This window comes from Alosa pseudoharengus, unplaced genomic scaffold, assembly GCF_046254945.1.
Source record: "Alosa pseudoharengus isolate Yale_2024_CS ecotype anadromous, Long Island Sound unplaced genomic scaffold, YU_APseudo_1.1 YU_APseudo_1.1_scf_6, whole genome shotgun sequence".
In the NCBI taxonomy this organism is placed as follows: Eukaryota; Metazoa; Chordata; class Actinopteri; order Clupeiformes; family Clupeidae; genus Alosa; species Alosa pseudoharengus.
The window spans coordinates 39163277-39224224 of record NW_027468848.1 but is presented as its reverse complement, the minus strand read 5'-3'; the positions used below and the strand labels follow the sequence as shown (position 1 = coordinate 39224224).

The 60948-nt window shown below is 38.1% G+C and overlaps 2 protein-coding genes and 2 long non-coding RNA genes across 4 annotated transcripts in view; 2 read left to right on the top strand and 2 right to left on the bottom strand.

The window, feature by feature from the left end:
• Window positions 1-667: 667 nt before the first annotated feature.
• On the bottom strand, window positions 668-27372 carry ap3s1 (adaptor related protein complex 3 subunit sigma 1). The gene is made up of 6 exons (XM_076271259.1): window positions 27244-27372; window positions 21623-21714; window positions 17075-17186; window positions 12416-12487; window positions 11957-12064; window positions 668-1307 (listed from the first exon to the last, which is right to left on the bottom strand). Exons 1-6 carry the CDS (start codon window positions 27310-27312, stop codon window positions 1179-1181), a joined length of 582 nt encoding a protein of 193 aa, XP_076127374.1. The 5' UTR covers window positions 27313-27372; the 3' UTR covers window positions 668-1178.
• Window positions 27373-28267: 895 nt separating this feature from the next.
• On the bottom strand, window positions 28268-30247 carry LOC143106339 (uncharacterized). Its single transcript, XR_012983660.1, has 3 exons — window positions 29791-30247; window positions 29401-29696; window positions 28268-29316 (listed from the first exon to the last, which is right to left on the bottom strand). It is a non-coding gene; the product is annotated as an uncharacterized LOC143106339 (long non-coding RNA).
• A 368-nt stretch (window positions 30248-30615) lies between these two features.
• On the top strand, window positions 30616-35933 carry cdo1 (cysteine dioxygenase, type I). The gene is made up of 5 exons (XM_076270108.1): window positions 30616-30810; window positions 31689-31766; window positions 33034-33191; window positions 33781-33950; window positions 34847-35933. The coding sequence occupies exons 1-5, from the start codon at window positions 30641-30643 to the stop codon at window positions 34874-34876; spliced, it is 606 nt and encodes a 201-aa protein (XP_076126223.1). The 5' UTR covers window positions 30616-30640; the 3' UTR covers window positions 34877-35933.
• Window positions 35934-60509: 24576 nt separating this feature from the next.
• Window positions 60510-60948, top strand: part of LOC143105723 (uncharacterized) — a 769-nt gene continuing 330 nt past the window's right edge. The window contains exon 1 of the long non-coding RNA XR_012983525.1: window positions 60510-60644. This is a non-coding gene — a long non-coding RNA (uncharacterized LOC143105723). The remainder of the gene's footprint in view (window positions 60645-60948) is intronic.

The following is a 60948-nucleotide window of genomic DNA, read 5'->3' as shown; positions in this document are numbered from 1 at the left end:
CAGGCATACATTTTCAAATATATTTTTGTGGAAAATGGAGGGTTTTAGGCAAAAATTCCTGTTAAACTTACTGCCCCATATCACCTGATGCTGATTTTGGCCACAGATTTTTGTGAACATTTAATTCTTTCCCAGTTTGGACACACGGAATGGAAAGTAAAAGAGAAGTTAAATTTAACACTTCTAAGGCTCATTCCATGTCAAATCATCTGGTGCCTATCATATTACAGCTCACATCGACGTATAAAAAATATGCCAACCTTTTCACATAGTCTGACCACAGTCTAATATTTCTCTTGGCTTATCATTGTAGCAAACATTTGGCTTTGTCATTTCTAATCTTTCAGTTACAAAGTTTGACCCTTAGACATCCTTTTAAATGACTTCCCGTTTTAGTTACTGTTCCATACAGTAGGTTCATGAGACTATCTTTAGATTATCTTCAGCTCACATATCTTTCTATGTTAGCATTTAAAGCCAATACTGATCATTTTGAAAAATCAGTGTAAACAGTCGAAGGTTTTCATTTGATATCAAATACTAATTAGTATCAACCAATTATTGATACTATTTTAAATTATGTCACCTGCTTCCTCTCTCCTTTCATACAAATGAATGAGTGTGAACAACCTCCTTGGTGGATATAATAAAGCAGACTTCACAGAACTTGGATCAAGTCATACAATGATTAAATATTTTATTGTGTTACAGAGTGGAGGGAAATATAAGCCCCTTACAGTCACACATTAAAAACAAAGTCCACTTGTAGTTTTATATGAAAAGATAATTTAAAATACTTCAGTACATACTACAACTGAAGCAAATAGCATAATTTGATATATACAGTATTTACGCATGTTTGAGTCATCTGTTGTACAAAGAAACAGAACAATATGATTAGATTTAAATACTGTAGCAGCCAATACTTAAGGGCAAAGGCATATTTATAAAGGAACACTGGAGGTCATGTTTTGAAGGAGGCAAACTGATAAATGCAACAACAAACACATGAAAAAAGTTATACCAGAAGGTGACATTCAAAATATACATGAAAGAACAATACACTTATTCAGTACCTTCATTGTCTTTGATGTAATATGATATTTGCTTCATTTTGGTAAACACACCATAGTAAACATCCTTTGGAGCGCATGTATGCCACAGTCTCTCAGGTTTCGCTATTTGAAAGAGGGCAGATTTGGCACTTTAATGCTTATGTCTCCAATATTGATGTTCTTGGGCATTTCAGGAAGGTTCATGTTCTTCACTGCTGATACAGCACGAGCAGGGGCTCCAGCAATACCAGCCTACACACACAAAGTTAAATTCCGTTAGTAATGCTAATGAACCACACAAACACGTAGTACACATATCCACACACACAGCCATACAACTCAGCACAGCACATTGTACAGATACGGTCAACCACCACACAGAATGCAAAAGCACCAATCTTGACAGACGTGCACAAGTCTGCGTAGGCGTTCCCATAGGCCCAAACTGTATGCACATGCACTGCTTGTTCAGACAGAAAAAAACACAACCTGCACCAATTATGACCATCTCTGGGGGAGAGGCAGAGCTTCAGAGGGCCTGGATGGACAGTTAAAGAGCAGAAGAGAAATCAAGAATCATCGCAAGCCATAGAGGAGAGCAGCATCGCATGGAGAACTCTGATGTGTAGAAGGGCCAGAGGAAAGAATGAAACAGGGAGACGGTTTTAAGATGAGAGGCATGAAAAGATGAGGAAACTAATCTGATTTGGCTAGTTTATCATTATTTATTTATTTCCTTTACTACTAATGAAAAGGACAAGAAAATGTGACCTCAACTTGCTGTCTGGCTCAGCTATATCAACATGGCTACATTATATGACAAACTTTTACAAATACACTTCAAAACGTCATACACAACAAGAGTGTAGTTAGTAGATGAGTAGATGTTTCTGTATAGTCAATTCAGTTACATAAATTATTATGTATGTGATGGCCTCACATAAGATACTAACAGCACAGAGACTTTCTGAGCATCAGGCTGGCCAGCTTTGAACAGGAGCCAAGTTGGGATGAATCCCTGGGCTGTGGCTGGATACTGTTGGGGCACATTTTGAAAGGACCATGGCTGATGAATAAGGCAACACTTTGAGGTGCAACAACACCATCTGTAGTATTGGAAGAAAAATAGAGAGCCTTTGCAACACACTGGTAGTATCTAATATAAACACACGTTAGGTTCAGAAATTTATTCATTTCAATATCACTATAGTGTACGGAGCCCTCCGGGTGACATGGGGAAAAAAAACATGGGTTAGAAAAAAAAAAAAAAAAAAAAGTGGGAAAAAAAAAACATGAAGAAGAAAAAAAAAACGATGCACTTTTGCGGGATCTCATTGCGGGATCTCGCAAAGTTTTGCGAGATCTCGCAAAAACTTTTGCGAGATCTCGCAAAACTTTTGCGAGATCCCGCAAAAGTTTTGCGAGATCTCGCAAAACTTTTTTTCTACTTTTGGAACTTGCTGGGCTTCCTACTTGACCCCAATAGGCCCACAAACCACTACCGCCAGATGGCAATCGTATCATGATACTCTGATTGCTCTATCACTGTTGCGTGTTGTGGGTTTTCTGGACACATTACATAGGCCTATGACAAGGGAGGGAGAGGGAGACACCTGAGTGCAGACACGCACACACAGCAGGCTACAATAAATTGCCTAACAGACAGCAGCCTAATTTCGAGGTATCACCAGGGTGCGATTTGTAGGGGGGGATGGTGAGGATTTCCCCAACTCTGGTTTTCCTATCCCTACCTCTGCTAAATTATTTTTATCTCTGGTGGGGACAAGGATTAAACCCCTTGATAGCGATGAATGCAACTTAACTGCTAGCCTACTTAAACTCTTGAAATCTAGCGATCTTCAGTGTCAATACATCAGAGTAGGCTATTCAGTAGCATTCGGGCAGACGGCATTTCTGAACGTCATCGAACACAAAAACATTGTAACATTTTCAGTCCCTCTCAACATTTTAGTGCGGGAACTTCCGCAGGGAAAACAGCGCTGAACCAAACATGAAACACGCTCAGAGCAGCATATCGTCTTACTTTAAACACCTAGTAGTTTGCGGAGGACGAACGAGAAAGCACTCGTTTGATAAATCAGCCAGTAGGCTAGGCCTAGTAGACAAATAACTTACAGAAATAATCTGTACAGCAAAAACAAATGTTGGTGGTGGGTATTTAAACTATCTAGCGGGTGTTTTAACAGCTGCAAGAAATAGAAGCTTATGGCCCATATATTCTGGTTCGTAAATTATTTTCATAAAACTTCAAGTTGCCCTATAACTTCTCTCCAAACTCTTCACTGCACTGTAGCCAATTAACTGACAGTATGATAGTAAGCTATTTATTTTCTGTAGGCTTCAATAAACACATTTATTTTTTCAACTTTTACAATATTACGCACTTGGCTACTGAACGCAAATCTGCAGGAGAGAGAATGCACGCAGCCTACGCAGCGTGTAGCGCAATGTGTAGGCTATTTGTATACCAACTAACACTGTTAGCCAATTCACTAACTCAAGACTTCAGTGTCATCATATACAACATTTTACATAACAAATACAGAAAGGATGGAGGCAGCAAAGGTAGAGGAGTCATTTCAGATGGGTCAAGAACAAGGTGAATTTGTATGTTTATCAAAACGTAGTCCAACCCTGCATTAGAGGAGCTGAGCACAATCGCTGTTTAAAGTCATACACAACGGTAAACTAAAACTAAGCTAAAGGTAAATGTTACAAAGTTGGCAAAATTAATATAGGCTATTATTAGCTATGAAATTATTCGTTCGTTCATTTTTTTTTTTTTGGGGGGGGGGGGGGGGGGGGTTACAAACATATTCAAAATCCCCCCCCCCTCTGTTTTTTACACAAAATCGCACCCTGGGTATCACTAATACCTATTAAATAAATGTAAAGGACACAGAACTGTAAGCTCAAATTCAAAAACGTTTGAAGTCTACCCAAACATATGCAAAGGGAATATATATAAATTGTGTTGCATATAGCCAGCTTAATTAATGTCAATTTAAAGATTATGATTAGCAGTTTCTATGCATTTTTCCATTGATAGTTACAGGAAGCCACGTTTTGTTTAAACTATTGTTGCTTCTAGCCCACGTTACCTCCAGTTTCACTTGCTGCATGGACGCACACATCGCATGATCGATCATAAGCCCTCTATCTCCGATGTAGAACTCAAATGTGTCTTGACGCCGCCGTTTGTAAGATCAGATCAAATAAAACGTTCTAAATGGAACGCGATGTAAGCTGTTCCTTTCCAAGTATACTGTATGTGTGCTGACTGGGCTATGTCTATATAGTTGATGGCACCAAATGAATAAGTATTGTAATTATGTTATTGGTAGTCGGAGGAGGAGTTACACACACACAAACAACTCGGGATTTACTTTTCACAGTTTATTCACAAGAATTAATTAATACACCACTACCTCCCACACACAACCACCCCGCATTCATACAACCCGCTTAAACTAGCCCTCTCTATGGCCGAGTTAAACTAGGGGAAGGGACTGGCCATTAACCCCGGCCGGGGGCTAAACTCAAAGCGCGCACACACACACACACACACACAGTAGGCCACACTAGACTGCAATAACAAGGCAATCAATAGACTGAGCTAGATCACAGGGTCCTATGACCTTAAGAAAGTACTGGTTTAGTCCGTACAGCAGCTCCAGCCTGGAGCGTTATGAGACTGACCGTAAGTGTCCAGAGATAATTCAGAGTCCGCAAGTAGCCTAATCCACAGAGTTCGCAAGTATCCACAGTGTTCGCAAGTAATCCACAATGTTCGCAAGTAATCCACAACGTTCGCAAGTAGCCATTCACTATATGCTGCAAATGAGCAGATGTGTGAAGCACCGGGCATAACTTAATTTCGCGGCTACGTGGAGCAGTAGTAGGTTCATTGTTGAGGAGGCCCATAGTTTGAGAAAAGCTGCAGATCATAGGCAGAGAAAGCATAATGCTCTGAGAACAGTAGCCAAAGGTTTTCCTGCAGAAACAGGTGCCTTGGTGCACGCACCCCGCTTTCACTTTGACTCCCTGCATTGTGGCAAAAACTGTCAGTCAGACAGTGAATTTTGATTTACTAAATTAGCATAATGCGGTAACAATTATCATTTCAATTCTATCCTATCTGAAATCTGATCACTGCAGACGTTACAATGCAGACCCAAGCAGCAGCCTTGAAAGACGTACACTTTGAATTTGATCAGAGCGGCTCTGGTTCTTCACCTAACTTGGTGTGATTGGCTGGATGACCGTTCAATCAAATCAACAGACCTATTTGTGTCTCTGTGTGTTCGTTATAGATACGGTTCCAACTCTTTACAGGAGCGTTTATTTCCATATTTTACTTTCAATTTAATCTGACAAAAAGTGTGGGGGATATAATCGTGTTCCAGCAAAACTGTGTACATTATAACACCCACATCCCCCACGCTTGCTACGCGCCTGCGTGTGTGCGTGTCTGCACGCAGGTGTCTCCCTCTCCCTCCCGTGTCATAGGCCTATGTAATGTGTCCAGAAAACCCACAACACGCAACAGTGATAGAGCAATCATAGTATCATGATACGATTGCCATCTGGCGGTAGTGGTTTGTGGGCCTATTGGGGTCAAGTAGGAAGCCCAGCAAGTTCCAAAAGTAGAAAAAAAGTTTTGCGAGATCTCGCAAAGTTTTGCAGATCTCGCAAAAAGTTTTGCGGGATCTCGCAAAACTTTTGCGGGATCTCGCAAAAGTTTTTGCGAGATCTCGCAAAACTTTGCGAGATCCCGCAATGAGATCCCGCAAAAGTGCATTGTTTTTTTTTTCTTCCTCATGTTTTTTTTCCCCACTACTTTTTTTTTTTTTTTTCTAACCCATGTTTTTTTTCCCCCCATGTCACCCGGAGGGCTCCGTAATAGTGAGAGGCAAAAAGGAAATGTATTAAAATGGCCAAGTGTACCATTTACCTTGAACAGCATTCAGTGTTCAGTTTCATTTATATTCGGGGCTAATAGTTGAATGAATTCCTACATGACCCAGATCCAAAATATACTACACATTCACTCATTCATTCATACCACAAGAAAGCAGAACATGTGAATGTCAAAATTAAGTTTTTCTTGCATTTTTGCCTCGCTTAACCCATCATCCAATGTGATGAGATCTTTATATCATAGAGACATGCAGGAAAAGTCAGTCCGATTAAACTTCCTGTTTAAGTATACAGATTGTTAGGAAGGACCTTGGGCCAATCTTCATGTGAAGCAACCTCAAGTCTCTATTAATTATGTAATGTGTTGTGCGAATTGTTCTCTTTGGCCTCTTTCACATCCACAACAATGTTAGATTGAAAACAATCTATAGTAGATAAGAAATTGCCCTGTTCACTTAGCCATCAAACAGCAAAATGCCATGCGCCTTCATTACTGACAGCTTATTACAGAGTAGTGAGAGCTCAGTGAAACGAGAGACAGTCAGCACTGCAAGCAACGATTTCTTGAATAGTTACTACTGAAGTAAAATAATGACATCATGCACAATGGCAACCATGGCACATTTCTATTTATGATATCATGCCAGTTATCTTTTAACAGTTGGAAAATACTGGGTGTGAAAATGAACTAGGTTAAACTCATGTATTTGGCAACTGAGCAGAGAAGCTGAGATAACTTCTGAGACAATCTACTGCGATAATCTATTTCTTTTTTAAGTTAAATTGAGGAAACTAATGTCTGATGGATAAATAGCTAGAATTTCATTCAAATGAATACTCTGCCAATTAAACCATTTAAGGTCATTTAAGTTTCCTTGCCCAACTATTCTGATATCAATGTAGTGAATGAATGGAGAACTCCCCCTCCTCTCCTTCCTTCTTTTCCAAAGAAAGGAATTGGCAGATGACTGTTGGTAAAGTTACTGGGTTACTAGAAGATTAACTGTCACATCAGCAACACAGCATCAAAAGAACATCTTTCAATGTAAGTGGGAATTGGGCCTTTGCCTCATGCCATGTCTCAAAACAATTCACCAAATATTTGATGTAAAATCTGTTTGAGCCATTAAGCTGTTGATTTACCCGTGCATGTCTGGATTCCAACAATTCCTCCTGTGAACTTGAGAGTTCCCTTAATTGTCAAACATTCTACACCAAACAACCAGATGATCTCTCGACATTTTGCCCAAGTTGGAGACAGTGCTCTACTTGAGCGACTATGGCTCACAACCAATACTTTGTATACAACCCCTGGCAAAAATGATGGAATCACCACTCTTGAAGGATGTTCTCGGTCTAACCGTTGATGTGCCGTGAGAAAGGTTGGAAATAGGCACCCACCAGCCCAGCACTAAACTCCAAGAGTGGTAAACAAAATCGGATATTTCAGGCAGTAAAATCCCCGGTAAGGACCAAACTAGATTTTGTTCAAATCTACACACCTATAACTACTGAAAAATGTAAGGTTAATTTATCAAATGTTATTTTGAAGTATTAAACAACATTGTTGTTTTAGAATTTTTAAACAAAAGAGTTGGTAATTGTCGGTTTTACGATAAACACTCTATTTTTGTGCATTAAAACTGCTTTTTTTGTACAAGGAGTAGTCACATTACAAAGGCTGCCCTAGTCGTTGGACATGGGCCTGAAGTCCTAAAAATCGTAAAATATTTTGCTATTTGGCCTAACTTTGAAATCATGAAAACAATGTAGTTAACTCTCTAAAGAACTATCTAGTGTAGAAATAAAGAGCGTTGTATTTAGGGCTTGCATGATTTCAATACAAGATCTGCTCTCATGAAGTAGCCACACTGTTTTAATGAAGAAACTTAAAATCACACTTTCTTGACAGACTTTGGTGAGGTGCATGCCACTTTCAACTTTTAACTTCAAACAGACACTTGTGACCAAAATGTGACCAAACTACAGATTTCTTTTGGATGCAGGTTGTCAAGTCCACCTATTATCACTAAATAAAAGCACTCATCACTGGTATTGGAGATTACTTAGAACTCGTTGAATCCAAAGCTGAAGTGGACCAAAACTGTATCTGTACAATGTGTCTCTACTGGTAAAATGACATTTTGAAAAGAAAAACACTGAACAGAGACATTGGTATAGCTCTTTTTTTGAGGGACCTAAACATGAACAGGAACATGAAGACACACTATGATAACTGATATTCCTGACATACAACACACATACTTGCATGTACAACTACTTACAAACACGCTACACACAACACAAGGGCTACTAAGAGCTGACTATGAAAGTATGAATGTCAAACATCTGTCTATCCTTCTAGATCACAGAATACCTCAGCCTCTCACCTATTATATCCATCAATAAAATAAACTCAAGCGTTAAACTGCACCAAATTAGCCGTTCTGTCACAAAGATGGCCCTGGACATCACCTTTTCACCAGTCTGATTTCTACTCAGCATGTGCTGTCCTTCCATTAGTAATATGACAAGAGTGTTCAACAGATTTTACCTGTTGGGTCAGTCAGAAGTGTATAATCTAAAATATTAGAATAAGTTAGTACTTAGTGCATACATTAGTACACAGCATGGTACAATCTGGCACCTGGCACAGACCTTTTTAGTTTAAACAGTAGACCATTTTAAGTTTGATGCTCACAATTGACAATATGAACATCTGAATTAACATGGGTGACTTATCCATGTTTAGCCTTCAGGTGTAGGAACCTCAGACCATGAAATCCATTTCAGAGTGATACTGGATCTGGACAGCCATTTTAAAAACAAAATTCTTCAAAATGTCAAAGTAACTATTAAAGCACAATTATAAGCAGTACTAATATTTTGCAGATGCTGGTGAAAATTATAAATGCAATGTAATTGATCCTAATGGTCAAAACATGCCTTGGGGCACATTAGCAGCTCAGTTCAGAACCTGCTAAAATGGAGCCCACAGTCTGATTACATTAGCCTACCATTAGAGCTCATAGTAGCCCATCACAAATTGAAACAGACTATTTAGTTTTTTCTATTAGACATGATGTGGTGTGGGTAACATTACTGGTTGGAGTGAGGAGCAGTACCTGTGTCTACCTGTCTTGTCTGGGAGACTGAAAGATAAAGGTCTGAAAGAGAATGGAAAGAACTGGAGCAGGTTAGAAAAGATGGAAGAATGTTAGACTAGATTAAGAGAGACACAGAAAAGTAGCAAAGTCATCAGAGTAACAATGAAGTTGGCAACCATATGCCAAACACAGAGAAGGGAGTGGGAATTTCTACTTTAGATATGACAGATTTTGTGGTTTTGATCCTTATATAGTCATTAGATTTGTTTGTATGTATGTCATTCAGATTTAATTAATACTTTCCTGTATTATGTCTCTACCACTCTTCCTGTGACTGGCATAAGGTGATTCAAAGAGTAGGGGGGTTGAAGTGTGGACAGTTTAAAGCAGGGTGCCCAGTTCAGTTGGTGTGGCTGTAGGTTGTCATCCCCATAGAACAAGAGCACGTCTTACTCCTGTAATTGATTTAGAGTTCTTGACCATCATATCGTTAGTTAATTTCAGAAGGTGTCATCCTTGCATTGGACAAAAACCTGCAGCCACAGAGTAACCTCGGTTCAGAGGGAATATCTGGGATGATCTGACGGAAAGCGGTCAAAGACTCTGCCGTCATCTATAGCAGACTACTGCGAGGAGAAGACACCATACCCCTAATAATGCAGGCCCAGATGATCCAAGATGGATTCAGGCCCATCACAAGCACAGTCAGGCATCCCACTCTCGCATCATCTGTATCATATTTATACAGTCTATAACTCTATGGATTTTTTTCAGTCTATGGATTTTTAAAACTATTGTATTTTATAAGTTCTATTTAACAATTTGAAAGCATCTCTGCGTGCTTTGAACAGACCCTGAATAGACACTGGTGGAAAACAAAGTAACAGTTTGACTAGACTAAGCGAGAGAAAAGCATGCCAAAGAACTTAACAGTAAAATAATATTTTAATCCTGCATCAAAATGACAACTAACCACTTAACAATCTTACTGTCCATGTGAAGATTAATTTCTAAGCCAACTCCAGAAAATTGTTAATAAGAGTACATTTGTTAAATTGGCCCTAAGGATTTTATCAATGTACAGTTGTACAAGTAGTACAACCAGTTCTTCCCTCCTTTAAAGTTGGCTAAAATAAAAACCTAAAAGGTACACATATGATGACTACATGCAGGCACACAAAGTGTGAGGGATTTCTCAAATCTCTTTTTAAATTTATCGGTCTATTCTCCTGGTTAGCTTTCAAAATTATTATGTTTAGAGTCAACAACATCTTAGATTTTTTATAATACATAGACATCAAATATTGCCATTTTCTGATGATGACTAATTGTGAATGAATGAAACCTTTCTAATATACATGTAATATCAAGTAAGAGTGCATCCTGGGACAAAGCCACTCTCTCTGAGACATGTAAAAAGGCCCTAGGTGAGTGTATCCACAGTACTATGATGTAAAGTGAGGATATTTCCTGATCTGCTTTGTATCAAAGACTCCAAGATGCTTCTGTATTTCCTCGTTCTGCGTGTCTGAATCCGAGGATTCAAAAAGTCAAATTCAAGAGTCACTCCTCAGCGGAGGACCACAGTAAACACAACTGCAAAAGATGTGTTACCTGTTCCTGTTAAAAATGGGGTTTCCTTCTTAACATTATGGCTATAAGCCTGAAGTGAAAACAGGTAGACCAACACCATGTAATCAAATATCGAAATGAAACACTCAAATAACTCAACTCACTCAAAAATGCCAATGACAATGATTCATGCATTACCTGTGATTAGTACATTTTCTGATGTAACTACTTATGACTATACAATGCCTTTCTTGAAACCACCATGGTTTATTTAAGCAATAAGCTCCGAGAGGCCATAGGTTGCTACATATGACAAGATTTCATAAAATAAAGGCACAGCAACGAGAAATGTAACGATTTATTCATAGATAATCATTCTTCTGCCAAGGAATATATTTCTGAGTCGAGACGCAGCTATTTCCAACTTTTCTATCAAGTTGTGGTAGCACAGTAATATAGAACGAAATGCAGTCAAGGTGTATGATTATGCTGCATTTTACAACGCCATCGAACGCGATTCAGCCAGTCACAATCAAGGACCGGAACTATCAGTTTTAGAAAATAATACTAGATACCTAACCTGCAGCATTAGATGAAAGTATTAATGTTAAATGCTGAATTACCAACCACTTAGTGAAATTTAAAAGGATACGTGTTAATATATCAGCTAAATACATTCAGTACTGTTTTCATTTTTATTTTTCCTGACTTGCTTTGACTATTGTATGTCTATGAACAGCTACACCCTTCAAAAATAATGATGCAAACAAAAACATGATAAACAAGATAAAACATTCAAATTCAATGTCAATATCAGTAAATGGTAGGCAGGTAGCTTGACATATTACCAAGGCTGAAAATGTTGCATGCATTATAATGTCATATTAATGACATTTTAACTGGAGTACTGAGTGAGGCTGTGATATACAACAGAACATGTAAGAAATTGGGAGGCAGGAGACCCTGCCAGAGAGTTTATAATCAGGAGAATTAAAATACTCTTTTAGGATGATGATGATGATGCTAGAAAAAGTGTGTGTGCGTATATACATCTCCTGTTGGTGTTGGTACAGGCACAGATTTTAAAAAGGTAATGTTAAGGAAGAGGAGCGTGCAACGGTAACAGCAGTAACAACTACTAGCAGACATCTCAAGCAAAGCACTATGAAACATACACTACAGAAACAAGCAGAGGACAGAGAGGGAGAACAGATAGCCTTGCAACATTCCCATGGTCAACAACATTCTATAGAAAAGAAAAGAGAACAAAACTACAGTTACCTCTGACTTCTCCATCTTGTTCTGGGAATCCACCTGTGTGATGATCTCATTCATGTTGGTCTCCAGCACCATTCCTCCCATCACCATCTCCCCCAGAATGTAGTGTACCTGTTAACCAAGACTTTAACAAGAGTCTACTCATGACACCAAAGGGAAGGGTTTCCCTAGTAATTACTGTGTGAAAATACACTTTATACTTAGTGTGAAATAGATAAGACATATAGATAAGAACACAGAGAAAGACCATTTTCAATTCAATCTCAGGCTGCTTTGCACCAAATGATAGCAGCATGCTTTCTGAAGACATTCTACATTCTAAGGAAATTATTTTTACTTTACTCATTGGTTGAATAATCCAATGTCACTGTCCACATAATCCAATGTCACTGTCCACATACAATCTGAAGCATTATAACCCAAACCTCAAGACCTGGAGGAACTGATTTCTGTACACATTACCTTATCAACATGGAAAATCAAGTCAAGCTCACAGACATTCTCAAAGCATTTGTCCAGGGTTTCCACAAAAACCTGTGGAAGAGATATGCCAATGAGATTGCAAAAAACCTGCAATGTCCACCAATCACACAAGGGCAGAGGGGTTTGTACAATAAAACATAAGCTTACTGAAAACAGTGGACGTCAAAGGACGTTTCAATCAATCAATTTCAAATCTTAAAAATTACTATCAAAACCAAAACCAACATTCACATCAGAGGTCATGTCACAGGATGCATCATAAACCCTTCTCACACTAATGGCCTGGGTCAGACCAGGGTTATTTGACAGGTGTGTAATAAAAGTGCTACTGTATATCTTGTGATATATATATATATACACTGTACACGCACACACACACACAATGAAAAAAATGAGGGAAAAATCCAACCTTAAAGGGAAGCGAATTTATTTTGAGAAAAAGGAAAATCTCAAAGAAATAAAGAAATAAATATTTTTAACAAAAGCACGTCACTCACAATTATTGGCACCCCTGCTTGTAATCCCTTCTTAAGACAAAAAAACAGCTTGTAATATTCTCCTATGACACCCCATAAAGTTGGAGAATACAAGGCAGGGGATTTAAGACAATTTGTCTTTACAAAATCTCCCCAGATGGTCCAGATTTGCACTTGTGCATTTTCCTCTGACTCACCCCACTGTTTTTCTATGGAGTTTAGATCAGGGGTCTGGGAGATGGCAATGCCAAAGCTTGATTTTGTGTTCAGTAAATCATATTTGTTTTTAACTGGACGTTTGTTTTGGTTCATTTACTTGATGAATGATCCAAACATGACCAACTTTTAGTGTCTTGGCAGAGACACGTATTTCCTTTGAAAATCTTCAGATTTTTCTTGGTGTTCATGATACCATGCACCTTAATTAGGTTCCCAAGGCCTTTGGGAATAAAAACAGCCCCACAATAGCACAGCCCCTCCACCATAATTACCATTTTCAGTATAGTAATTCTTCTATGTACGCCAAACAAACCTTGGGCCCTATTTTCACGATGGAAAAACCTTGCAGAAAGCGGATTATTTCCCCAGCGCAAAGTTTATTCTTATCTTACACATCTCTTTTATTGAGCAACAGGCTATGTTTTCGATGGTAACCCATTGTCAGTCAATAGTGAAAGTAATTAACTGTGTTTACATGTAACTGTTTTGTCGTTGACTGACACCACAGTGAAGTTAGTTTCACTTTGCCAATGAGTTCAAATAATAGACATGTGCAAATGTGTGTAGGCTATACTCTGCTAGGTTTTAGTAAAGCATGATTAAGTGGAATAACTGTTCCATACGGTCTTGTGTGCAAGCAGAATCCTTCGATGCGGGGTTTGAAGTTGCACTGCTTGCTGTTAAAGGGAAGGACAGATGTCGTTCTCATTGGCTTAAATGATGTTACGCCCAAAACACACTTATGACTGATTAAAAAAGAAACATAGGAACACCTTGTTGCGCCATCCGCCCCGGCGTTTGATAACAAAACATTCCCAATGTGGACTGGACATCCCACTAAATTTAAATAAGCTTTTCGCCAGTTTTAGACTACGAAAATAGGGCCCCTAAAGTGTTTCTAGCCAAAGAGCACAATTTTCATTTCATCTAACAATAGACCACACTTCCAGACAATGTCACTGTATCATTCAGTAACTCCTGCCGTTTACATAGGTAATTAAATGACTGGACAGGCTTTCACCTGGCATGGCCTTTAAATAATCTATTAGCAGTGAGGTCACTTCTGAAGAGTTTTTGGGGGTCTTGGTGACCCCAAGATGATAGCCTTTTCTGTAACTCTCCAACAGTGGTTCTTATGGAATCTTTCCATCCTCCATACTGTGCGTGGGGGCAAGATAACATGGGTCTTTGTCCAAGCATGTTTGTCACATTTCCAGTTGATTAGAACCTTTTAATCATTGTTTTAACTGTAAATATAGACATTTTCTAGCCTGGCTAACGCCACACCTTATCTCATTGAGATGTGGTCTGGGAACCACATATTCATTTTCTCGTATTTAAGGCGTGGTTTACGAATGCCCAGAGCCGAGGAAGACGACGATGGGTCAGAGATTTAGCTAAGCCAAACTTTTTGGCTCAAGGGCCACACTGGGTTTTGAAAATTGGCCGGCGGGCCGCACAACAACACCCCCCACCCCCCACCCCCCACGACACACACATAAAAAAATACATTTTTTATAGTCTATAATTTAGTATGACAAAATATTTCTTTTAAAATATGAATTGATTAAAAATACTGCTAATTGTATGCTGTTTAACAAATGTATAAATTGTGCACTGTCGCTTTAAGATAGTCGCTTTAATTCACGTTTATTTTTCAATGATCTTCTGCCTGCTACGGTAAGGCCCTCTCACACTTTTTAAATGGTCAGTAGTGGGAACTACTGCTGCCTTCATGATTTCCTTTTAAAAGTTTCTTATAAGAAGGAGATATCAATTATCAACAATGACAAGCCAGCTGGAACCTGCGGCTCTCTCTCCCTCTCGTGAGTGCAGACGCGTACCCAATTAAATGGATCGCATGTTCACGTTAGATCTGCTGCAAAGGAGATAACTAAGAGTTAACTTAGTTTAACATGGTGTTATCTCTATTTAACATGATGTTTTGACATTGACATTGTAAACGTTCTCTAAGGAGAGTGAAAAGCAGTTTGCAGTAAAGCTAACCAACGTCGTCTCTATCGCAGAAAAAAATAGCGAGCAGCCTGATAACCAAATGAAATGCTCAGCGGGCCGGATGAAAGTGCTTGGCGGGCCGTATCCGGCCCGCAGTTTGCCCACCCCTGCCTTAGACACTAACAGGGCTAGCTAATATATGAGGCTTTTGCCAAAGCCTGTTGGTAGCAGGACAGACATCCTTCTTGATAATCAAATAGTTTAATGCCAAAAGTTATTTGCTCAAGTTGAATGGGCAATTTGCAATTGAATGTGCAACCAGTATCTATAGCCACTTGGCCAGTGCGAATGCAAATGGAAAAAACAGTTTTGGGGAAGAGTAGTTAGTAGAACTGTTTAAAAGTGGACTGTTCCTATAACTAAGTTCCTGTAACTACTTGGTCGGAAAGAGACTTTAGTGAAAAAGAAAGTCATGAACTACTTCTGAAAGTTCCGGACACTCTGATTAAATTAAATAAGTTGAAATTAGATGGGGAAATGCTTCTGTTAGGTTTTGTATATAAGAAGTGTTTTTGTTAAAAATCTTTATGAGATTTTCCTTTTTCTCAGAATAAATTTGCTTCCCTTTATAGGTGGATTTTTCCTCATTGTTTTCATTGTGAGAGTACAATAAATCACCAAAAGATTATATTATATTATACCTGTTTTTAGTCAACTTTACCAAAGGTGACAATAATTCTGGAGGGTACTGTATACACATACAGTACTGTGCAAAAGTCTTACATGTTTTGCTTCAGTAATGCCATATGGACCATATTTAGCAATAAGCCCCGAGAGCCGTAGGTTACACTGATTCTACAACAGCTAAGGGTCGTTTTTAGGCACGACGTGCTAGCAGAGTGCCTAAAACCCCCCTTAGCTGTTGTAGAATCAGTGTAACCTACGGACTCGAGTGGCTTATTGCTTTTCTAAAACTGTTGCTATAAATACCTGGCAAAGTTTCATAAAGTAAAGGCAAAGCAACGAGAAATGTAACGATTTATTCATAGATAATCATTCTTCCGCCAAGGAATATATTTCCTCTATCTAAATGGTTTTCAAGCAACGTCGTCGAGACGCAGCTACTTTAACTTTTGTATTAAGTTATGGTAGCGCAGTAATATAGAACGGAATGCGGTCAAGGTGTATGTTTGTACTGGATTTTACAATGGCATCGAACGTGATTCAGCCAATCACAATCAAGGACCGGAACTATCAGTTTTAGAATGTTTATTTCTCACTTTCACTCTTAATTAGAACATGACCAAAGAACACAGGGAATATGTACACAGTATTTAAATACACATAAAATGTAGTTTTTGTTCTGATACCAGTGCAATTTCAGTCTCAAGCTGCCATTGGATTTGTTGTTTTAGCTGTGACCCCCAAAAACACACACACCATACCCACACTACCCACACATACTGCCATTATAACACTCCAAAAACAACCAATCGAATGGATGCAGAAGACTAGAACCGAACCAGAAAAGCATTTTTTTTATATTCCCTCTATCTTCTGGTTGAATTCTGATAAAGGTAATGAGAAATCAACATATACTTTGTATACTACAACTATAAAGTGAGTGCAAGGCCAGAGTAATGACAAGGAACCGTTCCTGCCTCAAAACCTGGATTGCTGCTAAAAAAGTGTGGTCTACAATCATTGAGGAGACATGGAGAGGATTGGTAGGTATTATAAGAACCATTATTAAAGCTGTGATGGCAAATAAAGATGTTTTGATTGATTATTTAAAAAGGGTATGAATTATTTTGGAGAAATTCAACATTAAATCAATATTTTCCAGGGGTATGAATAATTTTGTTCCTAACTGTAAAATTCTACCAGAATATAGAATGGTTGATGATCACATTATTTCCAGCATTTCTAGATCAGCTAGTTTCCTGGCTTTATTTATTTTTATTCAATAGAATATAATTTCACTTACCTGTATTAAATCGAGTATCCCAAGTTCACTTTCCGATGAATCCACGCAGAAGACAAAGTATAAAGTGGCATAGTGCCTATAGATGAGCTTGTTGTCAGAGCCCCCTATTAAGCTGCCAAACACATGAAGAGATTAAACAGATTAATAAAATGCCTGAGTAGAATATCATTTATTTATGTGTTGCAGGTTAATCATGACAACACCGTACAGACTGTTGTGCATGGAATCTTGCACAGGATCTGTCTATTTGAATAACTTAGGGCAGTGTTTCTCAACCGGGGTGCCGTCCAGCATCCTCAAGGGTACCGCAGAAACGTGGCTGACCCTAGGCTAATAAAATGAAATTGAAATAAATTAATGCATCATTTTGGAATCTTTCTTCTAGCTTTATCACGCAGTTAAGTAAATGGAGGCCACATCAGAGAAAATATTTTTTCTAGATAATTTTTTCTAACGCCGAAGCTGCAATCATGGTTTGGAACGTAGCCTGTATGACATCTACAAATATTTACAGCGCTCGATAGTGGATTAGTTATCATAGCATTGTGTCACTGTTAATTAGCCAGCAACATGGAGGGGTTTTTGAAAAGAAAAGCTCCAAAGTCTGATAATAGAGATGCACCGATATGGAATTTTAGGGCCGATAACGATAACCGATATTTATTGGTTTGTTGTGGCCGATACCGATACGATAACCGATAATATTACTCTTGAAAAAGATTTGTGAAAAGTGATTTGGGGAAAGCATTTAATAAGCATAATTTTATTGCAGTAATTTTACCTACCACCAAGAGTTTGAATCGTTTTCATTTAGGACTAAACGCTCATAAACGGCTCAGCTTGGAAGCTACAGTATAGCGACCAAATCAGAGTGAGGGAAACTTAGGTTTAGTTTCAACTGCGGGTAACTGAATAAAGCTGCAACTCCTCAGACTGTATCTTATGTCCGTCTAGTCTGTTGCGCACAACCTGCTGCAGCTTTCATTTTAAAGAAATAAAAGGTGTTAGCCCCGAAGGTTTTAATAACTTATTATGATGACCTGTCTAGAACTGAAGCACGAATGGTTAGCATATTTCTAGGTAATAATACAAAACCCAAGCTAAAGTAATGCAAATATAATACTAAAACACAACTTAGAACTATAGGCCTACTTATGTACTTGTCCCACTAACGAGTTTGTTTATTCGTTTCCCCGACCAGCGCGGTAAAGTGCAAACACACCAGCACAAGACGGCTCTAGATAGGGCTGAGCTCCGCTCTGTTAAGGTTAACCCTTAGAACCCTAAGCTGTTTTTAGGGCATTTTCACTACCTTTATTCATAAGGATTTATTCTGGTCATTGTAAGTGCCACACACATATATTATATATTGTTTTTTTCAGGAGAGTTTAGGCTATTCAGATCTGATGTTATAAAAGATGTATCTGTAATGTTCTGTGATGTTATAAAAGATGTATCTGTAATTCAGATGTATTATAAAAATTCTTATATTTCGACATGTATCTCACCACAGCAAGCTCACAGCTCTACATGCATTTCATGTGTATGTAGGGCAGACTGTCCTGAATCGGGCAATATAATTGCCATGTTGGAGGGATACTCTGGGGCTGAGCAATTTACAGAAATATTTGCTGTGTGATTTACGGAAATAAATGCCATTTTTTATTTAGTGATGAAAAATGACCTTTCTGCGCTCCATATCTGTGACACGAACTGATCTGACCTGACTTGACCCGAGGTTGCGTGTTAGCCTGCGTGCCTGTGTGTATGCAGTCATAATAATTCTCAACTCTTTACTGCATTGCCATGAACAAAGTAAAGGCAAAAAAGGTGTTTATTTGTTGAAAAAATTGGGATGCAATGTGAGCCTTGAATTGGATGCCATGCAGGAATTTGCTAGGATCTCAAAACCGGAATATGAACATGCTTTGCCATAGAGAACACATGATAGCATTGGATTATAAACATGCTTTGCCACAAGAACAGACAAAAACGTGGGGTAAGTCCAGCTATATTAAGTTATTATTTTGCTGTCACTTCGTCTGTTTTATAACCCAGAAGGATGTACTTGGTATCAAATGATAGCTCTGAGTCTCCTCTTTCATCTGACATGCGTGGCATATCTATGCGATCACGGGTCCGCGAGTAATTCAAAGGAGAGTTATGAGTGTGCAGCGTTGGTTTGTGTACATGACGTTATTATTTTGCAGTCACTTCGTCTGGTTTTATAAGCCAGAAGGATCGATAAACATGGTACCAATGGATAGCCCTGTGCTCCCTCTTTCATCTGATATGCTTGCCATATCGATGCGATCACGGGTTCGCGAGTAATTCAAACTAGAGTAATGTGTGTGCAGGTGAATGCAGAGAAGTATAGACTGTAAATATGATGCAATTTGATTTAATTTCATGATTTTTTTTAATTTTCATACTTGATCGTACAGACAAGTGTGTAGTCTCGTTGGAAAGCCCCACTTCTGCTCTGTCGTGCAATAAAGGTTTCATCTCGCTGCGATGAACCGTTCCGGAGCAATGTAACAGAGAAGAAAGGGTGTGTTTTTTGACGCACTTTGCGTCAATCGGGTTCTAAGGGTTAAATGGCGGATCATTCACAAGAGGATTTTGACATGCACAGATTCCCAAATTAACGCATATCCACAGATTTTGTTAGAGTGGTGAAATACATTCACACCGCTGACATTATATTGAGGAAAAAGTTAAGCCGACCAAGCTCAAGTAGGCTAGCTCAGTGTAGCCAGACGTAGGCCTAAATTAGGACTTTAAAAAATATCGGCGCAAATTATCGGCCAGAATTCTGTTATCGGACCGATAATAATATTTTCATTTTTTCACTTATCGGCTAATAATATATCGGCCGCCGATATATCGTGCATCCCTATCTGATACATAAGGCCTTAACATCATCCACTTCATCATAGGTCTCTACCTCCTTCACTGTATGAAGAGACTTACAGTAGCAAGACTAAGAAACGACAGTATGATGACAATTATTTCACGTTTGGATTCATCTTCCAGGGTTGGGTAGTATTGCGTTACAAGTAGCCCAACGCACATGAGTAAAAAATTTTTTTTTTTTGAGGAACGGCAACTTTCCATATTCCTTTTTCAAAACTGTACTTCTACTTTCACTCAAGTACATTTTTGATCAAGTAATCTACTCTTTACTCTGCTACAGTATATTTTCAATTGTCTTTCGTTACAAGTACAAGTTTATTATCGGAGGAGAAAGCATCTCTAAGGAGAAAAGCGCACCCTTCCCTCGGTGCACAACAGCGTGGGAGAAAAGAATCAGGGCTTCAGAAATCATTGTTACGTTGCCCCGTGAGTATAAAAGTAATGACTGGCCTGACCATGTTATAGCAGCCTACTACACTACTACTACTCTGAGCTGGACCAGGAGCTACGTGTGTGTCAGTCATCCATTCCTGCGAGAATAAAGAGGTTGTGTGCATCGTCCCAGGCCCAAGTCTCTCACTGAATAAGTCACACTGTGTGTGTGTGTGTGGATGAGTTGTAGTATGCTACATGTGTTATGCATTTGTTAGTCTTCAGAGACAGTGTGTGTATTCTAATGATAATCTACATAAAAAAAAATAATAATAATTTTGGGGTGCCTTGAGATTTTTCATTCATGTAAAGGGTGCCGCGATTGAAAAAAGGTTGAGAAACACTGATTTAGGGGCATTCAGTGGTATGCTGCCAGATTAGCTGATAAGAGTTTTACCAACCTTTGAATTCATTGCCAGTGCTGATCAAAATTGCTTTGAAATTCGGTTTATTTTAATGTGTTAACTTAAAGTGACTGATGTCACAGTCTCTGCTTTTCATACTTTCAGGCTTCATGCTTATCTGATTTTCAACATTCTGGTTGTGAGTTTGGCGGTGATATATCCTGGTGGAAAAACTTTCCTTCACCCAGGCGTATTAAATTACTCCGGCGATACAGGAAGTCAAGGAGGGGACTCTGAAAAGGACGGGACCTCTCTGGTGAAGTAAATTTGAATAAACCAATCGCATGCATGCAACCTTAGAATGATATTAGCCCATTTAAGATAACAGCGTGTTTTTTGAGAGCACAATTTCACACCAATCTGTAAGCATAGTCAGGTTATACCCCGTTCTATTTGTCTTTTCAAGTTGTTTTCCGAGCTGTTTTCGGTTCAAACTAGCAAAGGAAACACCCAGGGAACGCCCTCTGAAGTCCAAACACGACTCGTCAACTCGGTCTAGCCCAGAGTACTACGAGTTTGAATTTCCAAGATGGCTGCGCCCATTAACAGTAAATGTGAGCCTTATATGCTCTGTTTATTAGCAATTCTGTTGGATTTGTGTCACATTACATCAGTCGTAGATACCAACAGTGTCCAACCCCTATCTGTCGCTATGATGTTATGACGTTTGTCTGGGTCTTTACAAGGCTCATCACTGAATATTTCAAAAGTGTAGCCTATCCAACCAGCCATCTGATGGGAGACACTCATGGAGGCACAAACTTATACAAAAAAGAGAATGTTGGTAAACACTCACATTCCCCCCTCCAGGAAATTGCAGACATTCTCATCTCGTTTTGATACTAAGTGAAACGTCTCTCTGATGATCTGCTGTTCTGTATCTTCACTCTGAGGAAGAAAATGAAGAGATGACAAATTCAACCACTCTCCGGTATTAGTCAATGTGCCGTCAGGCAGCAGCTATTTACAACACAAGTACTCTCTGTTGATGATGAGTTAACTCATTGAATGCCAAGCTGTTTTCGGAAGCTTTGTCCTAGAGTGCCAGCAATCTAGACCATTGTTGATGATTTTTGTACAGCCACAGCATATTCTGTGTTATAGCTATGAACACATACAATGGCTCGTTTAAAAGGTGAGACTTTAAGCTCTCAGTGGGTGCAAACCGTGTATTTCTACACGCCTCTGTTCCTGAGAAATCCCAAGCTAAACAGTGGCTAGTTTTCATCAAAATCGCTGTTTTTTTCTAGAAATGGAGACGTCTTTCATGAAATGTTGCCTGTAAACTTTCCGGGAAGTGATCAGCGAGACCTGGCGAGACTGCCACCTAGTGATAGACCCACGAAAATGGCCTGGTTTTGAGATGACGGGCATGAGTCACTGATTCGACCCAAAGCGGCAACCGAGTTACGATAAAATGTCCAGATAAAATGTCCAGATTGTGAGTTTTCGATCGTCATATATTTCATTTCCATTCATCACAGAGTTCCCAAAATCACATATAAGGTGTGTTAGAGTGTCTAGTTTCGTAATTTAAAAAAAAGCTAAAAACATAATATTACGTTTTTGGCACTCAACGCTTGGGAAGGAAAAACGTAAAATTACATTTTTTGCACTCAATGAGTTAATATAAGGCTCCTTTGAGTTTTAAGTTCAGTTAAAAGTATATGGTAAGCATGATTGCAAACTGCACTCTAGGGCATTTGTCTTCATCCCCTATTGCAACATTTGTGTATGTAAATTATTGTGTGCATGTGTGCGTTTGCTTTTGTGTATACACTGCAAAAACTGCTTATCAAATAAAATCGAACCAAGTGTTATTAATCTTATATTATGATCAAAAAATATAGTTAATATTGTTTTCAGTATAAAGAGACTTACCTAGCTCTTTCTCGTAAAATAATTTGACTTAATTTAAGAAGAGTTTGACTCCTTTTAAGACGTCTCATCTTGAAAACAAACAAATTTGTCTGCCAGTGCGTTAAGCACATTTATACTAAAAATAAGCACATTTGTCTGCCGTTGTCGTTAAGTAAATTTGTCTTGATAAGACTCCTTAAAATAAGTCAAAATCTTCCTAAATTAAGTCAAAATGATCTTTCGAGAGTGCTAGGTAAGTCTCTTCATACAAAAAGCAATCGCTGATACAACCTTTAATAAAAGATTAATAACACTTGGTTAGATTTTATTTTTTGCAGTGTTTGTGTGCTTCTCTGTGTGTGTATATGTGTGTGTGTGTTTTCGCTTCTGAGTGTGTGTGGGGGGGTAATGGTGTGTGTGTGTGTGTGTGTGTGTGTGCGTGCGTGTGGGTGTGTTTGTGCAAGCGTGCGTGTACGTGTTCGTGTTTATGTGTCTTATGTGTGTGTGTCCGTGGCGTGCTTGTGTGTGGGCCTGTGTGTGTGTGTGGGTGGGTGTGAGTCTGTCCGTGCGTGTCTGTGTGTGTGCGTGTGAGTGCGTCTGTACATATGACTGCATGTCTACTGTGTGTGTGTGTGTGTGTATGTGTGTGTCTTTATGTGTGTGCGTGTGTCTTTATGTGCGTTCGTAAATTCAATCTGACACTCTGAAAACAGAATACCGCACAGTTAAAAAGTTTTGGAGCGCTCGGAGTGGCAATTTACGAACGCACCCATAACACAGGAATTCCCGGGTTGGCAGCAGTAATCCTAATGTTAAAGCTTTATGTCAAAGGAACAGTATGTAAGATTGTGGCCAAAACTGGTACTGCAATCACTTTTAAAATACTGTAGAGCGGTGTATCCCCTCCCCCTTCCTACGGTGGCCAACAGGTGCAAACGACTAGCAACTTATGACAACAGATGCAAATCAACAAAACATGTGCAAACAGATAAAACACAACCAACTTAAGAAAACATCATCTTCATTTGACAACACATGAACATCATTTAGAAAACGCGCTGCAAATTCCGACAATATTTACATTTCAAAAACGCGCTACGAAATTCACAACACAATGGAAGTGTTTCCGGGGGACACTTAAAAGCGATGAACACCGAACAGGTGGCGAACGGGTGTGACAACGACAGCTCCTGTTTAAAGAAATCTGGCTTGAAATGTAAGTATTTGGGTTTATCTTAACATTTTAATGACAATTAAAAGTGATGAACACCTCTCCTTTACTGTCTGTACCTATGTAGTTCGCCACCTATTCAGGTGTTCATAACTTTTAAGTGCCCCCTGGAAACACTTCCGTTGTGTTGTGATTTTCATAGCAAGTTTCTGAATTGCGTGTTGTGAATTGACAGCTCGTTTTTGAAATGTAAATGTTTTCTGAATTTGCAGCGTGTTTTCTAAATGATGTGCACGTGTTGTCAAATGAATATGAAGATGTTTTCTTAAGTTGTTTGGGTTTTGTCTATTTGCACGAGTTTTGTTGATCTGCATCTGTTGTCATAAATTGCACATTGTTTGCACCTGTCGGCCACCGTACCCTCCCCCCTGACTGGCAGAGCTGGCAACCCGGATTCCGAAACACTACTGACTTTGTGATTAGTAGATAGGTGGAGGGTGGCGCATCAGGGCAAAACACAACATGACAACATCAACATCAGTTGAGGGGTGCAACTTCACTTTTTAAATGACAATATCCTGGCTGGACTACTGTTGTCAGTGATATAAGTATTTGAAATGAACATTATTCCTTAATGTCTTGACATATCAGGGCCATTTTATGATTAATGAAATGAAATACATTTCTTACATACGCTTCCTTTAACCATGTCTCTATCTCTGAAACACAAAATTGATGATGAAAACGGCAGCTCCAATCGGAAAGGACTGACAAGTAGGCCTATTTTTAAACATAGCTGTAACATCAAGTAATAAACCGAAGTGTTTACTGTGCAATGAATGCATTTCGGTAATGAGGGAATATAATGTTAAGTGGCACTACAAGTCCAAGGAGTAAAGTAGCCTAGCCCTCGGTCACTTTTGTACGGAACAAGAGCTATGTAGCCTGGACATTGACTTGTCACCCGACGCAAGATACCTTTTACCAAGGCTTTTTTTTTAATAAAGAATGTGTATGATAGCTATATCACCTGATTGAGGCATTACAATGCTGCTTATTGTTTGCCAGTACGTTTCACTGTGATTTGTTTTACAAATATGAAATATGACAGAAGTTGGATGTTAATGATTGTTAGCCCGTCACTTGATTGGGGCATTAAAATGTTGCTTATTGTATGTCAGGATAGTGTGTCACTGGTTTCTTTTAAAAAAATATGAGCTATGACAGAAGTTGGGTATGAATGTTATATATTCCATCCCAGAACACTGTTTTACTGGTTTATTTCACAAATAATTTGAACCTACTATAAGCACCTTATGTCTGTTTGGAATTGTTTTAAGAGCCTATTGATGCATCTCAGAATAAAAGAATGTCCACCAAATCCAGTGTTTGTGAATATCTTTAACTGAACTTATTAAATGTAGCTGGAAACTTAGAACGCATGTCTCTTATTCATGGGTTTCATCAGGTCCCTTTCCACAGGTGTATTAATCAAGCACCATACAGTCTGCATTGATAATTAAGGTGCTTGATTTTATACACCTGTGGAAAGGGACCTGATGAAACCCATGAATAGCCACAATAGTAATTTTAGCAAAGCCATATTTTGGGGGCCCGCGAAGACCCAGTGGTTGTCCTGTCTGGCCCACTTGGTAATGAAGTTGAATAGCCCTGGCCTAGAGTCTAGAGTCTTTTGTAGCATTAAAGTTGTTATCATGCAACTAAAACAAAATACTTGTAACTGTAACCATCAGAATTCAAAAACTGGAACAGTAGTTTGTGCTCACACTTTTCCCAATTCCCACAACCAATGCAGCACCATCCCTTTCAATCCAACTGCTCAAGTTGGTTGTTTATTTTTATTCTGATTGAGGCCGATTCTAATCGGATTAACTGTGCATGCCCATGCAAACCCACCTACTGCAACCTACAACCTCCTTGGGCTTATTACACACCAACAAAAAAAAAAAATGATTTTATTGACAGACACTCGCCGGTGTTTCCAATTATTCTCTTGCCCCTTTTCGAACTGCCGAAGACCGCCAAATTTTGCAATGACAATGACAACTTTAGTTTCAGTCACAAATAATTGGAGTATTCACTCTAAATACACACATGCTGTGCCCAAGCGTACATTATTTCAGAGACAGAATGCCGTCTTTCCTGCCGATAGTAAGCACGAGTATATCACAAGGCGAGTCACGCTGGTCAGCCTAGCCAGCCATATTACATCTTATCGACCGGTGTAAATATTGCAAACGCCCTCGCAACCTTTTGTTAGAGCCACCAGCTCAGTGTCACAATGCTATTATCGCTCTTTAAATACTTAATGACCTTCTCCAGGTATCACAGCCTATTAAATGTCTGGTGAGGAAATACAACAGGTTTCACAACCAGCTAATGAGAAGTTGAGAACTCATTCGTCTGTGAAGTGGGGTGGGCGACATAATAATCAAAGTAATTGCCAATAATTAGAGACGTTCGTTTCCGATAACAGCATTACACCCATAGATATATATACTGACAGTATATATATCTATGCATTAAACCAAAGGAATAACAAACGTTTTAAGCAGCAGCAGCAGAACAGTTTCTTCAAGGGCGACATTAATGTATCCAAACGTTTCCAACTGATCTGCGCATGTGACCTCAGCATCCTGGAAATGCTATGGTAAAATATCATAGGAAAAGATAAATCGAATAAATCGAGCTCGTCCCTTTTCACAGCGGAGTTGCCTACATGAGGAACTGACTTACTGATAGCGTGACATCATTTAAAGTCCTGAAATCACTAGTTGCTACTAACGTTACTGGTCTTAACGTACATCTCGCCTTTGCAGTGTAAGTAAAATGGGCAAGCAAAAACTTAACATGTCGTTAGCTAACGTTACCTACCTAGCTCACTCGCTAACATTAAGTATTTCCAAACTAACAGCGGTCTGAAGCTGTCCCGATACAGGCAAGGAGCGTCTCAGGCTTAAGAAAATGCAAGCTCAAGGCAAGATAGCTAACGTAACGTTAACATTAACGATTGCTGTTAACGTAATGCTGCTAACAAGAAATCTCACGTTAACGTTGCCGTTAACTGTAAAGAGACTAACGTTGACGGTAGGTCTAGTTCTGCTGAAGTAACGTTAGGTTGAATTTGTCACTATCAATTGAACTTGACAGTTTAATTAAAGGTCATGTCTGTACATGCTAACGTTTCCCTAGCTAACTCTGACTTCGAAGACAAGTCTTTTATTTTAATTGAAGTGGTTAACATTAACGTTAGCTATAACATACAGGCAGGCAGACTGACCAACAAGATCACCACAACGCAGCTAGCTGTTACAAATGGTAGCAAACGTTAACGTTACGTTACAGTTTCCGATGTCCATACTTACATAGTGCTCATAGAATTTCGACAGTCTCGGTTTTCCATGATTGTTGAAAATTAATATTGCTTTTATCATTTTCAAAATAATACAGCTCAATCAACGTAGATACAAACTACTGTAATTTAGACACCTTTACACCTCCTGATTCCAGTCTACCTGACTGGAAAGCTGTGTCAAATTACAACTCAATTGCATGTCAATGCATGCGTCAAGACACTAGAGAAGACAGATGTCTAGTGAGTGACTCCAGAAAATAGTAGTCAAATGACACGTCTTCAACTACGGATGCCGAAACGGGTCAAACGACACATTAAGCCGAGCCTACTTGTGCTGTGTCACCACATTTGTTGCGTCTACTTCTCCAAATTTCCTTACCATTAATATCTTCGGGTCTGTTTCACCTCGTTTCTATTATTTCTATTCTCGACTATTGGTACTGAAATTAGGTTCAGCTTTACCTGACAAAGATGCTCATGCTATCAATTTAGATTGAAGCTATGCCACATGATGAGTTTAACCTGTAGATGGCAGCATAAAATAACAGCTCAGGCCCTTATCGTCTTTTATTGATAATGAAAAGATGAAGTAGAACTATCAGGGCATGAAAAGAGAGAAAAAAAACCTGCGACTGAACTGCGGGAACAGCAGTTGGGTAAACTTGTTGTGTTCCTCTTCAGGTTTGATATCAACAAATAATAATAGCCGATCTGATCTGTCAAATCCTTTGTCTCTAACCTAGGCAATGAAATCAAATTAATTTATCGTTAGTTTTTAATGACACATGAGTAACAGACTCTGCGATCCAAGAAAGGTTCTCTCAAGACAACACTCGAGTTGTTTGGTTTTTCAATATTTATTTTAACCAATGAAATAGCAAACACCATGACTTGCATCCTAATATTCTTATGACCTACGGACACGGACACAAATTACTCTCCTTCTTACAGTTAAAGGCACATATAGTATATATTTTATATATATATATATATATATATATTTATTTATTTATTGCATATTAAAAGATATTAAAGAATGTACAGATTCAGATTCTGATGTAAGCTTGTTATAGCCTATAGGGCCTATATGGCTGAGATGACAATAGAACCCTAGGCCTAATAAGGCAAAATAATATGAAAATATAGTAAGAAATACAGTAAATATAATGGCCATAAATGCCCATGACAACTTTACACCAGTTTAAAAAAAACAAGTTTACTATTTCACTCTTAATTCACAAATTCACTTTTTTGCTTCAGTCTGGTATCCACAAACCACATAACCAGTTCTGAAGGTCATGATACATGGGGCAACTTTTTGAGCAATGTTGCTGGGCAACCACATAACCAATCCCATTTATTCTGATTAAATGATCATGAAGATCGACAACTTCCGTCAGCTGTGCTTCTACTCTGGCTCGTCATATTTCTGTGCCTGAGTCCTGGTTGGTGTTCTTCATCTATAGATGGCCTTCTCATTCACACTGCACTGCAGTCTTTAAAAGCACCTTGGATAACCTTATTTATCTTCCATACTATCTGCTGAGATGGTCTGCGTCTGCACCCACAAAAGAGTCATTTGGTGTCTCATTAGACATCAGCAGAATTATCGCAACCGCAACATGAACCACTGCAATTATCACAGAGGCTACAAATAATTGCGCACAGTTAATTCAATTTATTATTTTTACATTCAGGTCATCCTGTGCCACTTCTGATTGGTGAGCATGCCTTGTGTGTGAGAAGTACATCACTTCTGATTGGCGAGCTGCACTAGGCATACTCACATACTCACACTTACACATCCTAGTGGCACAACCTAAAAAGACATTTGGAATATTTAACTGAATCAATTCATTGACATTCGAATCAAAAATCATATCACAAATCGCAATCGCAATATCAGTCAGAAAAATCACAATTAGATATTTTCCCCAAATCATGTAGCCCCAGTGACTCATCAGCAGCGTACCAACAAGAGATAGCTTTTCAGGGCCATGTTTTCCAACAGTCTCCAGACTTCAGCAGTAGCTGGCAATGAGTGTTTGAGAATTTCTCCAATACCCATCAGCTTCAATGAGACCTGAGGCAGAATTCTGTTATCTATTATTTATGAGTTTTAAATTATTTATTACTTATTATTATTATTCTCGCTCGCTCAACTTACAGTGAACTGCAATACTGCAGGGAACTCCTTGTAGCATCACCACTCTTTCCCGGATCCAGGCCTAAAGTGGGGCAGGTCAGCGATCATCTTGAGCCATGATGTCAGCACTGGATCCTGTTATACTATAAAATTATAAATAAAGTAAACATATCTTTATAGGGGGTGGCACTGTGACGCAACTGGCTACAGCGCTCTTACCATATAAGGGCCCAAGTGCCCACGGGGACCCCGGTCATTTCCCAATCCTACCCCATCTCTCTCTACCACTCGCCTCCTGTCTGCCTCTTCACTGTCCACTGTCATAAAAAGGCCAGAAAATATACTTTTAAAAAACATATCTTTATTATGAAATTTAGTATTAATTAGTACAATTCAACTATTTAATCATACCTTTTTTGATCAGTTGCCATTATGATTCCTTCATCTGTGTGGATTTCATTTATTAACACCAAAAACTTGGCAAAATGTCCTGTCAATACATGTATGGATATGTATTTACTAAGAGAAATGTTGACACATTAAATAGGCCTACTTGTTTCCTCTATTTTACAATGGAGGTCATATTCTTGCTTATGTGTAGCCTACTGTATATTGTTCATCTAAATGTATACCCAAAAAGCTGTTAATAGCCTATGTTTGAAAGTCACTCCCATCCTCATATTTTTTGCCAGGGCAAATAATTGCCACATGTAGGCTACCTGATTAGGGCTACTGCCACACTGTACCGAATCATTCCAATCTTTTTTTCTCGGGTCTTTTTGTTAGAAATAATTGAGGGTCAAACTAAACTAAACTAAAATAACTAAATAACTACTGCTGAAGATAACACACTGAAGGCCATTTTTATGTACAGGCATTACATTTGTGTTCAAATCTGTCTGAACAAACTGTTTAAGGACATGATCCAATATTGGTCACAATTATGTCGTAGGGCTAATGCTGGTTTGGGTTATTCAACTGAATGTCTGTTTACAAACCTCTACGTTTGATTCTACATTGTTCTATAGTGTTCTTTTTTTGAAATGACCCATAGTCTACTGTTATAAGCAAAGATTCTAGAATCTTTGGTTATAAGTTAGTCTACAATCATATTTACGTTAATAATATTGTGGTTTTAAATCAGACTACCCTGCGTTGTGTCCGAGTGGTACAGTCCAGCAACAGGTCCTACCCAGATATATAAATAGTGTGACGAACATTTGTTTTCACTTATTTGGTCCACACGAATAATCGGGGCAATATGGAGCAAACTGAAGTAATCAAACCACAAACGCTAGATGATCTCATAAAAATTTTGCACCAGATATTTGAAAGTGACACTATTAATATCAAGGAGGTACAGAACATCATGGAGTCGTATGAAAGCAATCCTCAAGAATGGAGCAAATTCGCGAAATTTGATCAATACAGGCAAGTTTTCATCAGGTTTTGGCCTGTATCATTAAATGTCGATAATTGGTGTAGATTCATCATTTAGCCTAATTAGTTGGACATGGAGTAGGCTAGGCTAGGCTATTTTATCTACGCATTCAGATTAGTTTTCTATCCATTCACAGTTTTCATTTGCTATTTTTGCAGGTTGTGCGCACAGTTTCCTTTGCAAGTTGTGTTTTACATTAAATAAATAGGCATAGGCTACATTTTGCAAAAGGTAGGCTATCTGAATAGTTCTCTTTTTTTGTCAGACTTAAGCAGTCGGACAAATTTAACTCTGTCTCAGCAATTCGCCTAGGCCCTAGGCTACTTCCAAAAAAAATCTGTGTTGACGCTTCAGTTTCAATGAAATGAATGATTTTTGGTTTGCAAATAAGTGAAAATAGTAGCCCATAAGGTAATATTTTTTTGTATCGTTTTATGATGCCATATATTTTCGAGATTTTCCATCCAAATGTTTCCATCAAAACAGTTGTTTATGGGCTTTGATGTTGTGAAGGGTGGGGACGGGTTCACCAATCAGATTCAAGACTAAGCCCACACCCGCTTGACTACGAAACGCCTAGTCGCGGGACCATCACGGGCGATCATGGTTGCAAAAATGAACACTTCTGAGCCAGATCACGTGGCTTCTTCGCCTGCCAGTGCGAAATGTCAGCTCACACACTCACAATCTCATCAGTTTAGTGGGTTTTTTTTGTTTTTTGTTTTTCCAGAAAAACATTACCTCATTTCAAGTGGGAAAAGTGGGACCACCACCACTCGTTCCTCTCAAAATGAGTGAAATGCTATAATCTGTGCATCATCGTGGACATATGATTTCATGGTTCATACATCCATTTTCCCTTTTACAGATACACCAGAAACCTGGTAGATGAGGGGAATGGGAAGTTCAATCTGATGATCTTGTGTTGGGGAGAGGGTCACGGCAGGTAAGACAAACAGGATAATGTTGCAGTTTTGCAACAGTTTTGTGGCAGTAAGTTTTGCTGTGTTTTTTTTCTTTCTTTCTGATATAGTCATCAGAGGCTCAGAACTACAGAATCATCCTGCAGAATAGGTTTTAGAATCAAACTGTAGATAAATCGCCATGATAATTATTTGCGGATGGCGTTTAATTAATCACATCTCTTGTAATTAGCTCTTGTAATTACATTTTTGGATCTGAAGTACAATCACATTATTTGCTGTGTATTCCACATGGGAACTTCAGACCTTTTGTGGCAGAATAAACTATAGACTCATATCTAAGGAGGCCGAAACAATTACACTGGGTGGTTTTATGCTTTGCCAAAGCCTCTTCAATTAGCCACACTGCCTTGAACATTTCAAACAACAATTATAACTGATTTTAACTCAGTGAAATGGCATGTCTGTTTTGCCACATTGCATACATTTTTGGTTACAAAATTATCTTGGTTCATTGACCCACTGAAATTTAATACACTAACATGCTTGTTCCCCTGGGGATCAAAAAAGTATCTATATATCTATCTATCTATCTATGCTGAATTAATACTGAGTCACTTTATATGACTTCAGATAATGGGGTCCAATGTTCTATGTATGATTCTAGGAGTTGCACAAGATTAAAAAGAGATAAAATATTGATAACAGTGTTCATATGTCAGACTATGATGTAGTATAGAGGTCACATTATGTGACTTTTGGGCCATTTGAAAAAAAAAAAATCAAAGAAGTCTAACATCTCTAAAAAGTCTAAAAAAGGAACATGTCAATTCTATTTTGATATGAGACTTGCTCCAGGCAGTTCTAGCAAGTTGAAACCGGCTGTATGCACTTACAGATATGCTGCTCATGAATGTTTGGAACAAGTTGGTGATGGCATTCTTTCAATGTATAACAATGTAATTAATCAATGTAGCGGTGTTTTGTATTCTTTTTGAGAAGGCTGATTCTTTTCAGATAGTTATATTGATAGTTAATATAACTATAACAGTTATTATGCTGCCAGTACTGTGTTATTTTTTATTACTGGTTCTGATGCTACTGTTACTGCTCTTACAAACCATTTCCCCTTGGGGATTAATAAAGTATCTATCTATCTATCTATCTATCTATCTATCTAAACTACTACCATCAAGATAAAAAAGTGTTTCTTTCAGTTGTCCTTGTGATGCTTGATGTATACTGTCTCCAGAAGTCTGACACTGCCTATATGCTTGGCACTCCTTGCAGTAGTATCCACGACCACACAGACTCCCATTGCTTTATGAAGATACTTCAGGGCCAGTTGAAAGAGACACTGTTTGAATGGCCAGACGGCAAGAACCATGGTGATATGGTTCAGAAGTCCCAGAGGATCTTACTGGAAAACCAATGTGCCTACATCAATGGTAAGCATTTTTTGCCGTGATCTTGTCTTGTTCTTGTTTGATGTGCTAACCTGAATCAGAGTGGCTCTGTGAAATTCATAAAATTGCCGAGATTTTCCTGTGTCTGAGAAGCCTGAGATTATATCCTGTTCTATTTTTATGGAAGTGAGTAGCACCTGCTTTAGTTAGAATGGGGAAGAATTACATACATCTTGGATCTAGGTCATTCACAGCACCTCATGCTTTGGTTTGCACTTAAAGTTGTATCATGATCTCAGAATTGACCTTGGCAGAAGAGAAAAAGCAGATTGTTTTATCTTCTGTTTTGTAAATTTGCCATTCATTGGCTCTCTTCAACAATTTTAGGCGTCATTTTCTCACAAAATTCCAAAGGGCCTTAAGCTACACTGTTGGAAATAGAAGATATCCTGCACTGGGCATTGACCAGTTAGAACTAAACAATCACTTCAGAGTTTAGAATGCTTTGGCAGAAGAACATTTACATTGGCTTTGACCATTTCTTATGGTTCATTTAAAACCTTTATTTGAATTGACTAAGCCACAGGCCAAATGTAAGCCTATTTTGGTGTGTGTGTGTGTTTGTGTGTAGACTCCATGGGCCTTCACAGAGTGGAAAACGTCAGTCACACAGAGGTTGCAGCAAGTTTGCATCTGTACAGTCCCCCCTTCCAGCAATGTCAGACCTTCGACCAGCGAACAGGGCACAAAAACACAGTCAAAATGACGTTCTGGAGCCAATTTGGAGAGAGGACTCCTTTTGTAAGTATTATTTACATAGTCAGGCTTAAGTGTTCTTGCAGCCACATACAGTGTACAGCCTATAATGTGGTTATGGATAATTTTTTACCTGTCCAACTGTGTTTGTGTGTAATGCATTGTGGACATGTTGAGGATTTTGATTGAGGCTTTGTTAAGTAAAAGAAGTTAAATTAAACAATTGTGTCAGGGTAGGCAGTTATCTTCAACAATGGAGTCAGGAAAGTTAATGTTTAGTCTCCAAAAGATAGTGAGATTACATTCAAGTTTTTATTTCAGGACAAACATGCTGTGAGCACAACATGTACATTCTTGATGTGAGATGTGCAACGTGGCCATTTTTAACTGAAGAGAGTGAGGACGCATACAGTCATTTGTAGAGTTGGCACAATGTGTGTGTTTCCTCCCATAAAGCGCTGCTGATGGGTCTGTGGTTGGACTGACAGCCAAGTTCTGGATGCTAGAGGTTTTTTTTCCATTCACTCTGCAGGAAGTGTAGTCTGATGGGTTTAACATGTGGACTACTCTTTCTTTTTACCTTTTTACTAGATATCACTAGAAATTTATGGCCAGATTTACAGGTGGTGATTCTGGCAAACACAATGGCTTTATCTCTATTGGTAGGGTTGCATAAGTTTATCCCTGACCACACTGCTGTCTGGCTCAGGGTATTACAAAAGCTGATAAGATTAGATAATTTGGGCAGGCATCTTTTATCTCCCTGTTTCACTATGTTTTTACTAAGTTGTAAACATTCTACCCCCTCCATCAATCAGTCTTCTACAATGTCTTCCAACACTCAAACACTCATTTCATTATCATGCTATCTTAAATGTTGTCATTCATTGCTTATGGTTGACTAACTCTTCCTATGTTTTTCTTTTACTTTTACTTCACAGGAAGCTAAATTATCACAGGAGAACAACTGAGATGCCCAGAGAAATGAGGTAGATCTGCCATTGGAGAAGAGAAGAGCCTCTTAGACCAATAATTGAAAACAAAACAGGCACAAAGCATTGGCAGAGAAGCTAAAAGCTAAAGAAATAAAATAAGAATTCAAATAAAATGAAATAAATGGACTGAAGAGCACAACCCCCTTTGTTAGAAAAGATTTGCAGAAAAGAGAGGGTAGATGGAAAGGCCAGGGCAGCAATTAACTAGGGTTTATGATCTGCCAGTGTGAGCTTGGCCCATGAGGCAGAGCACTGGCTGAGCAGGGTGAATAGTGGCATTAGCTCCGGCTGCAGACTGAAGCTGCTCTTTGTCTGTGATGTTTGAGAAGAGACCCCGACCCCTCCCCAACTCACCCTCCACTATCCAACACCAGCATTCCGATGGGTCTGGGACCTGCTGGGAGTGACACGCATTGGGACTGTTACAGTGCTCCACATGTTGGATTTAGGAGAGATCAGAGATGTTTTGAAGACAAAAAAACAACTACAAACGCCCTAAATGATAAATATCCAGATGGTACTTGTATATACATGACATGACGCACATGATGCGTCCTGCACTTGTTGATTTCTATGTTAAAAATACATGTGAGAACACCACATGTTAAGGCCTGGTGTGATGAGTGGAGTCTGTCAATTTGTATAATTTTGTAATTGACATGAGTGAAGTTGAAATACACAGTAGACCTACATGTGTTTTGTAAATTGCAATGCCAAATGACAATCTGCTATGTTTCAGTGTTAATTTGGTCTTGTTTTAGTGTCATTGTGAATGTGTATTTAAAGTAGAATTGCAGTTATTAGTTTCACAGTAGACTCCAGACTTTTAAAGAAAATTAAAAATGAAGCGCTTAATAGATAAGTCGTTATTTTCTCTCAGGATTTGGCCTGGTGGTTAAGTTGTAGTATTTATAGTTAGCAATGTTGAAAAATAGATCTTCCAGTTTTAAATATTTGTCAAATGAAAAAAACCTATCACAAGGAACTCACTACTTTTAAAGTGGGTCATTAAAATTGAATCTGTCAAATGCCAGTTCTGGTCTTGTCTTTTCTTTTCTTTAGTTTGTCTACATTCCTATTCACTAATAGTATGATTTTGTGAGATTGTGAGCATCAAATTCATCTCACATGCCTTTCTTTCTACATGTATTGCCTTGGATGTGTTAAAGCAAAGTTTATGTTTAATAATCAACTGGTGATAAAGCATGAAACCATCAAAAAAGTCTAGACATACTATTTGTATCATAAAGTAACCAACGAAAACATTTGCAGCAGTCTTGTGTAAAACAGATTATGGCAATAGGGTCAGATGAGTTCTTTAAGGCACACAATCAGAGATGCATTCTTATATTACTGTCTTGTTATGTGCTTTAAAGCTTAGCTAGGGCAGTTCCCTTTCCTCTTTTATACATCACATAGGTTTCTAGTAATCACCAGAACAAGTCGTCCCCTTAGAATTATAGGGTTCTATCTACGTTCTGAGTAGTTCTGAGATATTGAGCTTCAAAGTCTAAGAATTCCATAGACTTATACTGATAAGTGGAACAAACCTCTTCAGATATAATGTCCAAAAATGTATACAACTACAAGAAACACCTCACCTCATCTTCTTAAGGTGTCACAGAATAAGAATATGTAAATAACTCAATTTTGACAAAAATGTCAGATAGAACCTTATAATTCTAAGGGGACGAAGTGTGAACTGTTCCAAAAATGTTAGAACATTACGTGCTCTTTTAGCAAATGTGTTGACTAAAGCCAAGTTGCACAACCATCTGAGACAGGTTTTATTGCACTAGATGACTTGTTTTATTGGTTCAGAGCAATATTAGCATTGTGCCAACTGATTTACTGCCATCATCTAGGACCTTGAGACCTAATTACAATATTGATTTTGGCTGGCATGACGTGATGCCTTTTTGGACTGCTCCTAGGTCAGACGGGCACAGAGGGCCAAGCTGAGGTAGCAATGTTCCTTAAAGAGACAATGTGAGTCCCATGCCAGCTGTGTCCATAGAGTACATTAACATTTTTCTTATTGTAGCTGATTTTTGTAGCTGCCTTTTGTATTGTTTACAAAAGTAGCTGCTTTTTGTATTGTTTATTGTTTGTATTGTTTTTGTGGGAGAAGAGAAAATATGTTTATTTTTAACCGTAATTTAAATGTTCTGCTTGTTAAATTATTGTCACCAAATTATGAGACACACTTTCCTTTTAAGAATACCATGAGGTGCATTGAGGTATACAAGCACAGAAGTACCAAGAAACTATTAAAAAAAATGTAATTTCATTAACATTGTGAGATGTATGATTCACAAGACCACTACTCTGACAGATTACTGTTGCTTCTGCTAAGGGAAATTACATTTAATGGTAAGAATCAGTAGCCTATTCTCATAGGTACTATGCCAAGGAAAAAATAGATGTTAATCACATACTGGATGGCTACTGGCACATCATTACAGATAGTATTCTAACCAGTGGACTGAATTAAATTCCTTTCATCCATTCATCATGCCATTCATCACATCCTTTATAATATATCACTCAAACACAAACATACAATGATAAGTCATGGGCTACATATGCAATATTATAGATAGATTAGATACATTATACATTTTATTCAGATATTTTCCAATTCAAGCTTGGCGAGAGGCTCGCTTTAAAGTCTGTGACGTGTTTTGGCCCTGTATTCTCCCATAAGGATGGTATTATCTAATCTGCACAAATTGTTAAGGTTTCATAGGCCCTGAACAGTTCTGGCACATGCCAAGAGGCATTGCTGTTTTCCAAAAGAACATATTGTTCTGTGAGGATAGAGAACTGACTATACCATGGCCTCTCTCCAAAATCCTGGTCAAGCTGCAAAACAATCATATATGGAGGGTATGGGGGCTAATAAAATCTGGAGTCCATCAAGCAACAACTATGAACAGAAAGCCTGTCCTACTGCAGCGTGTGCTTGCAAACACTTACCACAAGTGCCTCTCTGTCAAATTGAGAACAAGGTTTTCTGTCTGACAGAAAGAGACAAGCACGTAAAGCAAAGCCAGTGCAAGTGAATAACAAATACAATTCAATCCTGTAAAGTCACTCAATTGGATATCAGTTTAACAACATCCACATGGATGAGTTCTTAAAATTGGTGTAGGAATATTGCCGCTCTGGAAGCAGTGAAAATGTGGCCTTTTAACTGACTGTGATGTTAATACTGTAGGGCAAAGAGCAAAAGTTGTGTGGGATATATGCTCTCCCACTCTCAGGATTGGCTACTATAATGGCTCCGCCAGAACAAATACCTTCAGCAAGGACTCGTGTTTTTTTTTTTTAACTATGTCTGACATGACACCCCCAACACTCCCCAGTAACTCTGAATGTGATTGGCTGAATCTCATTCAGGCTGTCCAATGACAATGTGTGTGTGTGTGTGTGTGTGTGTGTGTGTGTATTTTGTTTGGCTCAATTGCTTAAGAATATTCCTCAAACTTTTACTACTTTTATGTTTAGATGGAAGAATAGTATATTTGTATTGTCCTTCACAACGAAACATTATTCTTTTTTAAAATCAACAAATTGCCTAGGTGGCTTAAATCGGAAAACCAGGCTTTCCATTTTGAAAAGGGACTTCATAATCATATTACAATATATTCAATATTGTTTAGAAGAATTAGCCTACATATAGGAGGAAAATAGGCTAAGCATTAGGAATTACAATGTAACACAGTCTGTATTTGTTTGCCTAAATTATATAGGGCAAATCAGCCTTCAATTCAAATGACAAACTGGAGACAATTTACCTTTATACTGTAGGGGCATGCGTGCATCTTCAGTTTCCTCTTCCTAACCTCTAACCCGAATGTTCCTGGCAGCTTGAGTGAGACTTTCTGGAAAATGACTAAGACTCTATCTTTACCCATTCCAGTTATGGTGGAAAGAGAAGTAAAAGTGAAAGTGAAGTGGAGTGAAATATAACATCATTTACGGGAAACCTTCTCTGTAGCCCTCATCCTCTTGCTCCATCTTTGTCCCATTTAACATAAAAGGCCTACATTCCTGAGGCATTCCTGATACTGAAAATGTATGGATGGTTCATCTTTATTTAGAACATACAGGTACATTTTCAGAAGATTTTTTGTCTGAAGAGGGTCAGTTTCTGGGCTCATGTGAGGGAGGATGGACATCTTAAATTACATTAATACACAGGATTAGATGTTAAAATCCCAAAATCCAAGGTAAAAACACATTCAGAAGCCCCTGCTCAAGTTTAACTTTAAAAAGCACACTACCCACAAATCCGCCAACAAATGGTCACAAGCACAATACAAATGGCCTATACAACAGCAGTCTATCTCTATCTAGAGATGGATAGATAGATAGATAGATAGATAGATAGATAGATAGATAGATAGATAGATAGATACTTTATTGATCCCGGGGAAATTCAAGGGTCTCAGTGGCATACAGACATCACACACAACATGCACTTACAGCAGAAATGGTAAACATAAGTATAAGTGTAAACATATAGCTAAACTCCACTGTACAATAAAGACAGTAGAAGATAAGAAATATAAAAAAAACGAACAAAACTAAATACTAAATATACTATATAAATTAAAATTAAAAAGTCCAATGTGGTTGAGGGTGATCAAGCATAAGACGCTTGTAGTGACAGGGCCGGGACTGGTAAGGTGCTTAAGGGAGTGAGTGTCATGGTGAAGGTGCAAAAAGTAGTCCAACCATAGTCCTTTAGTTATGTGTGCATGGCAAGGTGCTCAAGAAAGTGAGTGTCATGGTGAAGGTGCAAAAAGTAGTCCAACATTAGTCCAACAGTGCAAGAATAAGGTCTAGAGACCAGCATAAATAATATGGACAAATAGGAGAGTAAAGTATAATGTAGACAAGGTAATATAAAAAAAACTATGTCAGTGCAAGAACAGGTTGAGGTAATAGGGTTATAGCCATTCATTCATTCAGTATTGTAGCAGAAGCCTGACCGCAGCCATTGATCATGTGTGCTAATATAGCATGAAAAACAGTGTAGCAGTAAAACAGTAGTGAAAACTTTAAGCTATGGACATTAGTAAAACAGTAGTAAAGCAGTAGTGGGCAGTCAGTACTCAAACATGGAGAGGGTGGAGAGGCAGACAGACTAAGCAGAGAAGTCTATCTCTCCTCTTCCCTTTAGTGAGGCATTGAACGGTCCAAATGACTTCCTCAGCCTTTCAGTTGTGCATGGCAGATTTATGAACATAAATCTATGCACTGGAAAACAAGTCCAGATAAGCTATTGTGGCCAAAGTTTGGCAAATATTCAAGAATTTGGTCATTTACATGTCTGGTTTGCCTTTGTGCTATAACATCATAGTTCCAAGTGATCGTGTCAATAATATTCAAACCAAAAGAACTTCACCCACTAAGCTACCATAAAACTCCAAATAATAGCCCGGGCTTTTATTTTCCCAAATCGCCAAACTGCACCGGCTAGTATTAGAGGCAGGCGTCTATGAGACAGGCCTTTAATTCCCTTTACACAAAACTTTTCCTCTGCAAAGATGAAAAATATTATTGAATTATTCATTTCAAACACACTGAATATCTACCTATATGACTAGGCTATCTGATGACAATTACGGATCATCATTCATTTAGTGTTGAGATGTTGTTCATTGAGTGAGATACAGTAAGAGCGGGGATAGCCAGAACAGATTTTTAATTAAACGTAATCTACAGAGATCGTATCACACTGAAAGCTCATATTTTGTCACTAGCAAATAGCCTATATCGGTCCTTTGTCAAATACAGTTGCATTATCAGCCCTGACCAAAACCGTTCAGGAATTATTTATGCAAAAGTGGAACGTGCTTCATTTTTCATTCTCCCTCCTTTTCGGCATGAATGAAACAGCATGAGAGCATGAACCATATTGTTTCTCCCGTTTTGTATTTGCCAAATTTGACAACAGTCTACATTCAAATCATAGCCTACTTGCAGGCGCGTGGGAACATATTTTTGACCAGGGGTGCTGAATAACAAAATAATCATGGATGTCCGACGATTTCTCCCCCAGCATATGATTCGAATTTAGACAGCTAAATACGCCATGTATGAGTAGGTCTAAGAGTGAGAAGTTTTATAATGCCCTGGGCCCACTTCCCCGAAAGCATCTTAAGCCTAAGAGCGTCGTAAAGTCCCTCTTACGAACGTCTTAAGATTTGCCGACTGTTTCCCGAAACCATCGTAGCTTAAGAGCGTCGTGAAAACACTCATAGATCTACCGTGGGAAAGTTGGTTTTATATTGGACGTTGGATATTCGACACATTCGAAAAATCTATTTAGCACTGACTACGATGGTCGAGTTTGTGTCAAACCAACTTTAATGTGTTTAAACAAGGTCTGCCTATATTACACAAAGCTTCTTTTGTCCAGAAACCCATGTTTTGATTTTAATCTATTGTGCGGCCTCACCTTTTGACTTACCCATACTAAAACACATCTCCTGAACTCGGCTTACTGCCCTTTCTAGGACACAAAGCTTCTTTTTCCCTAAAACCTGCTCTTTGATTTTATACAATTTTTAATGTTAAATGTTTCAAATCTATTATGCGGCTTGCCTTTTTGACCTACCCATGTCAAAACACATCTGGTGAACTTGGATTACTGCTCTATATAGTACACAAAGCTTATTTTTCCCCAAAACCCATTCTTTGATTTTATAAATATTTTTTAATGTAAAAAAATGCTTTAAATGCTTTAAATCTATAATGCGGCTTGACCTTTTGACCTACCCATGTCAAAACACATCTGTTGCACTCAGCTAACTGCCCTACATAGTACACAAAGCTTCTGTTTTTCAAAAACTCATTCTTTGATTTTATATTAATATTTTACTATTCAAAAATGCTATAAATCTATTATGCGACTTCCACTTTCGACCTACCCATGTTAAAACACGTCTGTTACACTCAGCTAACTGCCCTTCATAGTACACAAAGCTTCTTTTTTCCAAAAACTCCCTCTTTGATTTTATATAAATTTTTTACTATAACAATTTTTATAAATGTATTATGTGCCTTCCCCTTTTGACCCACCCATCTCAAAACACATCTGCTGCACTCATCTAACTGCCCTACATAGTACACAAAGCTTCTTTTTTCCAAAAACTCCCTCTTTGATTTTATATAAATTTTTTACTGTCAAAAAACGCTATAAATGTATTATGCGGCTTAACCTTTTGACCGACCCATGTCAAAACACATCTATTGCACTCATGTAACTGCCCTACACAGTACACAAAGCTTATTTTTTCCAAAAACTCCCTCTTTGATTTTATATAAATTTTTTACTATTCAAAAATGCTTTAAATCTATAATGCGGCTTGACCTTTTGACCTACCCATGTCAAAACACATCTGTTGCACTCAGCTAACTGCCCTACATAGTACACAAAGCTTCTTTTTTCCAAAAACTCCCTCTTTGATTTTATATACATTTTTTACTGTCAAAAAACGCTATAAATGTATTATGCGGCTTAACCTTTTGACCGACCCATGTCAAAACACATCTATTGCACTCATGTAACTGCCCTACACAGTACACAAAGCTTATTTTTTCCAAAAACTCCCTCTTTGATTTTATATAAAAAATTTTACTGTAATTTTTTTTAATAAATCTATTATGTGCCATCCCCTTTTGACCCACCCATCTCAAAACACATCTGCTGCACTCATCTAACTGCCCTACATAGTACACAAACCTTCTTTTTCCAAAAACTAACTCTTTGATTTTATATACATTTGTTACTATTAAAAATGCTATAAATCTATTATGCGACTTCCCCTTTCGACCTACTAATGTCAAAAAACATCTGCTGCACTCAGCTAACTGCCCTTCATAGTACACAAAGCTTCTTTTTTCCAAAAACTCCCTCTTTGATTTTATATACATTTTTTTACAGTAAAAAAATTATATAAAATCAAATGGGTCAAGATGCATAATAGATTTATAGCATTTTTGAATAGTAAAATATTAATATAAAATCAAAGCGGGAGTTTTTGGAAAAAAGAAGCTTTGTGTACTATGAAGGGCAGTTAGCTGAGTGCAGCAGATGTGTTTTGACATGATTAGGTCGAAAGGGGAAGTCGCATAATAGATTTATAGCATTTTTAATAATAAAAAATTAATGTAAAATCAAAGAGTGAGTTTTTGGATAAAAGATGCTTTGTGCACTATGAAGGGCAGTTACCTGAGTGCAGCAGATGTGTTTTGAGATGGGTGGGTCAAAAGGGGAAGGCACATAATAAATGTATAGTATTTTTTTACAGTAAAAAAATTATATAAAATCAAAGAGGGAGTTTTTGGAAAAAATAAGCTTTGTGTAATATGTAGGGCAGTTACCTGAGTGCAATAGATGTGTTTTGACATGGGTAGGTCAAAAGGTCAAGTCGCATAATAGATTTATAGCATTTTTGAATAGTAAAATATTAATATAAAATCAAAGAGTGAGTTTTTAGAAAAAATAAGTGAACTTTGTGCACTATGAAGGGCAGTTAGCTGAGTGCAACAGATGTGTTTTGACATGATTAGGTGAAAAGGTAATTGAGGTTGGCGTATTAAGGTCAAGCCGCATAATAGATTTAAAGCATTTAAAGCATTTTTTTTTACATTAAAAATATTTATAAAAATCAAAGAATGGGTTTTTGGGGAAAAGAAGCTTTGTGTACTATATAGAGCAGTAATCCGAGTTCACCAGATGAGTTTTGACATGGGTAGGTCAAAAGGGCAAGCCACATAATAGATTTGAAACATTTAACATTAAAAATTGTATAAAATCAAAGAATAGGTTTTAGGGAAAAAGGAGCTTTGTGTACTAGAAAGGGCAGTAAGCCGAGTTCAGGAGATGTGTTTTAGTATGTCAAAAGGTGAAGCCGCATAATAGATTGAAATCTTTTATCAGCATAAAAAAATCATAAAATCAAAACATGGGTTTTTGGACAAAAGAAGCTTTGTGTAATATAGGCAGGCCTTGTTCAAACACATTAAAGTTGGTTTGACACAAACTCGACCCTCATAGTCAGTGCTAAATAGATTTTTCGAATGTGTCGAATATCCAACGTCCAATATAAAACCAACTTTACTACGGTCGTAGACCTACGAGTGCTCCAGAGTACTCGTTACCGGCTAAGAGCGTCTTAACAGTACTTCTCACTGAGGTCACCAACAGGACATACAGAGGAATTACAACTTAGAATACATAATTCAATTTACGTTGCCATTCTTTATTGTGTTTACCTGTGATGAATCAGATTTTAGCGTGCAAAATAGCCTACATTTAATGGTCATAATAATGTGATGAAAAGCGGACAAAAATGCAATCAAGTTATGAAACGAGACGTTGCCAGAATAGCTTGACATTATCTTTGCTAAGTGAATATTTTATTAGGCCTATGAGGTAAAAAGCAGAGAAAGCAACATGTGGTTTAGTCTGTAGCCTACTGCATCAAAATCTAAGCCTAGGCCTACACATTTCCTCTCTTTCTTACTCGACTTCTTTCTTATCTTCAAACGTGTTCTTAAGTGACACCGCGAAAAATTATTGCATGGTGCAACAATCTAATCTTAAAATAATTACAATTATTTATGTCTCTGTGTGGTATATAACCTACTTGGGATGCTTACATGCAGATGTTAAAGTGTTTCTATTTTCGTATTGATGTGAATGAATGTGTAGATCCGAAGTTTAACTATAGCTGTGACGTGCAGTCACCTGACATCACCGTCAAATCAGAGGATATTTCAGAACTATTAAGGTGGACAGCTCCCCTTAAGAGCATTCCCCGATAACGACGGAGACATGCTCTTATGAGGGTTTTCTACGATTCATCTTACGATCGTTCGTTTGGTTTTTCCGACTGTTTCCCGAACATGCTCGTAGCGTGAACGAGCATACACTGCTCGTAGCGTGAAGAGCATACACTGCTCTTAAGGGGAGCTGTCCCATAGACTGTAAAAAATATGGACAAAGCGTCTGTGACGTCACCCATAGATTTCTGAAGAACGGTTATGAAGCCGTTTATGGGGGGTATGGGCGGCGCCATCTTGGGAAATCCTAACCCCGCCCACACTCTGGCCAATCCATATATGGGTAAAGGGGCGGGGCTTTGTATGAGACTGAGCAAGCCGGTGAACCCGCCTCGTCGTCAGCCGAGCAGCCTCAGCTAACGTTAGGCCTACAAGATGGACTGGCACAGACGTTGCTGTAACATTGCTGGTAAGTTTGATCTGCTAACGTGAAGTTCATGTATGTTTCTTAATGCCATGTTCAGACTTTTTAATGTTGTATGCTTAAAGGTTATATTCGAGTGAACGGTTGAAAAGTTAAGAATGAAGAGTTGAGTTTGCAGATTCTAGCTTCTAGGTAAAATAAACTAACGTTAGCTATCCCTTCCTTGCTGAAGTTACGGAGTAATTTAGCGTTACAGGTTCACCAACTCACGTAGAGTAACTTAGCAGTTTACAGGTTCAGCAACTCATACTGACAAAAATGTATCTTTGGCTTTATTGTTTTGTAATTAACGTTATCCATCTCATATCCTCAGTGGCAGCCATCATTGTAACGTTAATTAATTTACGATAACATCAGCCAGCTCGCTGTATTCTGTCAACGTATGGTGTGAATTGATAACAAAATCATAGGGTATTAGTTAACTTGTACATCATTAATTATTTTTGATTAACTCTTAATATCACGTTTTGAAATCGCTATATTGCTCTAAAGTTGTCAGTGGTAGTTTGGTCTAAGATGACATTGAAATGTCTGATCGGTGGCCATTTCACGATCCAGCGTTCATGTTCGGTTAGCTTGCCTCATTTCCCCTTGTCAGGCTATCAAAACGTTAAATCCGGTTACAGTGTCCGGTGTTTGGCATAACAATGCCAATATTAGTGTACTTTGTCACTGAAGACCCATTTCAAATCGCACAATACCGGTAGCTGCTAGTACTACAGCATTGTACAACAACTGTACTTTTGTTGATTACAACAAGTGGTGTTGGTTTGCATTATTGTATTATCTTATAAGTAGGTATGACTAATAAAATGTTTACCTTTCTGTTTTGGCAGTTCACCATGGGGAGATGGCGGCAAGGAGGTCCATGGGCTCTTAACCTGGGACTAGAGGTCCAGGTGAAGTGGTTTGGCTGGGGCGTGGTGATATTGAACCCATTGAGACTATACAGTACATTTCACTTTATGTCTATTGATGAATGTTACACCTACCCTTTACTTATGCCAAACCCATTTCTGTTCTTTAAATATCAGAAAGCAAACTTACTGTTGATGGCACTGAACTTGAACTTGGAAATGTTTATGGAACTTTTCTGAACTGTGAATTACATTAAAACTCATGCCAGTATTTCGTTTTGTTAGTTTTTCTTATCTTCAACTGTCTATTGTACAGTGGAGGTTTGTTATATGTTTATACTTATATTTACCATTTCTGCTGTAAGTGCATGTTGTGTGTGATGTCTGTATGCTACTGAGACCTTGAATTTCCCCTTGGAGATCAATAAAGTATCTATCAAACCAATTTGCCTGTGCTCTCAAAAACATTTATACAAATCTGTCAGCTTCAGTCAGTAGGTTGAATTGAAGACCCAGATGCTTATAAGTAATGTTACCCTAGCATAGTTATTTCGTGAGAAGAAATGTAAGTCAACGTTGGCTAGCTAACAGTCTAATTTGTGAATGGGTTTTCCAACTCTCGGTCAAAGTCAATCTTACAGTTGTAGACCTATGGAACCGTTGTTTTTTTATGTGTATCGGTAGAGTTAATACATGTGTGTTTATTAACCTTTTCCTCAGTTTATAGCTAAGCGCCACGGTTCATTAGTAGCCTCTGGTTTGTGGTCAACCATTTGTGCGTAAAGCGACGAGCTATTAGGACTTATGAATGGGTTTTCCTGTGGCCATAACTCGATCGAGTCAATCTTACAGTTGTAGACCTATGAAATCGTTGTTTTTTTTTTACGTGTATCGGGAGAGGAAATACAGATCGTATTGAAAGCATTTCCCATATCGTAGCATACTAGTTCGCTCGCAACAACAGCAAAAATGAAACATGGAGAGTGGATGTCTCCGCAGAGACACCACTGTTACATTAGATGCGCACTCAATCGCAATTCGACACAGGGAAAAAAAGCAACGACTAGGATTTGATATAAAGAAAATGGCTAAAAAAACAGTCAACCAATTGCATAGCCTACAACTAGCAACAAACAGGAATTGCCAGTTATTTATTAACCTAAACTTTAAAAGCTTACATTTCCTATCTGTTCTAAATATTGCTGTCATCACCACAACTTTTTTTTTTCAACAAAAGTTTACTTGGCAGCCATAGTGACCTGAGATCATAGCAGAGCACATGGCTGTCAAGCAAGATGACTTGTGAGATCATAAATAATTATAATGAATTTGTATCAGTTTTATATTTAATTTGGTGTGTATTGTAGCTAGCTAACTACAGTTTTTTAGCTAACTAGCTGCTAGTGTTTTCTTTTATTTTGCAAAATGGGGAAAATGTCATCACAACTTGTGATCACATAGTCTCAGACAAGTTGATGAAGTTACAGTTTCTTCATGTCATGAAGTTATTCCTCCCAAATAATAGATAAGTTGGTACATACCAATTACTCATATTTGAAACCTTATTTTACAAAATATCAAATGAGTGAGAAAATGACTTATCCATCCAGTGTCACATAGCTAATACTTCATTGACTGGGCTACAGCAGGAAACATGGTAAGATAGGCTTTAATTAATTAATTTCAATTTACAGTATCTGTGGATTATGGGGGTTAAAAATAGAAAGTGACATGTCATGCTTAAGGCAACTTTTGTTTGAAGTAGGAAATGTTTTATGGTAAAAAAAAAATAAATCTAGCTTTTTTGAGAAACCTAACAATAGTATATCAATCTTGACGAGTGCATCCTATGCCAGAAGAAGAAGCAATCTGAGTACCTCTCTAGTGGTGAAATTGGCAGGGGTGTTATTGTTTCGCTTGCCAAACAAACAAAGATTAATGGCACTCGAACTGCTAGGGTTCTTCAACTGACAGTGCAAGAGCAAGATATCATAAAATACCACACCAAATCCTGCTACAGAACATTACAAAGGGATATGGCTAAGGCTGATTGCACAACCCAACCATTAGAACAATCTGAGCCATCTCAGCAAAGACCTATTAATGATCCAACTGAGCGACGAAGCGAGAGATTTAAGACCAGTGCAACTGACACTGTCATCAGGTGATACAGATGTCTTTGTGTGCCTATTATACCACACAACAGTCAATTGGAGAAATCTTGGCCTCCAAGAGCTCTGGCTCATCCGCAACTCAGGAGTGAACAGATCAATATTACCACTTCATGATATCTGCATAGCGCTGGGAGACGAGCTCATACAGTGTCTCCCAGCACTACATGCGCTGACTGGGTGCGATACAACCAGCAAAATATCAACCAAACTTGCAGCTCTGAAAACTGTCCGCAAACCAGACAACTCGTCTCTGATCCTCAACTTCAACTGTCCACATCTAACAAAGAGTGCAATACAAATGGCGGAAACATTCTTGGTCAAATGTCTCAAACCATCAACAGACAAGGAGACATTTGACGACCTGCGCATTGCTGCGTTTGATAGTCATGCCCTTAAGATGGACTTTGAGAGGACCGCTTGCACCTCAACTAATGCAAGAAAACATACTGTATACAAAGAGCCTATTATCAACAGCAGCTTTGGGTCCAAACACCATTTACAGACGCCACCTCAATCTTAAATGCAGATGCTTATGGTTTTGAAAAAAAGGGGAGTTTATTAGTCCCTGAGATTGTAATCTCAAAACATGAAGGTTTGCCAGATCCCTGCTCGTGTGGCAAGTGTGCACACAAGAATGGCTGTCCCTGTCGGGTAGCTGGTATCCATTGCTGCAAGTACTGCAAATAAGGGAGGCAATAGTTGTAAAAATCACTGAATGAGTTCTCATTATAATCCCCATACCTGGACTCTGTTGAGAAAAAGTTGAAAGTTTTACCTTGCAACACAGGGAATAAACCTGTTGTTCTGTATGTTTCGCTTTAAGTTAACGTTCCAATGATAATAGCAAGGTTGAAAATAAAATGTCTTTATTTATCAAATGCTTGTTTTCTTTCTACAGTTATATTACATTTCTACAGCTACATTACATTGGTAACATCTACAGAAACACAATTAAAAAGTATCAAACCAGAATTCTTACACTACATGGTCATTGTAAACATTGTGATTACATTAGAAAATATGTAGCTTGAAGAGTTTATGTACGCATATTTAATGAGATATTGGCTAATTTGCATATTTTATTTTATTTTTAAGACAAAGTGTAATACAAAAAGTATTTATCTTATTATGAAGATTAAACTGGTAGAAGTTTATGAGAATATCTATAAAGGGAAACAAAAGTCTCATTCACCTAAAATGTGATAATAGTGTCACCTATTGTGGTCATTTTCAGGACTTTCGTCCCGGGTAGCGATTTTGGCACACATCCCACGTTGTTCAATGGGGTCATATAACAGTTGAGATATTCTCCGCTAAATGAAGTGCATACAAATCTTTCCCAGGACCTAGACTACGTCACTTTATGGGGGAATTAGAGGTGGGAAACTGGGGGATAATGACCGATCTACAGCGATGGGAAGTAACAAAGTACAAATACTTTGTTACTGTACTCAAGTAGAATTTTTAGATATTTTTACTTTAGCCTACTTTACTATTTATTTTTGAGGCGACTTTTTACTTTTACTTCTTACATTTCAACATGAATATCGGTACTTTCTACTCCTTACATTTTAGAAAACTGGCTCATTACTTTAGTTTCAAATATTTTCAGTGGAGTTAGCCTACCGTTATTATTTTTCGCGTCATAAATAGCGGATGGGAATATACGTTGCACTTGACGCACCACTACAAGGTGACTCGACAGATTTGGGCGGCATTCATTTGCGGCAAATCATTACAGCTTGATGGCAGTAACGTTAACGTTAACACGTAGTAATATGTCTCAATTCAATTAGGCAAAAATGCCCTCCTCCTCTCCTCACCTTTGATGCTTCCCTAACTTCTAGCTGCAGTGTAGCCTATATCCTTAGCAATAAGTAGCCTAGATGCAGCATTGGATCTTGAACAGGGATGTAGTGGAGGCTAAACGCAAGTAAACGCAGTTTCCACTTCTGAAATTTCAGAAATAGTTTATCCATCTCTTATTAGAGTTTATCTACCTCTCAAAAGAGTTTATTCACCAATACAACTGTTAACATTTAAAAAATCACACTGTATTATCCACAATAACAATATGTACACTCATCAACACTCTATGAACCACTTAATGCTACTTGTATTGTTATAAACATTGCACAATAACCTCCACCATCATCAAACATGTTCTGAATGCCTTTTATAAAAATCTGATACTGCATGGCGCAGTCCATGCGGTATCAGATTTCATAGTTTCATAGTTTATATTAACTAATTCATAGTTTAATTTTTTAATTTTACCACTACATTCCTGGTCTTGAAATATTCACAGGAATCAAATATTCATGTTGTTTTATCCAAGTTGTACAGATGTATAGTCCATCTTATATAGCCTACACCCATGAAGCCAACAAAGAAAATGCAAAAATAGAGACTTTGGTCTAATTATTCCATTTTGTGTAGTCATTCTATATCAGAACCTGGCATAGGCTACAATATAGTCTACAAAAACCTCAGAAATGGATAATTTTATTGTCAGTATGCATTTTGGGTAACCAAAAGTCCTATGGGGAGTTTCCATAGGGCATTACAAAATGCATGAGCATACCTTGGCAAATAATGATCTTATATACTTAAATACTTATTTTTCATTCTACATTGATCTTGCACACAGCTTTGCAAGACCTGGTGCTAGGGCTCAGTTGTGTTTCTAAAATCATATCAATAGACCTAGAGGGCTGAAATGTGGTCAATTCAAGATGCTTGTTATCCGGCAGAAAGAAAAAAACAATATTCTAGGCTCTGTTACTCTGTGCCAGTGCTTCCTAAGAAACTACAGGATCTTAGCTTTCTAAAGATGTCCAGCATTTGATGGTAGGCCAAAAGAACACCCTCTGAAGTAGGCTGTGCAATGTTGGGGGGGGGGGGGGGGGGCAACAGGTTATGGGAGGATTTAAAAAGAGACTGGCACTCATGCACTCTGGTAACATTTGTGTGGTCCAGGTACCGTTGCATAAAAAATTGTTGTCATTCACAAGACTACTTTTACTTTTATACTTTAAGTAAATTTCCAAGCCTGTACTTTGTTACTTTTACTTGAGTAAAGAAGTTAAATCAGTACTTTTACTTTTACCAGAGTATTTTTTAACACAAGTATTTGTACTTCTACTTAAGTATGGGAAGTGAGTACTTTTGCCATCTCTGCCGATCTAGGTAAGGCTGTCGGCCTGGTATTGCGCTACTTTCACAAACATAGGCTAAGCAAAGGTGCAAGAGAGGATTATTGTGCAAAGCAAGCCATTGTTTCCCCAGAAATACTCCGTAATCAGGTTTCTTCACTTAACTGAGATTATCTTACCTCTGCACTCCCTTTCTGTCAGCTACTTACTGTAACTATCTAGCGTATCATTTTCCAGTTTGTGATCACTACTGAATTGTGATTTAACAGTGAGTGATACTGCTGTAACGTAACAATTTGTGTAGATATTGGAGGGGAGTGGCATTTTGTACATTGCTGAATATTGGTGTGGACATGCCCCCCTCAAAGTATATTATGATTACGGCCTAGTGTTAATTTTGTCACCTATTTTTAATTTAGTCTTAAAGAGCAACTTTCAATTTAATTGTATAACTTAATTTATACAGAATCCTGTATGAAAATGTCAATTTAAAAAGACATACATAACAATACATATGTTTTACAACACCCACGGGCAGAAAATATGAAGAAAGTGTGCCTATTCTAAGCTAGGCTACCAGAAACCGCCCTTTTCCCGGGGAACGCGTCATATGACGTAAGGACAGGCAAACATTGGCGCTGCTACCCTAGTTCTCATTGTGGGTTTATGTAGTCTGAGAGGTGGTAAGAGAAAAGAGAGCTTGTCGTTATTGTTAGTTGAGTAGGTTTGAGTTGTCACAATGGTGAATTCTTGTGTTTGTTTTGGATGCAACAACTCCAACTCGTCTGGCCATCGGGTCCATCGATTTCCAAACAAGAAACACAAAGATTTCCGTGCTTGGATACGTTTTGTCCAGGCAAAGAGGAGCAATTTCGCTGCCTCCTCGGTGTCAAGACACACGGTGGTATGTGAAAAACACTTCACTCCCGACAGCTACAACCAAGGAGATCTTATGGAATTTCGCATGGGATTTCGACGAAGAGAGTGGGTTAGGCTGGCAAATGGAGCTGTGCCATCAGTGCATGCAAGTCTACCAGCAAAATCTGGCGGGAGTGAAGAGTCCAACGTTAACGTTAGCACTAGCAGAGAATCTGCACTTCGAAAACGGGAGCTTTGCACAGTAAGTCGTTTACCTTATAAAAATTGTTGCATCGAAATGTAGCCCTGCATGCAATTTCTGCAAATGGATTTTTCTTGACTTTATAATGGATTAGTCTTGGCATGAATGTTGCTGACTGTAATGATAATATATAGTGAAGTTAACACCATGAAGGCACGAAAGCCCGCCTAGCTGCCATCAGCTAGGCTAACTTGTTAAGGTAACGTTAACAGTTAGCCCTTGAGGCTATGCCTCGAGTCCTGACACTTATTTTATTGTGCTAATGAGATTCTCTTTTTAAAAACGCATCCAAGTAATGCTTTACAACATTAGTTTTCTGGAAGTTACATCGAAGTTGCCTTGGTTTTCTTTGACTAATCGAAGGTTACAAATATAACTGCAATATTGATATCAACAGGGAGCTTTTTACTGTAAGTTGTATAATAACGTTACCTTATAAAAAAATGTTGCATTGAAACGTAGCCCAACATGTATTTTTTTGCAAATGTAGCTGCTACTTTTCTTGAGGTTATGGATTAGTCTGGGCATGAATGTTGCTGACTGTAATGATTATAGCCTAGTGAAGTTAGCACCATGAAGGCACGAAAGCCCGCCTAGCTGCCATCAGCTTAGTCAGAGAATGTCTAATAAGGGGAGAACTGCCACTCTCGGAAAACTTCCGGTTTCTGAACTGGTTGCAGTTCCTGCTGTGGTTCCACATGAGGGCGCTCGTCCACGAGTGCAGAATGAATTGAGGTCTATGGAGCTGTACCCCTCAAAATCCACTTTTCTCTGGATATAATTTTTTTCCAAGTAATTTGAAAATTGTTTTCGAAAGGGGAGGCAAAGAAAATACACTTGGTTGAGTATTATATTTTTTAAAGTCACTTAATTGTTCTAAAAAGCCTTTCAAACGTGTCTATGACGTCATTCATTAGCACAATGCTAGCGTGTTATGGGCAACAACGACCCAACCTGTAAGAAATCAAAAGGACATAAGTACTCGTTCATTCAACTTTTGACCTATAACCCATGTTGAAGTTATACAAACTACAATCAAATCTGAGATTTGTCAACGACAATCAGGTGAAAGAGGCAAATTTAGCCGTCTAGCTCCATTGACTCCCATTCATTCTGCACTCATGGCGATCGCCCCCAGTGGAAATCTAGTGGAACTGCAACCAAAATTCGGTACAATGGGACTTAATACGGAGTGGCAAGGCTCTCCGTAGACGGGCTCTGGCTTAGTCTTGTTACGTTAGCCCTGTGAGGCTGCACATGAGCCTCCTGACACTTATTTTATTGTGCTAAAGAGATTATCTTTTGAAAACGCATCTAACTAACGTTAATGCTTTACAATATTAGTTTTCTGGAAGTTAGATCGAAGTTACGTTGGTTTTCTTTGACTTAGAGCTTACAAACGCAACTGCAATGTTTATATCAACAGGGAGTTTTGTATAAAAACGGTTGCATTGAAATGTAGCCCTGCATGTAATTTTACCGTGGTAAAGTTGGTTTTATATTGGACGTTGGATATTCGACACATTCGAAAAATCTATTTAGCACTGACTACGAGGGTCAAATTTGTGTCAAACCAACTTTAATGTGTTTAAACAAGGCCTGCCTATATTACACAAAGCTTCTTTTGTCCAAAAACCCATGTTTTGATTTTATGAAATTTTTAGGCTGATAAAAGATTTCAATCTATTATGCGGCTTCACCTTTTGACTTACCCATACTAAAACACATCTCCTGAACTCGGCTTACTGCCCTTTCTAGTACACAAAGCTTCTTTTTCCCTAAAACCTACTCTTTGATTTTATACAATTTTTAATGTTAAATGTTTCAAATCTATTATGCGGCTTTCCCTTTTGACCTACCCATGTCAAAACACATCTGGTGAACTCGGATTACTGCTCTATATAGTACACAAAGCTTCTTTTTCCCAAAAATCCATTCTTTGATTTTATAAATATTTTTTAATGTAAAAAAAATGCTTTAAATGTTTTCAATCTATTATGCGGCTTGACCTTTTGACCTAACCATGTCAAAACACATCTGTTGCACTCGGCTAACTGCCCTACATAGTACACAAAGCTTCTTTTTTTCAAAAACGCACTCTTTGATTTTATATTATTTTTTTACTATTCAAAAATGCTATAAATCTATTATGTGCCTTTACCTTTCGACCTACCCATGTCAAAACACATCTGCCGCACTCAGCTAACTGCCCTACATAATACACAAAGCTTCTTTTTTCCAAAAACTCACTCTTTGATTTTATATTATTTTTTTACTTTATAAAAATGCTATAAATCTATTATGTGCCTTCACCTTTTGACCTACCCATGTCAAAACACATCTGTTGCACTCAGCTAACTTGCCTACATAGTACACAAAGCTTCTTTTTTTCAAAAACGTACTCTTTGATTTTATATACATTTTTTACTATTCAAAAATGCTATAAATCTATTATGCGGCTTCCCCTTTCGACTTACCCATGTCAAAACACATCTGTTGCACTCAGCTAACTGGCCTTCATAGTACACAAAGCTTCTTTTTTTCAAAAACTCACTCTTTGATTTTATATAAATTTTTTACTATTCAAAAATGCTATAAATCTATTATGCGAATTGACCTTTTGACCAACCCATGTCAAAACACATCTGCTGCACTCAGTTAACTGCCCTACATAGTACACAAAGCTTCTTTTTTTCAAAAACTTACTCTTTGATTTTATATAAATTTGTTACTATTCAAAAATGCTATAAATCTATTATGTGCCTTCACCTTTTGACCTACCCATGTCAAAACACATCTGCTGCACTCGGCTAACTGCCCTACATAGTACACAAAGCCTATTTTTTTCAAAAACTCTTTCTTTGATTTTATATTATTTTTTTACTATTCAAAAATGCTATAAATCTATTATGCGCCTTCACTTTTTGACCTACCCATGTCAAAACACATCTGCTGCACTCAGCTAACTGCCCTACATAGTACACAAAGCTTATTTTTTCCAAAGCCCACTCTTTGATTTTATTATCAAAAAATGCTATAAATCTATATTATACATTTATTGAAAATATAAAAAAATCCAGTTGATTTACACAGCCAAATGGAACTTTGGATGGAAAACAAAATATAGTTAACTTAATAAATATAAATGATGTATGTCTACCTACAAAGAGGTAGCTTGTTTTTTTGCATTTTTGAATAGTAAAAAAATTATATAAAATCAAAGAGTGAGTTTTTGGAAAAAAGAAGCTTTGTGTACTATGAAGGCCAGTTAGCTGAGTGCAACAGATGTGTTTTGACATGGGTAGGTCAAAAGGTCAAGCCGCATAATAGATTTATAGCATTTTTGAATAGTAAAACATTTATATAAAATCAAAGAGTGAGTTTCTGGAAAAAAGAAGCTTTGTGTATTATGTAGGGCAGTTAGCTGAGTGCAGCAGATGTGTTTTGACATGGGTAGGTCAAAAGGTCGATTCGCATAATAGATTTATATCATTTTTATAAAGTAAAAAATTAATATAAAATCAAAGAGTGAGTTTTTCGAAAAAATAAGCTTTGTGTACTATGAAGGCCAGTTAGCTGAGTGCAACAGATGTGTTTTGACATGGGTAGGTCAAAAGGTCAAGCCGCATAATAGCATTTTTGAATAGTAAAAAATTAATATAAAATCAAAGAGTGAGTTTCTGGAAAAAAGAAGCTTTGTGTATTATGTAGGGCAGTTAGCTGAGTTCAGCGATGTGTTTTGACATGGGTAGGTCGAAAAGGGAAGCAGCATAATAGATTCATAGCATTTTTGAATAGTAAAAAATTTATATAAAATCAAAGAGTGCGTTTTTGAAAAAAAGAAGCTTTGTGTACTATGTAGGGCAGTTAGCCGAGTGCAACAGATGTGTTTTGACATGGGTAGGTCAAAAGGTGAAGGCACATAATAGATTTATAGCATTTTTGAATAATAAAAAAATAATATAAAATCAAAGAGTGCATTTTTGGAAAAAATAAGCTTTGTGTACTATGTAGGGCAGTTAGCCGAGTGCAGCAGATGTGTTTTGACATGGGTAGGTCAAAAGGTCAAGCCGCATAATAGATTTATAGCATTTTTGAATAGTAAAAAATTTATATAAAATCAAAGAGTGAGTTTTTGGAAAAAATAAGCTTTGTGTACTATGAAGGCCAGTTAGCTGAGTGCAACAGATGTGTTTTGACATGGGTAGGTCAAAAGGTCAAGCCGCATAATAGATTTATAGCATTTTTGAATAGTAAAAAAATAATATAAAATCAAAGAGTGCATTTTTGGAAAAAAGAAGTTTGTGTACTATGTAGGGCAGTTAGCCGAGTGCAGCAGATGTGTTTAGACATGGGTAGGTCAAAAGGTCAAGCCGCATAATAGATTTATAGCATTTTTGAATAGTAAAAAATTTATATAAAATCAAAGAGTAAGTTTTTGGACAAAATAAGCTTTGTGTACTATGAAGGCCAGTTAGCTGAGTGCAACAGATGTGTTTTGACATGGGTAGGTCAAAAGGTCAAGCCGCATAATAGATGTATAGCATTTTTGAATAGTAAAACATTTATATAAAATCAAAGAGTGAGTTTCTGGAAAAAAAGAAGCGTTGTGCACTATGAAGGGCAGTTAGCTGAGTGCAACAGATGTGTTTTGACATGGTTAGGTCAAAAGGTCAAGCCGATAATAGATTTAAAGCATTTTTTTTACATTAAAAAATATTTATAAAATCAAAGAATGGATTTTTGGGAAAAAGAAGCTTTGTGTACTATATAGAGCAGTAATCCGAGTTCACCAGATGTGTTTTGACATGGGTAGGTCAAAAGGGCAAGCCGCATAATAGATTTGAAACATTTAACATTAAAAATTGTATAAAATCAAAGAGTAGGTTTTAAGGAAAAAGAAGCTTTGTGTACTAGAAAGGGCAGTAAGCCGAGTTCAGGAGATATGTTTTAGTATGGGTAAGTCAAAAGGTGAAGCCGCATAATAGATTGAAATCTTTTATCAGCCTAAAAAATTCATAAAATCAAAACATGGGTTTTTGGACAAAAGAAGCTTTGTGTAATATAGGCAGGCCTTGTTTAAACACATTAAAGTTGGTTTGACACAAATTTGACCCTCGTAGTCAGTGCTAAATAGATTTTTCGAATGTGTCGAATATCCAACGTCCAATATAAAACCAACTTTACCACGGTTGTAATTTTTGCAAATGTATTTTTCTTGACGTTATGATGGATTTGTCGTGGCATGACTTTCGCTGACTGTAGCCTAGTGAAGTTAGCACCATGAAGGCACGAAAGCCCGCCTAGCTGCCGTCAGCTTTCTCTTACGTTAGCACCGTGAGGCTGCAGCCTCCTGACACTTGTGCTAATGAGATTATCTTTTTGAAAACGCATCCAAGTAATGCTTTACAATATTAGTTTTCTGATTTTCTTAGTTCATCGAAGTTGCCTTGTTTTTTTTTTTTACTAATCGAAGCTTACAAACATAACTGCAATTTGGTATTAACAGGGCACATGCGAGGGAATGCAGCTCGGGACTACTTTTAAAATATTAGCAGTCTTGTAAATAATGCATGAATGGGGGATTTTCGTGAAAGCACTACATTTTTTATAAGTTCAAAGTTGTGATTTTGGTCTGTTTTCAGATTTTGGCAGAGAGTGCTGCCAGCAAAGAAGGGGTGGGTGCAACTGCCACTTCAGAGCCTGAAGATGATGGAGATGGAGACATCTCTACGATGGACCCTGAGCCAGCAGTGTTCCATCGTGGATCACAGTGCAACATAAGATCTTTACATCGTTCATCAGGTAGTTAGCTTATATCTAGCATTCACCATACATGCCATATACTCCATGGTTACTATTTTTGCAATTTACACTTTTCAGACAGTAAACATTAAAAATTATGAACTTCATAATATTAGAAAAAGATATTTTGTACTGGGTTGCATGTGTTGTTACCAATGAATGTACAATGGTGAACAATTATTAAGATAAATGTCTTTCATCTCAGCTGTTCAGGTAAAGCCTCAGATGGTGGATGTGGGGACTCAAACCGAAAGGTTTGAGAATCGCAGATCAACTCCACTGGCCAGTCCTGAACGAAGTGATGATGAATGGTCATTTTCTGATATCATCAACCATTCTGGTGATATGTCATGGAGTCCAGGGGAAGAGATGGCAAGCGAGTCCTCTGAGGAGGAACCAGAAGAGCTGGAATCTCTCAGTGACCCAAAGTAATAATCTTTTTATTAATGGAAACGGTTTCTGATTGTGTATATAAAAATGTCAGTCAGAATTAATGTGTTTTTCCTTTCCTTGTTTTCAGTGCTGTTGACAAGTTCATCGTTTGCCAGAGGCAGTTGCTGTCCTTGTTTACGGTTTGCCCTGCATGCTGTGGGGAAACCCAGGGACACATAATGCATCCAGAAGGAACTTTCATAAAAGTCAAGCAGGTAATGTCTTTGTCAACTGTCTGTGAGGAGCTGAATTATAGTCTGAATGTACAGTATGTATATTCATTATTTGTGTCTTAACTATATAGGTATTTCACTGCCTCTCATTTTAAAGCTGCTTGAGTCTTGAATATTTTCTCATCTTTCAGGCCTGCGGAACTTGTGGTTATGAGCGTTACTGGCAAAACCAAGAGAAGGTGCATCGAAACATGCCTGCCTGCAACCTTTTACTCAGTGGTGCCATCCACTTCTCAGGTTGCATGGCTACTCAGACCATCAGGATGCTGAAGCTGTTTGGACTGCAGTGCATAAGTCCCGGCACTTTTTTCCGCCATCAGCGCTATTACACTATCCCTACCATCGTGCATGCCTGGAAGAATGAGCAGAGGGGGATGATTAGGGAGTTGAAGGAGACTGGAGGTGGATTGATCCTGTCTGGTGACTGCAGGTAGAATGATCAGGCTCATGTTGCTCATGCTGATGTAGAACAGGTCAATATGTTTTTGCATTAACCTCTAAATGTAACTGTTTTTGCCGTTCTTAGATCAGATTCTCCTGGACACTGTGCCAAATATGGTAGCTACTCCTTGATTGAGGATCGAATTAACAAAGTTTTGGATGTTGAACTTGTCCAAGTAAGTTGATGTCACACAGAAATCTTGTGTCTGATTTAGTTACTGATATTACTGTTACTGTTCAGTAATAATCAGTTGGCTTTACAGAGCTCAGAAGTCCCAAGCAGCTCTTGGTGTGAGCTAGAGGGTCTAAAGCGGAGTATGCAGTTCCTGATGGACCAAGACATGCAAGTGTCTGCTCTGATAACAGACAGAAATCGGCAGGTAAAGATGCTAGGAGAGATCTAAAGCTGAGCAGTATTGACATGCACAGTATCACTCAAAATAAATTCTATAAAATCAATTTGTGTGTTCTATGTTTTAGGTGGCCAAGTGGGTACGTGAGAAACTGTGTTCAAAAGGAACAAGCCATTTCTTTGACATCTGGCATATTGGGAAAAGTATGTATTGTGATGTTGGTAGTTCTATATAACAGACTTGTTTTTTGTAGTTAAATTCACTTTCCTAATAATTAGTTTGCTCTGCTCTGTTTGTCTGCTCTGGAACAGGTGTACAGAAAGCACTGGATGCTGCTGCAAAAGAGAGGGACTGTGAGGAACTGAAGCTGTGGAGGCCAGCCATTATCAACCATCTCTACTGGACCGCAGCTTCCACCCCTACAGGAGATCCAGATGAAATGCAGGCAAAATGGCAGAGTATGATCAATCATGTACAAGACATACATGAACACAGCACTCCTGCATTTCCCAGCTGCGCACATCCACCGTTGGAAGGAGAGGCGAGAAACAAGGAGTGGCTGGAACCAGGTACAACATAGTAGCCTATGTTTAAAAAAAGGCTAAACTTTTTAAGGAATTGTTTAATTTGGTTTTATCAATACATTACCCCATGTGTACTAATAATTGTGTTATGAGATGCGACAGACTATATGACAGAATATGTTTTATGCAGGATCACCAGCAGCCACTAAACTGGAGAGTTTAGCTGCCAGGAAAGCACTGGTAAAGGATATTCGACAATTGTCACCTCAGCATCAGACATTCTCCCTGGAGGCCTACCATTCCCTCATTCTGCACTTTGCTCCCAAACACACTGGCTTCTCTTTTCTTGGGATGTACAGCAGGTAGTGTTATCACTTAAAAGTATCGATACTAATAAAATATTATATAGGTATTGTGATTTTTTTTAATTTCAGGGTATTGCGATACTTTTGTGCATGGTGCAACACTAACAGCAGGTAAATGATGACAGAATGAAAATGGCTAAAAACTAATGCAGTCTTGTATAGCAGACCAAAATGTTCTTGATTGATAACAGCATTACATATTTTTTGCAAAAAAAAATATTGCAAAGTTGAGTCATTGTCTTAGACCCATTTGAACTGAAAGCATGAATCTCATGTATTGTATTTCTGTTGCATTTCACTG

Bases quoted from the DNA above. Each gene is read 5' to 3' on its own strand.
- ap3s1 (XM_076271259.1), bottom strand. From the start codon at position 27,312: ATGATAAAAGCAATATTAATTTTCAACAATCATGGAAAACCGAGACTG. The intron at 17,187-21,622 runs GTGAGTGTTTAC...TGTGTTTGGCAG, and splicing joins AATTTCCTGGAGGGGGGAAT to CTTAATAGGGGGCTCTGACA. The intron at 12,488-17,074 runs GTAAGTGAAATT...TCTCTTCCACAG, and splicing joins GGATACTCGATTTAATACAG to GTTTTTGTGGAAACCCTGGA.
- cdo1 (XM_076270108.1), top strand. From the start codon at position 30,641: ATGGAGCAAACTGAAGTAATCAAACCACAAACGCTAGATGATCTCATA. The intron at 31,767-33,033 runs GTAAGACAAACA...CACTCCTTGCAG, and splicing joins TGGGGAGAGGGTCACGGCAG to TAGTATCCACGACCACACAG. The intron at 33,951-34,846 runs GTAAGTATTATT...TTTACTTCACAG, and splicing joins TTGGAGAGAGGACTCCTTTT to GAAGCTAAATTATCACAGGA.